The 72,089-nt window shown below is 40.4% G+C and overlaps 3 protein-coding genes across 5 annotated transcripts in view; 2 read left to right on the top strand and 1 right to left on the bottom strand.

The window, feature by feature from the left end:
- The window catches only part of LOC135476707 (TLC domain-containing protein 2-like), a 15,788-nt gene extending 246 nt beyond the window's left edge, over positions 1-15,542 (bottom strand). The window contains exons 1-5 of the mRNA XM_064756820.1: positions 15,341-15,542; positions 11,817-11,899; positions 8,087-8,169; positions 2,727-2,898; positions 1-1,498 (exon numbers count right to left, since the gene is read on the bottom strand). The exon at positions 1-1,498 is cut by the window's left edge and continues 246 nt beyond it. Of these exons, the coding sequence (XP_064612890.1) occupies positions 1,296-1,498; positions 2,727-2,898; positions 8,087-8,169; positions 11,817-11,899; positions 15,341-15,519 (720 nt within the window). The 5' untranslated portion in view covers positions 15,520-15,542 and the 3' untranslated portion in view covers positions 1-1,295. The remainder of the gene's footprint in view (positions 1,499-2,726; positions 2,899-8,086; positions 8,170-11,816; positions 11,900-15,340) is intronic.
- Positions 15,543-17,274: 1,732 nt separating this feature from the next.
- LOC135476287 (INO80 complex subunit B-like) lies at positions 17,275-34,131 on the top strand. Of its 2 annotated transcripts, XR_010445111.1 has the most exons (10): positions 17,275-17,418; positions 19,679-19,853; positions 21,643-21,719; positions 22,756-22,925; positions 24,999-25,050; positions 26,994-27,094; positions 27,755-27,811; positions 28,263-28,384; positions 31,381-32,290; positions 32,623-34,131. XR_010445111.1 is itself a non-coding variant. In XM_064756273.1 (9 exons), the coding sequence occupies exons 1-9, from the start codon at positions 17,367-17,369 to the stop codon at positions 31,550-31,552; spliced, it is 978 nt and encodes a 325-aa protein (XP_064612343.1). In that variant the 5' UTR covers positions 17,275-17,366; the 3' UTR covers positions 31,553-34,129. The 2 variants fall into 2 exon arrangements, 1 of the variants encoding a protein (XP_064612343.1); XM_064756273.1 differs by having other exon boundaries at positions 31,381-34,129.
- A 2,848-nt stretch (positions 34,132-36,979) lies between these two features.
- LOC135476249 (NACHT and WD repeat domain-containing protein 2-like) lies at positions 36,980-59,827 on the top strand. Of its 2 annotated transcripts, XM_064756202.1 has the most exons (10): positions 36,980-37,039; positions 42,516-42,607; positions 47,377-47,525; positions 47,740-47,872; positions 50,043-50,261; positions 51,243-51,331; positions 52,142-52,258; positions 52,904-53,093; positions 54,694-54,816; positions 55,076-59,827. In XM_064756202.1, the coding sequence occupies exons 4-10, from the start codon at positions 47,815-47,817 to the stop codon at positions 59,710-59,712; spliced, it is 5,433 nt and encodes a 1,810-aa protein (XP_064612272.1). In that variant the 5' UTR covers positions 36,980-37,039; positions 42,516-42,607; positions 47,377-47,525; positions 47,740-47,814; the 3' UTR covers positions 59,713-59,827. The 2 variants fall into 2 exon arrangements, with proteins under 2 accessions (XP_064612272.1, XP_064612273.1); XM_064756203.1 differs by lacking the exons at positions 36,980-37,039; positions 42,516-42,607; positions 47,740-47,872 and having other exon boundaries at positions 47,180-47,525.
- Positions 59,828-72,089: the final 12,262 nt, after the last annotated feature.

The raw sequence follows: 72,089 nt of genomic DNA, 5'->3' as shown, positions 1-72,089 counted from the left end.
CATTCTGAAGAGCTCAAAATATCAAACATTTTGACACCCAAGATTGTCATGTAAATAAAGGCATGTAAATATGGCTATACTCTTTCCTTCTAAACTCTGAAGACTCAGGAGTAGAATTACCTGTACTGTACTCTATTTACCAGAGAATGCATAACCCTGCTACAGTATAACAACTTCTTAATATAGTGTATTTACATAGAAATACAAACAAATATACACACCCAGTAATAATCACAACTGTGGGAAAAAGTAATCCCCGTACACTGAATACAGGATCAAAGCATCTCAGATGTCTTTTAATACTGTGGGAAAAAGTAATCCCCGTACACTGAATACAGGATCAAAGCATCTCAGATGTCTTTTAATTAGCCACATTTCATAGTTACATGTATATTAAAATCTCATATGACTGGCTGGCTATCACATATAGTTCAACTGTTTTGAATATTCTAGGATTGTGGAGAACGCTGAAAAATGTGGATTTATGCAGAAATGAACATGTTACATTCGTGAAAATTTACACTGAAAACCTTAGAAGAACTTGTCAATATAAGTACATCATGTCAACATAAGTACATGTCAACACACATGTAAGTACATGTCAACAGAAGTACATCATGTTGACAGAAGTACATCATGTTGACAAAAGTACATCATGTCAATATAAGAACATGTCAACACACATGTAATTACATGTCAACAGAAGTACATCATGCAGTTACAACAGGAATCTAAAAAAGTGATTGAAAAAATTCCCAAAGTATCAAAGTATACCGTTTTTTAGAAACAGACGGGAAGCCATGTTGATTGACAAAGGATCTGGGAGGACGCAAGACATGTACCTGAGAAAAACAGTTGGCAAGAACCCATAATGAGCGGAGTTATTGGCACAATTTTCCTGCGTTAATTCTTCACAAAGCACACATCAGGATAGAGGTATTTCCGTTTTTATTATTCATTTTTTGATCATTTGGATAAGAAACTTTATCAAAAAATTATAAAAGAAAACCTGATGTCAAAGCTCTTTGAAAGTTTTAACATAATATTACATTGCAGATTTCTTATGAATTTTCTGCTGCATGCTGCTCTGAAGTGTGAATACGAAGAAAAAATATATTAGACAAATATGAAAATAGTTGAAAATAAACTCTACACCATTCAGTCAGCCATAAATAATATGGACATAATTAAGATATTTTTTATTGTTCCCAATGGTCAAGAGGGGAGATAATCCAGGCATCATGGCTGCCATTCTCAACCAGTATGATTGTTTGTTACCATGGATGCCTTGATTATCATTCGACTTTTGTGGCAGAGTCACGCTTCCTTAAAAAATCACTGTGGATAAGGCGATAGAAGAGTACGATGTTCATCAGTATGACTATTGCCATGCCGACACTGCCGAAGGAGTAGAACAGTAGAGGAATGCCATCACGGTTGATGACGAGCCAGCGCGTCATCCAGCACAGGGTCACGATGCGGAAACAAATATATGTGGCTGAAAAGACCAAAAAAAAAAACCCAAAAATTTAACAATATTCTGCTTAGCAAGTAAATCAGGGTTCAGCTTTACAATATAACCAGCACAAATTCACAATACCTGAACCCGTAGATCAAGTCATACCAAATACTTCAAAACTGGTCCTGGTTACAGAGAGGTTAAATCAAGGAAACAGGACTGCCTGGCTTGTTGTCAGTATAATGTGACTGGGTAAGGTGTCATGTCTGACCTACAACTTTATTTGAATATATGTAATAAAGTGGTTCAAGTCACCTGATAAAAATCCCAGCATGAGGGTCGAATGCTTGTGAAACCTTTAAAATGTACGTGGTGATGCACTGACTTCATTGTTATTGTAATGAATTGTCGCATAATTGTTGGAAATCAAATGCACTTTTTGACAAAAATGTACATACCATTAATGAAGATCCTTCATGAAGATGCATTTATTTATTTATTTATTTGATTGGGGTTTCATGCCATACTCAAGAATATTTCACTTATATGACAGCAGCCAGCATTATTGTGGGAAGAAACCTGCCAAAGCCTGGTGGAAACACACAGCTATCTACAGGTTGATGCCAGACTTTCCTACATACGGCTGGAGAGGAAGCCAGCATGAGCTGGACTTGAACAGTGTTGAAGTCACAGCGACCCCATTGGTGGGGCTCGTGGGTCATTGCACCACACTGGCGTGCTAACCACTTCGGCCACAGAGGACTCAAGGCTCTTTGCAAGGCTCTTTATGTGTAGCTCGTATGACAAAGCCCAACCAATCAAAAGTAGTCTGAATTTCCGTAGATGCACAAGTAGATCGCAATTGATCGCACAAGGGTTTTGTGAGTGAGTGAGTGCTTGCGGTTTAACGTGGTACTTAACAATTTTTCAGTCATGACGACGAAAGAATCCTTAGAGTGCATGAAATGTGCCTCCTTGTTGCAGGAAGGATTTCCACCTCTCTTTTATCTGGTGCTGCTTCACTGGGACACCTTACCGAAGGCAAGTAAGCTGCCCTGCCCGAGCCATTATACTGAAACGGGTCAACCAGTATAGTTGCACTATCACCTTCATGCTGAACGCCAAACGAGGAAGTTACAACTTCCTCTTTTAAGGTCTTTGGTGTGACTTGACCCAGGATTACCCTGGATCTACCGCTCCCAAAGCCGACGCTTTACCAACTGTGCTATCGGGGTCGGTTTTTGTATACGCTCACCAATATGCCTACCTAAGTTAATAAGGCTGTTAAGCCTGTACAGAGCAGAGCCCCGTGATATCTCCAATATCTGGAACAACTGTCGTAGGTGAAGGAAGATGCTGTTCAGCTCCACAATGAGTGCGACGACAGCGTATCCCACGTACAGGTGTGTTACTATGGTAATCCCAAAACAGCACAAGATCTGGAAAAGCCAACGAATATATCGTCACTACAGCCCATGTCTCATCAGCATTCAGGCACGTAACATTTTATTTAGTGATGACAGATAGCAGCTATCCAACGTTTACAACATCCATAATGGCAAGCCTGAGAACAGATGCCGGACATTTTTGAACACCCCTTGGAAAGAAGTGAAATGTCCATGTCATACATAACTGCACAAATTTTACATATGCCACTTTCTCTAAAGGGGTGTTTTTAAAAATGTCACACACCTATTTGCCGTCCTGCTATCCAGGTATCAATTCATTTACATACATAAGGGGGACAAAGCATAAAATAAAGGTTAAACTTCAAAACTCAATCAATCTGAAACATCTGTTATAAACAGTATATACCCTAAATGACCATAAATTTCGTCCATAACCGTTTGCCCGTTTTTCCTCTTTATGAGAGCTCTATTGATTTCACAAAGGTGTTTTGCGGTTTGCCTGGAACATGCGATGATACTCTACTCGAAAATTGTAAGTTTGGGAGCACCAAAAATAACATTTTGTGGTGATTATTTTCCTCAATAAGCGCATTTCAGGTCATTTAAGGTACACCACCCCGGTCAAATGTTATAACATTCTGCTTGTATGTTATTGGCTATCAATTAAGTTGGGGGCCTCCGTGGCTCAGTTGGTTCGCGCGCTAGCACATTGTAATGACCGAGCAGTCTCTCACCAATGCGGTCGCTGTGAGTTCAAGTCCAGCTCATGCTGGCTTCCTCTCCGGCCGTACGTGGGAAGGTTTGTCAGCAACCTGCGGATGGTCGTGGGTTTCCCCCCGGGTTCTGCCCGGTACCCACCCACCATAATGCTGGCCGCCCTCATATAAGTGAAATATTCTTGGGTACGGCGTAAAACACCAATCAAATAAATAAATAAATCAATTAAGTACACTTTCACCCACCCAATTAAAAGCTGAACACATGTATGCTTTGTGATAATTTGCTTCATGCACATTTGTTTAATTATTTATTTGATTATTCATTCATTCATTCATTCTCAAGAATTTTTCACTTACATGATGGCAGTCAGGATTGTGAGGGAAGGAAACCTGTGTGCCGGACGTATAAAGCATTGACCATCGGCCATGATGGCGGTCAGGATTGTGAGGGAAGGAAACCTGTGTGCCTGACGTATAAAGCATTGACCATCGGCCATGATGGCGGTCAGGATTGTGAGGGAAGGAAACCTGTGTGCCTGACGTATAAAGCATTGACCATCGGCCATGATGGCGGTCAGGATTGTGAGGGAAAGAAACCTGTGTGCCTGACATATAAAGCATTGACCATCGGCCATGATGGCGGTCAGGATTGTGAGGGAAGGAAACCTATGTGCCTGACATATAAAGCATTGACCATCGGCCGTGACGGCAGTCAGGATTGTGAGGGAAGGAAACCTGTGTGCCTGATGTATAAAGCATTGACCATCGGCCTTGATCGCGGTCAGGATTGTGAGGGAAGGAAACCTGTGTGCCTGACATATAAAGCATTGACCATCGGCCATGACGGCAGTCAGGATTGTGAGGGAAGGAAACCTGTGTGCCTGATGTATAAAGCATTGACCATCGGCCATGATGGCGGTCAGGATTGTGAGGGAAGGAAACCTGTGTGCCTGACGTATAAAGCATTGACCATCGGCCATGATGGCAGTCAGGATTGTGAGGGAAGGAAACCTGTGTGCCTGACGTATAAAGCATTGACCATCGGCCATGATGGCAGTCAGGATTGTGAGGGAAGGAAACCTGTGTGCCTGACGTATAAAGCATTGACCATCGGCCATGATGGTGGTCAGGATTGTGAGGGAAGGAAACCTGTGTGCCTAACATATAAAGCATTGACCATTGGCCATGACGGCAGTCAGGATTGTGAGGGAAGGAAACCTGTGTGCCTGATGTATAAAGCATTGAACATCGGCCATGATGGCGGTCAGGATTGTGAGGGAAGGAAACCTGTGTGCCTGACTTATAAAGCATTGACCATCGGCCATGACGGCAGTCAGGATTGTGAGGGAAGGAAACCTGTGTGCCTGATGTATAAAGCATTGAACATCGGCCATGATGGCGGTCAGGATTGTGAGGGAAGGAAACCTGTGTGCCTGACATATAAAGCATTGACCATCGGCCATAATGGCAGTCAGGACTGTGAGGGAAGGAAACCTGTGTGCCTGATGTATAAAGCATTGAACATCGGCCATGATGGCGGTCAGGATTGTGAGGGAAGGAAACCTGTGTGCCTGACTTATAAAGCATTGAACATCGGCCATGATGGCGGTCAGGATTGTGAGGGAAGGAAACCTGTGTGCCTGACGTATAAAGCATTGACCATCGGCCATGACGGCAGTCAGGATTGTGAGGGAAGGAAACCTGTGTGCCTGGCATATAAAGCATTGAACATCGGCCATGATGGCGGTCAGGATTGTGAGGGAAGGAAACCTGTGTGCCTGACATATAAAGCATTGACCATCGGCCATGACGGCAGTCAGGATTGTGAGGGAAGGAAACCTGTGTGCCTGACATATAAAGCATTGACCATCGGCCTTGATGGCGGTCAGGATTGTGAGGGAAGGAAACCTGTGTGCCTGACATATAAAGCATTGAACATCGGCCATGATGGTGGTCAGGATTGTGAGGGAAGGAAACCTGTGTGCCTGACGTATAAAGCATTGACTGTCGGCCTTGATGGTGGTCAGGATTGTGAGGGAAGGAAACCTGTGTGCCTGACGTATAAAGCATTGACCATCGGCCATGACGGCGGTCAGGATTGTGAGGGAAGGAAACCTGTGTGCCTGACTTATAAAGCATTGAACATCGGCCATGATGGTGGTCAGGATTGTGAGGGAAGGAAACCTGTGTGCCTGACGTATAAAGCATTGACCATCGGCCTTGATGGCGGTCAGGGTTGTGAGGGAAGGAAATCTGCACTGACCATCAGCAAGTTACTGACAAACTTAATTCCCCACGTCATTTACATATGCATTTGATTGGGGTTTAACGCCATACTGAAGAATATTTCGTTGTGTTGTGTTACTGCTTACTGTCCGCTGTATGAAGTCAAGCGAGTGTACATGTATGTGTGATGGGTCTACCAATTTAAAGGTTACATGAAAACGCGCCATGAAATGAAGAGTACGGTTTTATAGAACATGAAGAAAGACATGTCATTTTCGAGGCATATTTTATGTTTTTTAATAGCCCGTCTATTTTAAGCATATTTTCTGTCATCATTGTTCGGAAATATTCAGAAATGACATTTTTGATGAACAAACTGGTGATGAAGCACCTGCAACCTGGACAAAACCAAGCCCCTCCCCAATTTTAACATTACTGTTTTGACAGCTATCAACGTTGATGTCACAACTGCAGGCTACTTAATTTTTGAACTTACTGCTGGGGCATAACGAAAACTAAAATTTAAAGCCATTTAAGGTAAACTGTCAGAAGAAAGCTGATAAGCTTTTTTGTTCTTTTACATGTATATGTTGGACCTAATGTTTAACGTACCAGTAGCCACAAAGCCATTTCTGACTTAAGTCAACATTTAAAACTTCTTTACAATGCTTTTTTTTTGTTCTGGAAGTAGAAATTTGAGCACTTTTGTCTTTAGCTTATACTGATGAAGTGAACAAAATTTTAATTTCTGAAGCCGAAAAAAAAATAAGTTATATGCTCGTATTTTAATACTTGACTGGCTCTGTGGAATCGGTCCCAGGTATTGAGAGACGATGAACATGTGTTTCACCGTCTCTGAAATTTGCCCACGCAGACTAATACAGCTGAAATAAGGATGAATTACCTCATGCCGCCATCATGGAGCCTATGTACGATTTACAAAGTTATCCACAAGCCGGTATGTAATACCACTGCCAGCTACATGTAGCCTGTAAACCCACAGCTTGTAGATTCTACATGTGTCAAATCTCACGCTTATCCTCAAAGCTTTTTTCTTCTGGTTCACCCCCCCGCCCCCCCACACACACACACACTACCCCCCCCCCCCCCCCAACTCCTCCAACCCACATTTTCTCAAGGCATTACTCCAGAGGGCACTGATCAACTGTGAATTCAAGGTTAATTTGACCAGTCTGTTTTAATAGGTTTACAATGTACAGTTATAGCTGTATTAAGTGTCAAAGCTTGCAGCACGAGGTGGAGAGAATGAGTAATTTTTTGCCCTCCTTATCAACGGTTCATGTACATGTAACTTGATGATGTAAGCCTTACCCTATACATATTATGGGAATGTGACACTCCACACTCGCACTAGCAGGAAGAGGCACATAGAGGCCCAATACATGTACAGTTCACAGTCACTGGTCATGTTGGTAAACACAGCAGCGGCTTCAAGCACCTGCCAGTTTTAAGTGCTTTGGACAATCAAATGCTTCTAATAGAACTACAAGAGATATGTCTGCGGCAACATGAAAGGTAATTAACTTGCCACGGTAACATGTACCTGTCCAGCGTAGGCCATACATGTATATGGTAATTTACCCAAAAAATTAAAAAATTGATAAATAAAAAAAAAAAATAATTGGAATGTAAAGGCACAAATCATGAACATTTCACTGTTTATCCATTTTGGTCATTCTCTTTGAGTCTTAATTGGTCTAGAGGGATACTGATGTCTCATTACTGTCTTATTTCCACACATATACATGTAGACGTAATTCTGAGATTTGGTCAATAGTTGTGAAGAAATGGACCATATGGAATAATAAATATCGAATGAGATTTCCAGTTACACCTTTTGTTACGGTATATGTGTGCATGTAGATTATTTGTATAAACATACAACAGGAATACCACACATGTGCACGCAATTATGTACCAGAACTAAACGACAAAATTTAACACTGTCAGATGGTTGTCAGTCACAAACAAATACTTTCGAGATGCACAAATGAAGTGCAACACAAACAAGCAAAACATGAACAACCAAAAAAACCACAGGTGACAAAGACTAAGAGAACGGATCTGCAGACACACAGACATACAAGCATACATGTACATCTACATAATTGTCAACCATTTTTCTCAGAAAAAAAGCAAAGGAGGAAATTTCTTATCACATCGTTTTCCACAGTCATAATAATCTACCGGAACTCCCCCTGATGCTTCCCACGAAGCCCCCTGCACTAGACTTAAGGTAGGTGTTTACTTACCACACAATGATGTCCTATCAGCTCATAGGTCTGTCTGCCTCGGTTGAACAGAAACATGTCCAAGGTGTCGTATAAAAAATAACCTGGAAAAAAAAAAATAAAACAAATAACATAAAACATAAACACAAAATAAAACATAATCACATATAAATGTAAAACGTCCAAGTAATTCATATATTTATTTGGTTAAGTTTTCAGCCAGTATATCATACACTCATGACTATTTCAATATATATATTAAATCCTGTTACATATACCGATACATACAGACGTAAGACAGATTTGTTTATTTATTTATTTAGTTGATTGGTGTTCTTCACTATGTTCGAGAATTTCACTTAGACTATAAAATACATGTGTATATACAACTATGGCCATCCTTATGGTGGGAGGAAATGGGGCAAAACCTGGAGGAACCTATGACCATCCGCAGGTTGCTGTCAGGCCTTGTCACGTATGACATGTATAACCGCACAGTAGGCCAGCATGAACTGGACTAAAAACTCACAGTGAGCCCATTGGCGAGGGGCCCTCGGATCCTTGTGCTGCGCTAGCAACAGGAGATAGTACTAGGGTTGTCAAGATTGGCATGACAACATCCCAATTCGGAGCAAAACTACCTTTTAATTAACATATACAATGACATTTTCACAGAGACACCATCATGGACGCTCGGCCGTGTCGAAGCTACCTAGCAGGCTGCGTATGACTCCATGCTGAGGCCCATATTTTACACGCAGTACTTCTCTATTTACAGGTTATAACTTTTCAAAATGCTATCAGCTCTACTGATGCGGTTCTGTCAAGCACCAAATCTAGGTCAATGTAGTCCTCTACATGTATCATGATAATAAGCAAAGGCACTTGCCTTATAATTAGAAAAGACTTGACATGTAACAGCCACAGTAAATTATAGTTGGTAAAAACGGATACCTAGTTATTAAGGGCAGTTCCCAGCACTATTATATCTGGGATTAAGATGGTCTATCATATACATTCTATGTACTTGTACTTACACGGGAATTTATAATACATAAAATATTCCTCTAGGTAAGATTCGGGTGTGAAAGTATATTCATAGGCTATTCTGTTAACCACATAAACATGGAGGTGGGGGGTGGGGGGGGGGGGGGGGTTGGGGGGTGGGGGAGTTGGTCGACGGAAGTTGCATACAAGTAGTGTAACTACCCAAAAACGAGACTTCACTTTGACCCAATATTTAGACATTTATTTTGCCACCTTCATCACTTTCCTAAATGGTAGCAAAACAAAATGGCGTAAGACTGAGTCACAATAAAGTTTTCGACTTTCGGACTTGCACAACGTAAAACTATAATGCTGCAGTGTTACTACAAAAAGGAAGTTAAAAAAAAAAAAATGAAAATGAAAGTTACTGCAATATTTTTTATAATTTTTAAATATCTTATGATCTGAGTCTGAGGATGAGAGTAGAATGAATAAAAAGGTGTGTACTTTTGTCAAATTTACACATTACATTTACGTATCGTACATGTGTATTTCACAGAGAAATGGTAAAACAGTTGAGTAAAACAGTTGAGTACAACAGTTTAAAAATTACTGACCCTGTGTTATTAACTGAGGGTTCTGAGCAGAAGTACACAAGAAACTCTGGCCTTCACTATGCATACACGTACAGTTATTTTGTGTTTTCTGAGCCAGCTAATATAGGCCTGACAATACAGGGTCATGCTTGAGTGAACATCAACATTGCTGGTCATGTTTGTAAAGGGTCACAAAAAGTTACATGTCAATAAACACTGCAGTTCAAAACCCAGACTATTATACTTGCGGGTAAACCTACATTTTCTACACAATAGCTTTAGTGAAATAAGAGATCATCCCTTTGCTTCACCGAATCCCCGCACTATTTTTCCCGTTGTGAAAAAGAGAAAATATTTTCCCCACATATAACGTGTATTTACTGTTTCCTGGTCCTAAAATGTTCTAATCACAACATGGCTGTATGGCTGCCATGAACACTGAAATGTTCTCATCACAACATGACTGTATGGCTGCAATGAACACTAACATGTTCTCATCACAACATGACTGTATAGCTGCCATGAACACTAAAATGGTAAAATGTTCTCATCACAACATGGCTGTATGGCTGCCATGATCACTAAAATGTTCTCATCACAACATTGATATATGACTGCCATGAACACTAAAATGTTAAAATATTCTCATCACAACATGGCTGTATGGCTGCCAGGAACACTAACATGTTCTCATCACAACAATGCTGTATGGCTGCCATGAACACTAACATGTTCTCATCACAACATGACTGTATGGCTGCCATGAACACTAAAATGGTAAAATATTCTCATCACAACATGGCTGTATGGCTGCCATGAACACTAAAATGGTAAAATATTCTCATCACAACATGGCTGTATGGCTGCCATGAACACTAAAATGTTCTAATCACAACATGGATGTATGGCTACAATGAACACTAACATGTTCTCATCACAACATGGCTGTATGGCTGCCATGAACACTAAAATGGTAAAATGTTCTCATCACAACATGGCTGTATGGCTGCCATGAACACTAAAATGTTCTCATCACAACATGGCTGTATGGCTGCCATGAACACTAACATGTTCTCATCACAACATATCCATGGCTGCAATGAACACTAAAATGTTCTCATTACAACAACTCTGTATGGCTGCCATGAACACTAAAATGTTCTCATCACAATATGGCTGTATGGCTGCCATGAACACTAAAATGTTCTCATCACAACATGACTGTATGGCTGCCATAAACACTAAAATGTTCTCATCTCAACATGGATGTATGGCTGCAATGAACACTAAAATGTTCTCATCACAACATGACTGTATGGCTGCCATGAACACTGAAATGTTCTCATCACAACATGACTGTATGGTTGCCATGGACACTATTAAATTTAGTGTCATATCCTAATCATTTACTCTAACAGTTCCACCGTAACACTGATTTACAAAAACATGTATTTAAGGTCTCCCCCCCCCCCCAAAAAAAATATGTAAAAAAAAGAAAGTAAAAAAATAAACCTCTGATCACTTTTAGGTACCTGTAGTTAACATTTTCAAAATAAGAATTGTTTATTTCTTCATTTTATATTTGTCTGATTTTGGTTTAATATACATGTTTGTGTGTAAGCTTTGGTTTTTTGTCATACAATTTTTCCGTCATATAAGCATGAGGAGTCATTAGGTGTGTGTACAAATACTATGTCTTCGTGTAGCAGGGTGAATCCATTTCATCAAAGTGCCGAAGACCCCAGGCATGATACCCCACTTTCTACGTAGTTTTCTACCTCTAACCTCCCGAGTGCTAAAGTGAGGAAGTAACAAGTACCATTATTCAACTCTCTGGAATCGCCTGACCTGGCCGAGATGAATTTATTTATTTATTTCACTGATGTTTTATTCCGTACTCTAGTATATTTCAATAATACGATGATGGTCAACATTATGGTGGAAGAAAACCATGCGGGCAAAGCCCAGTGGAAACAGACGACCATCCGCAGAATGCTGCCAGGCCTTCCCACGTATGGCTGGAGAGGAGTCAACATGACTTTGACTTGAACTCACAGCTAATAATAAAAAGTATATATATATATATATATATAAACAAATGAATATAAAGACGAAAAATAACAAGAATAGTATAAGTATGGGGGGAATTTCTTCCCACAGTTACTGACCAACTGAGAAACAGATAAGGCCTCTGGAGAAAGGTGTGTGAATAGATATCAAGTCTTCAGCCATCTCCGGTGTCTCCCAGAAACTGAGGAAAAACAGAATACAAAAAACACATTAACACAATCACAGACAGAAACAAGAGTTCAATCCCTGGTGAATTTTCATGGGTGTTGATGATAGGTACATGTATGTGGTTACCATGACAGGACAAATATATCCACCAAAAATTAAAACACTATGTGGAAAACTGTTGGAGTTCTAGCCCGGACATGAAATCATTTCAATATATGCAGTATACATAGGGAAATAGCAATCTGGTAACCATGACAGACACAGAAACGAACACCTGTGAGTTGATCGGGACACATTATTATCTGTGTATGTATGTATCCACCAAAAATAAAAACTATACGCAGAAATCAGTTGGAGTTATAGCCCAGACACGAAATCACATTTATTTATATAGTACATATAACTAAGGAAAATGGCCGTCTGGTTACCATGACAAATGTGAAAATGGACAAATGCAAGTCGTCAAATATTGTCATCTGTGCATCTATGTATCCACCAAAATTAAAACTGTACATGGAAAACTGTTGGAGCTATAGCCTGGACACAAATATGAATGAACAGACAGACTGACAAAACCACTATAACATAATGATACGTCTAATGGCGGGGGCGTATAAAAAGATAAGGCTTGAACATTATTGTGGTGCAATGTCGCTTATAGCATTAGCCAAAATGACAAACTTGATCATTTTTCCTGACAATGAGAGTTCTAATGATTTTGGAAAGGTGCTTTAAAGTTTGTTTAATAGACTTATTTTTTTGACTGCTGTCTCACTCAGCACTCAATAACATTCACTTATAAAACAGTGGTCAGAATTATGGTACAGAATAGGAAAGGTTTGTTTAGAAGCTAGAATGATATCCCACTAGAAAAATGTCGTATGTGGGAAGGTCTGTCAGCAACCTGCGGATGATTGTGGGTTTTCCCCGGGCTGTGCCCAGTTTCCTCCCACCACAATGCTGGCCACTATCGCAAAAGTGAAATATTCTTAAGTACGGCATAAAACACCAATCAAATAAATAAATAAAATACTAGAAAAATGTAAGTTTCAGCACCAAAAAATTATTTAATTTTATTTATTTGCCTCCATGCATGCTTAATTATGGGTACAATTTTAGGTCATTCTTGGTATTTGAGAGACACGTTCACAACAGTTTATCATGCATACCGTTTTGCCATTATGCATGTACTACATGTTGTGCTGCCTCACTGGAATACCATGCCACTGACACCAGAAATGACACATTCCACCTAGTTGCGAGAAGTGTTCATTTAAATCTATTTGGATTTACTCCACAATATTTTACTTAAACAATGATGGGAATAAACCAGGCAAAGCCCGGGTGGAACCCACGACCATTTGCAGGTTGCTTGTAGATTTTCCCAGATAAATATGACACCAGACAGCTGAACTTGTCATGAACTTACAGCTACCACATTGCAATGTTGCTTTATGATGAGGTTGCTGCCCACAAGAGAAAGTACAAGAATCACACAGTTTTATGGAGATCTCACACAGGGCCGTGACCACTACATGACCATCCCGACCCGGCCAGGTGCTACTTAGTCAGCCTGCACGGGGTTAAGTCCAAGAAAGGTCAGTAAGGTGGTCCTGGTGGGTCCTGGTGGGTCCTTGTGGGTCCTTGTGGGCACGGGGTGGACAGCATGTCACACGACCATCTTGGTCCTGCTCAAAACAGTTGGGGTGGCACGCCACCCAGGCTGGGTTGGGCTTCGACAGGTTATGGATGGGGCGAGCACAGCATGGTCGGGCCAAGTACGGGGTGAGCACAGCATGTTCAGGGCAAACACGTGCCTTGGTAAGGGCTAGGTTGTGTAGGACAGGGCTTTCCTCCTCTGTGTGTCTTGCTTGGGTATTCCTGGACTGACTGTGTATCGTGTATTTCTTGGAACATGGCACAATCCACCCTTGCAAAGCTCAAGAATCTCATGCAGTCCTCTTTCTTCAATTCTTTCATCAAGGTGTTGTACAACCCATATCTGCTGGTCTCCTGAACCAATTTCGCACCCAAATACTCCTTGGTTGTCTCGGCTTCTTCTGTCTTCTACTTGTCTTGTCTTGCTTGCTTGTCTATTTCTGTGATCAGAACAGCTGCACAGCAAATCAGTAAGTCCTCCTTCATGAGGAGTAATTCACAAAGAAGAATGTCCGTCATGAAGGATAATCATGGGATAATAATCCGTTAATCCATTATCCATAATCCATTATCCGTTCCACCCCTATTTATAAGATAGCCTCAATAATACTCATATTAATATTAATCTTTTGAAACAAAATGTGCACAAAAAGTCATTTTGGTCAGTCCTTGGACGTTTTTCGCACGTACATGTATGTAGCTCTGGATGGATGGGTCTTGGTCGGGATGAGGTCTTCTAGAACAGGTCATGGACGGTCGGGGCCCTGTGTGAGACCTCCATCACTATCTATCCAAGACTATGCTTGTGCTAATCTGGGCTGATCAGTTTTAAACAATGTTAGTCTTATTGTGGTATATTTTCATGCATTAGGCATCATGCAGAATCATGAGTACAGAATATCTATGTATGCCACAGCCTAATTTTAATTATTTACATGAACATATCTGGTACACAATACCATTTGCAGCAGCTAATTTGTATGCAAGAAATGATTTTGCTAAAATCCAAGTGGATGTACATGTAAGTAAATTTATGAATCAAAATATGGTGTATTTAATGCTACATTTGCCATACCATTAAGATTCATCTCTTCGTGATAAAATCATTTTCTTACAAATTTAAAACTTCATTAAAATTAAATAAAATCTGACCCTAAGTTATTACTGTTTTCCATTAAATTTACATGTACGTATGTTAAATTTGATAAGAACACTTTAACAACAATTAATCACTAATATTCACAGCATGCATTTAATTAACTGAGATACTCAATCAAAGCTATGTAGATTGAATCACGTACATGTGTCATGTTACACAATGGTGATATATTATAGATGGTATACATTAGTATAGTGTATAAATAATTTATACGCCGAGTTAGAGGCAAACCATTAATCAGGCAGTCATTATCTGAAGTTCCAGTGGTCAAAATTCCCTGCTGTCATGCACAATTTTTTGGAAAATATCATCACTGCTCAAAATATCCTTGCAAACGTCAACAACTGAAATTATTTGAGGTCAGAAAATTACGTCAGGCGGTAAAATAATTGCCTGACCCCCACAATGGAACCTCATGTAAAATTCTGGGTCAGCCAAAGATCGGTGTTTTGTAAGAGCTCGAATCTGTGTCAACTACTTGTAACTAGCAACAGCGTCTGTGGGTTATGTAAGGTGACAACACCACAACAAACAATTTCTAGTAGAAATAGACAACAAACAGATGTCAACAGAGGCTACTATGAACACATTTAACGGAGGGGAAAAAAGATGTAAAACGACACTGAAAGAACTAACCAGAGAACTGAACCAACGCCCGTCAGAATCGAGTGAACGAATGACGTGCATATGTTTTTCCACCGCCATGTCGATTTCTGCGCTGTTTTTGGAATCCCAATAAGCGTCAAACACTTGTTTAGAAGACAAAATAAACCCGTCGATATGAAAACCGCCAGTAATCCGTGGCTAACTCGCATAGTATCCAGTTGAGGTTCCCCCATGTTTCCACCTGGGAAGTTGGGTATGTCCCCAGCACCACAGCGTGTCCTACTGGATGACCTTCGACCTGGTTGTCCTTGGTAACCGATATGAACTTCAACCTACATTCATAACACGTGGACTACTTAAATGTTAGTATATTGATATAGCCCTTCAGCTTTTCATTTGCTGGCATCACACTACCTACATCACAGCGCCTAATAAACGATTGAAAAATCCGAAATCCACATTCCAGCAAGTCAAAATGTCATGGCTGGCTGGACGGATGTTTGGGCGGGTGTTTGGGCGTGGCGTGTGCGCATGCTTGTGACTTACACTAACGAGTGAATTCATACCGGTTGACCTACCATAATTTCTTTCCCGAGGTGATCAACTTGTTAATTCAAATGATCAAATGAATAGGTGAACTGTTAGTTCAATAAATACTCGTCAGATTTATCATCTGATATCATTACTTCACGAATAATTACGCACAAGATATTTGAGTACCGGTATATAATGAATACTCCCGTAGCCTGTGGATGTAAGCACACGTCTCCCTACCAACACACAAATAAACACAAGTTTCAGCATATATCAAGTATTTTTTTTAAAAAATACTTTGGCATACACTACATGTATATATCGTCACACCGCACACTAATCAGCTTAATCAGCATTTAAAGTTGATGATAGTGTAATATTGTGGAAAGTTGATGATTCATAAATATTGATGACCTCTGTTAATGTGGCACATGTAGACTTATGTTTTAATTGTTTCTAGAGTTTCAGAAGCGAGAACTTTCAAAAGGTTTCATTTATTTCCAAATTTTACAAAAGTACCGAATAAAAGTAGTCTACCAGTAGGTCTGCAGAAAGAGCAACAAACTATTAAGAGTATACTGGTACATCCGCCTATAGATGTACATGTACCTACAGTGTACAATGTAGCTTGGTAGGCCTACATACAGGCAAATATATGTAGACCAATTTATCTATAAAGCAGCCTGCGGATGGTCGTGGGTTTCTCACGGGCTCTGCCCAGTTTCCTCCCTCCATAACGCTGGCCGCCGTCGTATAAGTGAAATATTCTTTAGTACGGCGTAAAACACCAATCAAATAAATAAATAAATTTATCTATCTATAAAGTAAATTAATTCCAGATATTTTTTTTTATTTTCGCTTTGTGGACAAGTTGACCACTATGCATACCCGATTTGACACCAAATTTGGCCAAAAGGCCATCTACAATACCTAATGCATTGACATCTTAGTCTTAATACACATTAATATATTAATTATATTACGGTGACAGAATAGTACACACCGCGTCACTATTCATAATTTTCTGACCAGAAAATGAATGAATGAATACATGCATTTATCAGTGAACTGCACGACTGTGATCGACATGCATGTTAATTTTAGAAAAAGTATTTTTCATTAATAAACAATTCCTAGATTAAAGAACATACAAGCCTTATGTTATTTTCCCCAGTTTTTTTTTTTCGCCGCACAAGATCTTCTTTAGCTAAAGAAGGATGTGTTATCTAATTAATGTAGTATCTTAGCGTAAAGAGTAATGTGCATTAAAAAATATCAGCGTACTGATCAAGATGAGCATGGTCTCGACTCGCACCCGAGGAGCCCTGAACAGGCCTACTCAAGATGCCGCCAAATTCACGGGGTCTTCCGAACAGCCCTCGGGTATTTCCGGGCATCGAACGAAGTCTTTTGTACCTCCGTGCAGAAGAGCTCGTCATTACAGGAGTGGGGCACTACTGTTCGCATACTAGTGGTTTCAGATACAGTTTGTCTGAAAAGAAGTGTCATACAGGAAGAAAAAATGGGGAAAAGGAAAGAAGGTCCAGTGAGCTCTGACGAGGAAGCTGGGGACGGTAAGTCTAGGAGTTGAATTTCAGACGAACGCAAACGGGAAAGTCAGTGGTTTACCAAGTACCCGATTTTCGCCACCACTAATTTAGTATGTGACGTTTTTGATTAGAAATAGGATTAAAAGTTACTTATTCATTCTGGTGACACGTACAGTGACACTGTCGTCATCAAACATAACTGAGTCAGTCTGATTCGTGGAACTGCTTTAAAATTTAATCTGAAACCTACATGTAGCATATCCACAGGTCCTATGACAGACACGAGTTCACCAGAGATCCGAGTGGGGGTGTTCGCGCATATAACGGAAGATGGCGTTAGAACTCTATTGGTACACAGCCTTTGTGCGCAAGCATTTGGCGAATAGAGCGTTTTCTAACACCAACTTCAGGTACATGCGCGAGTGCCCTCGCGCGGAACTCCTGTGGACTCCTTTCCCTAATAGGCTCTTGATTCATTAGCCCCAAAAGACTCCAACCCCTTTTCTTACAATGGCCTAGCGTCATTTAAGTCTTGACACTTAGTGTTATTTTCGTACTCAACGAAGGGCCAGATAGATTGTCACTGTTATCAACCAAGTATCATGCAAATGAAAGAAGCGAACCTAAATACCTGCTTACCATGCATCCCTACTCAATTTAGAATAGATATTTTATAGCCATGAAGGCTGCTGTGGTATGCGCTTTATCAAACTTTTGCTCTGAATGTTCCTATATGTATTCTTAGTAAAACGCACTGGCCAACCTTGTTAAAAAGAAACCTGAAGATAAACATCAAAACTCCAGTTGGATGTTTTCCTCCGTCACCATGTTTGGCTTCGCTTTGATGTGGGTACATTTACAGCTGATTTCCTGGCTAAATGATCCATTGCTATTTATCAGACATAGGCCGGCAGTGTTACATTTGACAAGTTAACAACATGAAAAATGTGGCAGTTTCACAACGTGATTTAAGAGAAAATACTGGCTGGTATCCGCGTCAGTGAGAAGAACTTTGCCTGGTTCCAGTTTGAAACATGTTGCATTCATTTGACTGATAAATCATTTTATCACTAGCTATTAAGAGAAAAGTCTTCTGGTCAGTTTAAAACTAAAACCACAAAAACTGTAACCCTAACAGGACAAACCTGTGCAATTAAAAAAAAAAATCCCCTGGAAGGAAGGTAACTCTAACATGTGTGCTTTTATTGTAGAGTGACATAAACAGTAACACAGGCAGATATTGGTGGTACAGAGTATAATATAACTTTTTATTATGTGCTAGAAGCAATCCACAGCAACTGCAGTTTTAAATTATAAATACTCCATGTCATTGTTTAATAACCCTACTGATTGGTTAATAGTATTTCCATTGACTCGAAGTGAAGTATCTGAACTAAGCATTTAGCAATTCTGCCGCAGTGAATGGCGGCTCAAAGATGTGAGCACTCGAATTCTTCAACTTTCTCTGCAACCAATATTTTGAAACATTCTGAGAGAAGTATGAGTAGTAGAGAAATAATTTGCATAGTTTGATGAGGCTTGCATCTTAAGTGAATAATTCTTAATGTCATTTTTGTAATAATTGTATGCATGTATTCCACTGAAAAAACTGCTTCATTGGTTGGAAAGGTTGATTTAAATAATAATATTATGAAGTAATATATATGAAGCTTTATATAATATGTTTTGTTCAGCAGCAAAAGCAGATTTTTTGTTGGCTGCATGGATATATGAAAGAATACAAATAACAACATCATAGGATGGTCAGAATTTGAAAAGAGCAGGACAAACTGAAACTGTTTACTTACACATTACCAGCCAGTTCAGATGCTCAGACTGTACAGGTACTTTTGGTATCGAACATTTTGAAACTTTATCTTACAGCGGAGAAATTAAAAACCCATTTGCGACATTTTACTACTGCACTTTTGTACCCAGAGATGGTGAAATAAATAAGTGGTGTGCTATATCTCAGGTCTCTATAAATCAAGGTCACCCTGAGTCCCCACTATTAGGGAGTTTAGTATGTGAGTGGGTGGGAGAAGTACATGTAACTTCTATCACATACAAGATAGGTAATGAAATATTCATGAATGAAAAGGAAAGACATATTGCACTAATTTGTATTATATAATATATTATACATATTTCTAATTTGCACTAAGTATCCAGTGCATGTATCAGTGTTCATTGAAATGTGTTGTCCATGACAACATGTCAAATCTAAATCCAAAATTTGAAGATTATGTTTTTTTCTGAATATATTGGTGTTTCTTGTTTACAGACTCTAGCAGCCATTCCCCACACAAGAAGCACAAAAAGCACAAGAAGAAACACAAGAAGAGGAAGTCAGATGAACATAGTGGGCCTCTGACATACAGTGCCAGTCCCTGCAGTGAGGGAAAGTCTACCATAAAGCTGAAGATAAAGATTGGTGGCGAAACTCTGGGCACCAAGAGGTACAGTATATACCTGCATGCTTTGTTACGGCATTGGTGGGGGATGGTGCGGGGGAGTGGGGAGGGGGGTATAAAGACAGTGCTTACTGCTAGATTGGATATCAGGAATTGTCAGGTACTGAAAAATGAGCCGTAGGGGTTTGCACAGCAGCGCAGTGCGATGTGGTTGCCGTGAGTTCAAGTCCTGCTGATACTTGCTTGCTCTCCATCCGTATGTGGGAAGGTCTGTCAGCAACCCATGGATGGTTGTGGGTTTTGTTAGGGCTCTGTGCAGTTTCCTCCCGTTATAATACTGGTCGCTGTCATATTAAGTGAAATATTCTTGAAAATGGCGTAAAACACCATTGGTATAAATAAATAAATCCAGAGAAATGATGTTTGATGAGCATAAAGTAAGTCATTGGTGGGTTCTTAACACACAAGATCTCAGAGAAGTCATAAATGGAAAATAACTTCAGTGGAATAAATGCATGAGATTATTGGATATTAGTACGAGAAGATCATTGGCTATTGTCGACGTTGCTTTGCTTGAGTTTGTTGTAATTGTAATTGTACATTCATTTTGCAGTTTATCATCTGACCATGTAATGGTAAATAAAAAAGCAAGAATTACTCTGTGAGTTACAAACATTATACAATAGTGAGAGTGATGTAACTTTTGGGTTTATAGCTCTAGTAAAAGAAAATGCAAGCATTTTGTACCTTATCTCCTTGCAAACAAAGGTGAGGTTATGGCTATGTCTTTAATGTGCTGTAATGAGTTATATGTCATAATATGACATCTACCAGTGATATCCCCACCAACCTCCTCCCCTACTTCCTATCTTACTTTCAAAAGTAACGTAGATGAAGGACAGGGTGAGATCTTTTTCATTGCGATATCAAAAGTTATCCCCCTTGAGTCAGTCCAGCCTTTCGGTTACAGGAGGTTTATGTTGTAAATTTCTCAACTTTTATCTCAAAAATATATCTGCCCTAACTTTCGCATGGTACAATGCCATACCACCACATGCAGCTTACCCTTTCTTCAACCTAGCATGGCCACTGTTGTTTTTGAGCTGTGGTTGCTGGAAGAGAAGTCATTTTGTTACCTTGATAACCTCCAGGTTGGTAGGAAGTAACACTTGCAAAAAACTTTTCATTTCTGTCCAAAACAGACTAAATTCTGATATGTTTTAACCAGGTGCAAACTAGCAGTGCAGAAATATATAGTGTATCAACAACCTAAAATGTCAGTGTGGCAGTATTACCTAATCAGTGCTCCTTCACACTTCAGTTCGGAATCAAAACTTGGACTCAGTTTGCTGAATTGTGCAGGTGTAACCTTTAAATAAAAGACTGGTCCAGTTTCAATATATATGTTGTCTCATTCAAATTACTAATCTGTTTTCTTTGTTCAGATCCAAAGATATAGGAAATAAGCAACCAATGTCTTATCCCTCATGTTACACGTATCATGAAAAGATAGAGGGTTTGAAGTAATAAAACAAGTGTGATGCTATCCCCTAGGCATTCTCCTTTTCTCTCCACATTGAACCTAACATTAGTTGTAAAATGACATACCATTGTAGTATACATCAGTAAAACACATGTCTTGAGAGAGACACATGTGAATATATCAGAAAATAAGTGAATATAACTTCAAGTGGCATCCAGGAAATAAAGCCATCAGCAAAATTTAAAATTTTACTTTTACGAGAAAAAGTACATCCAGATGTTAAAACCAAGTTCAAACTTTTTTGTCAAACTATTGGTAAATTCACTGTATAATTTTTGTGTTATTTTTAAGTGTGGCAGAAGAAGTGTTTATAAAATCACCATCCAAACCAGCCCCTGCCATCAATGTGACAGACAACTCCTGGGAAGGTATGTGGGACACTATTGAGACCTCAGGATTACTGTTTGTGTGAGACATTGTCAATTTGTGATGAAGGGATGAATAAATAATTTATTAAAGTAAAAGAAAGCTAAAATGTGCTGTAAGGTTCATCATACAGACATCTGAAAACTATGTGTAAAAATACTTTCATTTATTTTTTTCACATTTTTTTAAGAGTATTGAAAGCCATTCAGATATTTGAATAGTAAGGTGAGCTTTATGAAGCATACTGACTGTATCTAGGAACTCTGAGGTCACATGACCTTTTTTCCTGATGTTCACTAGAGAGAAGGAATTTTTGCAAATCTGTTATCAATAATCTTTTACTCATGGGTAAAAAAGTTATTCCAACATTTGGCATCATGATTAGGGCTTGAAAAACTTCATGTGACGTCAGACTCTGATAGTATGGTCCATAAAGCCCACTTAAAATTCATATGTTTGAATCTCTTCAAAAATAAATCAAAGTGTGTTTATGCATGGTTTAAACTTGTCTCCTTAGTGATGCCTACTTTGATTTTCAGAGGTCTTTTCCTTCAACGGAATCAACAACTGTAGACTGAATGCATCGATAAAGTATCCCACATGAACTTTTACAAAATATACCCTTTTATTATTGAGATATTGTACAGCCCAGATACAGCCGTTCAAAACAGGAAAATCACAAAGAAAGACCATCAAAAGTGCCGCCACATTATCAGTTTAGCCAAACGAGGGTTGCTTTATTTCTTTAACCTGTAGGCACTGTCATTTCCGCTTGCTCTAATGGGTGCATCTCTGGACCTTGTAAGGATTCCTGATGTTAGTATTTCAGGAATTAATGTCCATGGCTATTGAGGTCTGTTTCCAGCCCTCTGGCTAAATAACTCTAAAATAATATAATATAATAATAATAATAATAAAATAATATTATTGATTGTCTTTTCTTATAAATCTTGGAGATTTTGCATCTCATATACATGAATGCAGAACTCATTGAAGTAAATGATAATCTTGCCTTATATGTACATCTTCTTATTGTAGATGATGACGATGATGGTGATGTTGATGTAGACACTGGAACAGATGACCACAAGAAAAACCTTGAAGAGTCGGACGAGGAGAAGTGGCTGGACGCTCTGGAGAAGGGGGAACTGGATGACTGTGGAGAGCTGAAGAAGATGAAAGACCCAGCTTTACTGACTGCGAGACAGGTGAGGTTGTGTACAAAGACGAGTAATCTTGTGGATTACAAACCTGATTTGAATTAGGTAACAATTGGCCGTGGGATCACGAAACGATCTTAGACTTAACTCAAAATTGGCTTTAAAATCGTTATTTCTTCCGTAACAAGGTCAAAATATTGCTTGACAATGTCAATTCTGAGTTAGTTATTGTAAAACAAATTTCAGTTAAATAGGGGATAGGGGGCATTCCAAGTTTAATGACTTAAATTTTGACTTAAATCTAAGATCGCTTCATGATCCCAGGGCTTGGGAATCAAAGGACACGTGAATTTAAAATATTGCGTTATGGGTAAAGCGTAGGTTTTTTTTTTTTCATTGTCTGAGCAGGGTACATGTGTATAAATAAAAGTTGAAAACCATCAAATTTGTTGACAGTGTGGACTATCCCAGTGCATATTTCTTGACGGAGACATATTTACATTACCGGAAAACCTTGGAAAAACAAGGAAATCACAAAAAGATCAAGATCAAACAAAATAAAGAGGCTTTATTTAAAGTTTTACTCTTTCCGTTTATTTTTTGTATTTTGTAGTACAGGCTGCCCGGTAAGAAACAAAGTAGAACTGGTGTCGCCTAAAGATAAAAAAAAAGTCCCACCGTATCATGTGACATGTCAAAAATGTCAGGCAGAATTAGCCGTCATGAACTTACAGGTTACTCATTTTTTGCTGTCTTCCAGAGGCACCCCTTTCCATTAGGATTTGTGTTAAGTTCGAATTCGACCCTCAGCTCCTTCAATTTACACGATCGATTTTCTCGAGATAACTTATTGTGAAATATTTTTCCATGTTGTTTTGTACTAAATATAGTCAAAAACATGCCTAGCATTTCTCACAGGTCAGATAGCACTGAAGAACTTTTTTGCCTTTAGCAGTAAATGTATTTGAGCTCAAAACTCTTCAACTCTAAGAATCTGAAAATTGCTGATGAAATGAATCCAACCTTTAAGTGTTTACCACATCTAATTTTTTTACTGGTTTGGCATATCTGGTATCAGATGAACTATAAATTAAAGTGCTTTCTGTTTGGTTTCTAAAACAAAGAGGATGCTTAATACACTGATAGTGACACCACTGCCTGAATTTTTGAATGGGAAGTCCTGAATAGTGAGGAAATATGAATATTGTAATTGTAATGTGTAATAGTAACTCCTACAGTCGTTCTGAGATTGGTTGGCCATGTTCCAATGTTGGCTTCCACATTAACCGCTCTGAATCGTTACGTTCACTAGCCTAAAACTCGGCCTAGTCGCCGGCTCTGTCCCCAAAGTCTCAATGTTGTACGGCACAAAAAGACGTGTCCCGTGATTTTGAAGTAATTCTGAATTCATATCACCTCATTATGATGGAATACTAAAGACCATAACATTGCAAGTAACACAAATGTAACCGGTGAACCCACTTTGACAGCATCAGGACTTTGCCAACCGCCATTTTTATAACATTTTCGTTTGGCTGTGATGGACTTGGCTGCTCTTCCCAAAATTAAGATCATCTCCTTTTTTCACAATCGTTGATTATAGTTCCTTTCTGTACATTATTAACCCACAAATTAAAGTGAAAACTCCCAAACAGTGTGTCATTTGCCCTTTAGATCGTGTACATCTCATTGGTTTCAATGAGATCATTCCATGAGTTTATCTTTGTCCAGACGATGCCGAGTGCGGACGACCCATATTGAAAATGGCGATTAGTGAAGTTTGGCTTGATGCTGATGCCACTGGTACATTTTTGATAACTGTGATGTTATGGCCTTTATGATCTGATGGCGATATGAAGTAAGAATTACTGAAGGATTACACAAAACACCTTTTGGAGCGCACAGCTTCAACATGTTGAGGGCAGCATATGCGAAAGGGCCGAGTTCCAGGTCTACTCTTCTAAATGGAAGAGTATAGATCTGTATTTCTGAAAGCTAAGCTTGGAAGAATGAAACACATCTACTGTTACTGCTACAGCTACAATATTAAGTTGTTACCAGGTATTTTTACTTTTGTCAGGTTTTGCATAAGGCACTTATTTTTTTCAAATAAATTTTCAGAAAGCACTGCTTCATGGTAAACAAGACAAGGATTTGCTGCAGTTACCATCAGGTATGAATTTTTTTTTTATTTTGGACTAATTGAATACACTTGAATAGAAACCGTAACTGTAATGAACGAATGATTATGGCTTAATGCTACCGTGTATCAGCAATATTTCAGCCATATCATGGTGAGACATTTGCTGAAAACTTTGAAATTGAATGTTTTAAATAAATTCTATGCAGGTGCACGATACAAGAGTAAAGTCTAAATATTGGTCAGTCCAGTTTTCTTAGTATGTGATAGGTAGGGGTGACTGCTGTTTTCAGCCTTTCATTTCGGTGAGGCAGCACTTCATGTAAATGTTGACACTGTGACTGTCCTCCCATACACAGATATATGTAGTGTCATTTCTGTTTTAATATAGTGAAATATTGTTGAAATCACAAGAAACTTTAAGCAGACAAAGAAAGAAGCTTGAGTGGATGTTGTGCTGTTGTACTCTAATTTGTGTTTTAATCATTGTTGATTAACTCCCAACATTGAATTGATTTAATGTTTGATGTGTACTTAGATTCATTGCCTCATTAGATGTGTAAAATAAGACATGATAAGCAGTTTTGAATGACATCATTACAACAGCAGTGAAAAATTAAGGTCACATTTTTACGTCTCTATGGCTATGTGCCCATCTTATAAAATGTCAGTGTTCATGTCATCTTTAGATAAAACTGCCAGTTGAATGTCCTTTTTGTTTTTTTTTTAGTATGTATCAGATGAATTCCAGTTTTAAAATCTATCAGTTCTATGCTCTTCTGAAAAGGCACCAGGTTTTTATAACACAAGCAAACACAGACGTAAGCCATATTAGACAATGAACTCTTTGAACGAGTGAATTGCATGCACCTTGGCGAAACCAGATCTCGTATTTTCAGTGAAAACAAAACTATTTCAGAAATACCTGGGGTAACGATCTCTCACAAATGAGAAATAGTGGCCATACTTGAATCCAAAATGAATTTGATAAAATTTGACCTGTGCTCACCACCTGGCTTCATTCAGTCAGTCATATTACAACATAAGGACTTGAGACTGCTAAATATTATGTGAAAAAAAAAGTTATAATGGTAATGAATAGACTGGATTTGAACCGCAGGCTGCTAGGACAGGTAGTCTGTGCCAAACAGCAAAAAAATGTCAAAAACTGCTTCATATGTTCGTTATTAAAAATGCCAAGTTTGTTTTTTTTTTACCTCTACCCATTTGAGATATTACTATTTTACGGGCTGACTATGAATAAAAATAACATAAAATGCATTTTCATGGCAAAATCATCACATGTACCCCCTGTCCTACCAGTCAGAAATGAAGATCTGTAGTTGAGCTATCCACTGACTAATTTTCAGCTTCATAGCTGTTACGGTGTCCGGTGACGTGACGTTTGAAAAATGGCCTAAAATTGCAATTTAAATTAAAACTATACATTCTAGAAAAAACCTAGAACCAGGTAGCAGGTCAGACTACATCTAATTGCTATCTTGTTTTTTCATCACGTGGCTTAAATGAGCAATAGCGAGCTGATACGGGTCAACCAGTTGTTGCACTATCCACTTCATGCTGAACGCAGCTTCCTCCTTTAAAGCCTTGGGTGTGACTCGACCCAGGATTGATCCTGGCTCTACCGCTCCCAAAGCAGACGCTCTACCAACTGTACTATCCAGGCCAGTCAGAGGAAGAAAAATAATCTGTAGCAATAACAGTAGTTTTCCAACCAAAGTTTGGAAGCCTAACAAATCCACCTATTTTCCATGACAGTTTTTAATGGTCTTTCATCTGACAATACTTCATTTTAGAGTGGTCCTTGCCTTTAATTAATTTTCCTTATTCTCTATACCACCCCATGTTAAAATTGGTTTGACCCAATCATGCCTTACAGCCAGGACATCACCTTGCAAGGGGACATCACTCTCTTGTTGTGACCTCATGCATATTCACACCTATTCTGTGTTCAGGTTATAAAGTCACAGAGTTGACAGAAGAGCAGATCCAGAGACGACAACAACGAGCAAAGAAGAGGCGACAGCAGGCCCAGGAGAAACGCGAAAAGGACAAGGTTAGTAAACTTGGCCACATGGTGAGAGGCCCTGTAACTAGTGTTTTTTCAGTTTTGATCATTTCACAATATAGTCGTATCTGATTTTGACATTCCGAGTTATATTGTCACAAGCTTTAGTTCATTTTTTTATTTTGATTGGTGTTTCTCTCTGTATTCAAGAACCTTTCATTCATATGACAGCAGCCATCAATATGCCCAGAGGAAACCCCATGCTGTCAGGCCTTCCCACATACGACCAAAGGGGAGACCAGCATGAACTCGACTTGGGCACATTGGTGAGAGGCTAAAGTGTTAATACATTAACCACCCTCAGCCACAAAGACCCCAGCTTTTAGTTGGGAGGAAATTTGAGTTATTTTTTGATGTCCTTCATCTGTCACCAACTTTTCTGCAAGATGTGTGTTTATTCTTTTTTTTTCATTTCTTATTTATTTATTTTTTTTTTTGACTTGGGTGGGGGCATGTGTGTTAAGTTGACAACTTTTCTACTTCATGAATAGTAAGGAAAATTAATGCTCTCACATAACCTGAATGCTGATGGTCTAGTGATAGTTTGTAGAGTGAACAAAGGGAGACAACTTGAAGGGTTGACTGCTGCTATGGTTAGGGGTGAAATGTCTTTGTCTGTGCCTGCATCCATAACCTTACTTGTTACAGAAACAAACTATTGACAGGCTTTTGAAGAAACAGGCCACTAAAGGGAAAGGACCCAAGGTGAGACATAGATGCTATTCTTGATCACTTTCCTTGAGAGTTGAATTGCGTGAAACAGAACTTTATGCAATCAGTAGATGTAAATGATTTCTTCTAAACATTATCGATATACATTCTCTTCAGAAACAGTGTGCACTTCTAAAAACATGTATTGTAATTATTTTTTTATTGTTTTGTTGTAGCTTGCTACTTGAAGATACAGAAACTGTGGCAGACATAATAGGCTTTGTTTTATTAGACAAATTTTGAGTGAAGTTCAGCCTTTATAATATGTGTAAATAGGGAAGTGTGGAATTATGTGAAACATTTATCTTGAATAAGACAAACCATGAAAAATTGGGTCTTTTTTTACTCATTGTTATTAAAACGTACTTCACAAGAGCTATAGACAAGTAATGATATGTAAATTAAAATTCTGACTTTTATTTTTAAACTCAATTTGTTCATGCAGAATAAGTCCAGGAGAGCCAATATTCCACGTTTCTGCTACCGGAACATGCGGGATTCAATCACTATCTCCATACCACAAGGATATAATGTACCCATCCTGACCCAGCCTCTGGAACCTCACAAGTATGTACGCACTGATATGATGTACCCATACTGACCCAGCCTCTGGAACCTCATAAGTATATATGTACTGGTATAATGTACCCATCCTGACCCAGCCTCTGGAACCTCACAAGTATGTACGCACTGATATAATGTACCCATCCTGACCCAGCCTCTGGAACCTCGTAAGTATATATGTACTGGTATAATGTACCCATACTGACCCAGCCTCTGGAACCTCACAAGTATGTACGCACTGATATAATGTACCCCTACTGACCCAGTCTCTGGAACCTCATAAGTATATATGTACTGGTATAATGTACCCATCCTGACCCAGCCTCTGGAACCTCACAAGTATGTACTCACTGATATGATGTACCCCTACTGACCCAGTCTCTGGAACCTCATAAGTATATATGCACTGATATAATGTACCCATCCTGACCCAGCCTCTGGAACCTCACGAGTATGTACGCACTGATATGATGTACCCTTGCTGACCCAGTCTCTGAAACCTCATAAGTATATATGCACTGATATAATGTACCCATCCTGACCCAGTCTCTGGAACCTCACTAGTATGTACGCACTGATATAATGTACCCATGTTGACCCAGCCTCTGGAACCTCACAAGTATGTAGGTGTACGCACTAGTATAATGTACCCATACTGATCCAGCCTCTGGAACCTCATAAGTACGTAGGTGTATGCACTGATAGAATCTACCCCTACTGACCCAGCCTCTGGAACCTCACAGGTATGTACGCACTGAAATGATGTACTCATACTGACCCAGTCTCTGGAACCTCATAACTATATATGTGCTAATAGAATGTATCCATACTTACCCAGTCTCTGGAACCTCACAAGTATGTCTGCACTGATATGATGTACCCATGCTGACCCAGCCTCTGGAACCTCATAAGTATGTATACACTGATAGAATCTACCCATATTGACCCAGCCTCTTGAACCTCACAAGTATGTAGGTGTATGCACTGATATAATGTACCCATACTGACCCAGCCTCTGGAACCTCACAAGTATGTAGGTGTATGCACTGGTAGAATGTACCCATTACTGACCCAGCCTCTGGAACCTCACAAGTATGTAGGTGTATGCACTGGTAGAATGTACTCATGCTGACCCAGCCTCTGGAACCTCACAAGTATGTAGGTGTATGCACTGATATAATGTACCCCTACTGACCCAGTCTCTGGAACCTCACAAGTATGTAGATGTACGTACTGATATAATGTACCCCTACTGACCCAGCCTCTAAGACATCTGCAGATGAGAGCCAAATGCTCAGCTGTTGACCAGACAAGGGTGTTGTCTTAGTCAAAAAGTTAGACACAGACAAGGAGTATTTGACTTACAGATTGCCATTCAGCGGTGACGTGACTGATCACATGACCTGCATCACAGCAATCAAATGCCTTATCTGAGGTCAAATGGCTGACTTGGAGAATGCGATAGTAATGAGTTTACTCCAGATTTTTATTGTTGAGACAGTGGCGACGTTATTTATGAGCTTGTTATCGATGAAAATAGGTGAATCTGCTAATAGATCAATCATCATTTTGGACACCATTTTGAACAAACTGCTGGGGAAATGTCACATGATTTATTAATGCATTTGTACTGGTCTGTTAATGTATCTGGTGGTTTATGTTCACCGCCGAAGGTGGGGTTATTCTCTCGCCTGCCTGAAAATATCAAACAGGCTAGATACTTGACTCACGATCTCGTAAGCCGAAAACCTCACTAAAAACTGCTCGCATGCGATGAGATTTTAAATACTCGTGGTCCTTAGCTAAGCATATGGCTCCCATTTGTGGCAGACTTAACCTCACAAGTATCTATTCGCAAATATAATGTACACTCATACTGATCCAGCCTCTGGAACCTCACAAGTATGTACTCACTGAAAGGTTTGTTTAACATGACCCCTTGTAATTAAGTCCCGTGCATGTTCAGGTAATGTTCATGTAATCAGGTGCATGATAAAAATCAATGGATGGTAAAGGAAATTGATGAACTTTGAGTTAATCCACTTATAAATCCACAGGATCCTTGCAGTAGGATCAGTCTTCTGTATTCAGTCCATCAAACACATATGGGTGTACTTAAGCTGTCTTTGTTCCTGTTGATGCATGTATTTTATGTATATTTCTCAACACTTCAGTCCAAAGTAAGACAGATCTGCTAATGCATGCATTTAAGCGTGCACTCCAGTTTTGGGATAGTTAATGTTCATGACATTAGTGATATAAACAGACCAACCTGCGGATGGAAATGAGTTTCTCCCAGGTTTCCTCCTACCATAATGCTAATATTCTTGACTATGGCGCAAAACACCAATCAAATAAATAAAAATAAATAAATAAACAGTCCAAAACTACATGCAGAAATACTGGGTGATATTTAGTCAGTTAGTTTTCGGACAGGAGACAAATTTGTCACCTTTATGCTCATGTATTGTTTTGGCAACAGATTAATGGATACCTTTATAGTCCTTTCCTGCAACAAAAACATGGTCCTAAGGAAATATAGGACCGGTATTGACATTACGAGCATTTAGTAGTGTAGAACTTTGTGGGTTTCACAGCTTATTTTAACACTATTATGCTCAGAGAACCGATTTATTTTTATGTATGACTAATTATCCGAACATTGTCCGTACTTTTGAGAGAACCTGCAGATGGTCGTGGGTTTCCCCCGGGCTTTGCCTGATTTCCTCCCACCATAATGCTGGCCGAGTTCAAGTCCAGCTCATGCTGGCTTCCTCTCCGGTCATGGGTTTCCCCCGGGCTCTGCCCGGTTTTCACCCATTATATTTCTGGCTGCCATCGTATAAGTGAAATATTTTTGAGTATGGCGTAAAACACCAATCCAATAAAGAAATACTTTCGAGAGTATTCAGAATGGAATTCATGCATCGAAAGGGAAATGAGCTTTTGGTATCCAAAATCTCAGACTTCAGTTCAACAAGTTGATTTGTGTTTTTCAGGGTGCCACCATCGAAGGTGACCTGTGGGGTGGCTGGGTGCAAGAACCTTAAGAAGTATTCCTGCTCTAAGACTGGTGTGCCACTCTGTGGTTTAGAATGCTACAAGAAAAACCTAAGCAGCCAAGGTAACATGACTAGACGCTCCTCACAGACTGTTGCGGCTGTGAGGTGAAATCCTCAGCCTTGCCATCCGTAGGATATCATCAGAGACAGTTGCCACTTCAGTAGCCATGGTATTATGAGTAGGTGATTATCAGAAACTGTTTGCTACAGTGAGACAAAACACCAGCAGCCACGGTAGAACGAACAGGGAATCGTCACAGACTGTTGCCACTGAGGTAAAAATCTCAAAAGCTTGGTAGCATGAGCAGAAGATCATCAAAGACTTGCCACAGTGAGGTAAAACTCCAGCAGCCATGGTAGCATGAACAGGAAATCATCACAAACTGTTGCCACTGTGAGGTAAAAACCTCAGAACCTTGGTAACATGAGCAGAAGATCATCAAAGATTTGCCACAGGGAGGTAAAACTCCAGCAGCCATGGTAGTATAAGCAGAAGATCTTTGCAGATTATTGCCACCTTCAGGTAAAAACTCCAGGAGCCATAGTAGTGTGACCTGGCTTTCCCTTCAAACTGTTGCCACCTTGAGGTAAAGACCTTAGAAGCCATGGTGGCATGGCCTGGTGTTCCATCAAACTGTTGCCACCTTGAGGTAAAGACCTTAGAAGCCATGGTGGCATGGCCTGGCGTTCCATCAAACTGTTGCCACCTTGAGGTAAAGACCTTAGAAGCCATGGTGGCATGGCCTGGCGTTCCATCAAACTGTTGCCACCTTGAGGTAAAGACCTTAGAAGCCATGGTAGCATGAGAAGGGGATCATAAAAGACTGTTGCATCTGAGTTATAGAAGGCAAGAACCATCATCGTGTCAGCCCCGCCATCATTGCTCTGATAAACAAATATAATGTTCACAACATGGGGCTTTAGACCTACAAAACCTGTATCATGTATTGTAGATTTCTCTCTGTAACTCTCACAGCTGTTACCATAGTTACCATAGTCTGTAACTACGATAAATGTACATGGAAGTTTGCCTATTACTAAGCTACACAGTTTGCCTGACTCTGATAGTTCTGTTGAGTTAAGAAAGTTCCTTTTGTTCTTTGATGTAATAGCCGTAAAAACGGACAGCCATTCTGTCCAGTACACACAGAAATTCATCGGGATATTTTTTTGATACAGGTTTAGGCACTTTGGCGGCGGTTTCAACTCCGGTCATTTTTCTAGTGATTCACTGGCGTCACTCTGGAGTACGAGATTAAAGGCTAACAAAATAATCCTCCCACAATAATGCTGGCCGCTGACTATAAGTGAAATATTCTTGAGTACAGCATAAAACACCAATCAAAATAAATAAAATCAACAAAATAAAATAATTAAATGAATTTGTTGGCCAAGTCATGCTTTCGAAGAGACAAATTGTGACCTGTCACAAGCAAAAAAACAGAGAAAGAAAATAATTTTAAAACAAAGATTTTAATGAAGGCAAGAATAATGTGCTTACTGTATTTACAGGTATGGTTTATGTTTGGGTGTAATATTTATATGATCACACAGTAACACAGTATTGTGAATTCTCTTGAAAAATAACATTAACATCCTTAACATTCTTTTGATGTTAAATATAGTTTGAGTAAACGTGTTAAAATGTGTTTTTGTTAATTTGGGTATTTCATCACCCACTAAGGTATAGACTATGTACATGTACGTGTACACGTAAAGGAAGCTCACATACAGGCAAACAAGGATATACAGGCATCGCAACACTTCTGAATGTGGACTATGGCGCACGAATTCTGTATGAAAAAGCGTCAAACTACTCGTTTCTTTTTAAACTGTATAGTGTAATTCTTCTACTCGTTTCTTTTTAAACTATATAGTGTAATTCTTCAACATATTCGACCGGCTCGGATAGCACAGTTGGTAGAGCGTCGGCTTTGGGAGCGGTAGATCCAGGATGAATCCTGGGTCGAGTCCCACCTAAGAGGAAGTTGTAACTTCCTCGCTTGGCGTTCAGCATAAAGGGGATAGTGCAACCACTGGTTGACCCGTATCAGTATAATGGCTTGGGCGAAGCGGCTTACTTGCCTTCGGTAAGTCATCTCAGTGAAGCAACAAGAGCGGTGGAAATCTGTCCTGCAACAAGGAGGCACATCACCTACACCCTAAGTATTTCTTCGTCGCCATATGACTGAGAAATTGTTTAATACGTTAAACCCCAAGCACTCACTCACTCACTCAACATATTCGCCTGTGTGCAAGGTGTTTATTTAAGAATGTCCTGAAGACATTATTCTATGTAGATTGATAGAATTGATTGATTGACACTTATTGTGACGCCCTGCAGTTGGCCAATCCAACCAATGTAGTTTTGTCTCCAAAATTAACTTTAAAATGTGCATAAACTGCACTGAAAGTTGCTCTTTTAATATGCGAAAAGGGTTGAGGAATTAAGCTACATGAAGAAACAAGAAATTATTTTCGGGAAAATAAGACATAGGCCAACTAAAAGACATTGAATGTAAACAGGTGCATGTAGTTTGGTCATTTGTACAAGTTATCCAGTGAAATATTTAAAAAGACTAGACAGATAAAACATTCAATGAGTATAAGACACATGTACATGTAGCTTACCTAAAGCAAGATCATTACAAGAAGGGATAGAGTAGAAAACGTTACATATATAAACAAATGAGCCTTCTCAACTTTCTACGCCTTTGTCAACCCGGTCTGAATGGAAGTCATCCGACATAGCTCTCGGCCATTTCACCACACTTGTGTATTAATTAACCATACATTGTTATACATTATATAAGAATGCTATATTTAATGTACATAATGAACTGTATTATATTGTTTAATTTTAGACTAACTAATAAAGATTAGTATTGGGGCCTCCGTGGCTCAGTCGGTTAGCGCGCTAGCGCAGCGTAATGACCCAGGAGCCTCTCACCAATGCGGTCTCTGTGAGTTCAAGCCCAGCTCATGCTGGCTTCCTCTCCGGCCGTATGTGGGAAGGTCTGGCAACAACCTGCGGATGGTCGTGGGTTTCCCCCGGGCTGTGCCCGGTTTCCACCCACCATAATGCTGGCCGCCGTCGTATAAGTGAAATATTCTTGAGTACGGCGTAAAACACCAATCAAAAAAAAATAAATAAATAAATCTAAGATCGCTTCATGATCCCAGGGCTTGGGGATCAAAGGACACGTGAATTTAAAATATTGTGTTATGGGTAAAGCGTAGGGTTTTTTTTCATTGTCAGAGCAGGGTACATGTGTATAAATAAAACTTGAAAACCATCTAATTTGTTGACAGTGTGGACTATCCCAGTGCATATTTCTTGACGGAGACATATTTACATTACCGGAAAACCTTGGAAAAACAAGGAAATCACAAAAAGATCAAGATCAAACAACGGCGTAAAACACCAAACAAATAAATAAATAAATAAAGATTAGTATTACTATCCTGTTTGCTCTCTTTCTCTCTCTCTGTATAGCTGTTCACAAGGCATTGGCATGTCCGTACTTGAAAATTTGTTGTCCCAGTGACCATTTACTCCATGGAAATTTTCCCGGAGATTAAGCCTATCGAACTGTTATAGATCATTCCTTGATATGAATAAGAGGGAAATAGATGTATCAGTACGCAAAAAGAAAATGTGTACGTGGCCAGGGGAAGCCATGCAGGGCCCAGTTGTTCCAAAATGTGTTCTCATCTAATCCCGATATTAACTTTTTAGTCCAGCTCATGCTGGCTTCCTCTCCGGCGGTGAGTGGGAAGGTATATAAGCAACCTGCGGATGGTCGTGGGTTTCCCCCGGCGCTGCCCGGTTTCCTCCCTCCATAATGTTGGAAGTGAAATATTTTTGAGTACGGCGTAAAACACCGATCAAATAAATTAATAAATAAATAATTAACTTTACTCTGGACTAAAGTGCCATTAGTTTTGTATCCGGCCAAGATTGGTATTAAGATTTAAGCCTGGCTTGACTTTAAATGCATTTCTGAACAACTTACACCAATATCGAATAATTAAGGCAATGTTAACTCGTGCATCTTAAGATTGTTTTGAACAGTGTTGTCTACAATTTGAAAAGATGTTGAAAAGATGATGAGTACAGATAGCACAACGAGACAAAATATGAATATATGAAATATATGAATATGAAAGTATAACACGCTCGGTGGGCTGTTGCATGCATAACTAAACAAAGATCAAACAAAGAAACAAGACCACGCTCGCATAAGTTCAATACATATATTCTATCAAAATATACAAATAATAAGACTGACAATCATATATAAAACAACACATATAATTGCAAAAATATATGGATTCTAACTGATGATAGCGTCTAAATCCGAATGGAATATTCCGGCTTTCAACGTCAATCCAAAGCAAATATAGAATACGCAGTTAAGATGAATTCCTCAATCTACTTATGACAGCCCGATAAGTGGTTTATTCCCCAACTGCGTGTGAATTTGTAAAAATAAGTTTCAAAATAACGTCCCCCCCAAAAAATAGCAAGTGGCCAAACACAAGCTCACAAAGTCCTGTGTAAAGAAAATGGAGTATAAAGAACGAATTTCGAATGGCGTGAAAGCCGATTTCTCCAAACCCAGCAAAATCCTACACAGTGAATGCCAGTAAACATGACTGCTCTCATATGGACTTGAATAAATGACTGCTATCAAGTAGACTTGACTTGGAATAAATGACTGCGAGCTTCACACCTCCGTCGCTCATATTTACAGATTAACGTAAAAGAAATTTTTGGATGGTTTGATCGTCAAAATATTTACAACACCAATACATATTTCCAGCATGTACACTCTATTTACAATGACACGAAACTCATTAACACCGAAGCCTCGAGAACGCTCGGCTGAATCACAGTGCAGGCTAAATGTAGGTCAGACACTGACAAATAAATAAATATAATACAATGTTTACAGACGGAGTTCGTAACAATCCTGGTACTTTTAAAAGAGGATAGCTCATCTTACCGCTTGACTCAACCTACCCCGGTCTCCCCTACCATTTTGAAAGCCTTTGGTATCACCCGACACGGGCTTGGTCCCAGTTCACCAGATTTTGAGGTGGACGGTCTATAACCACTAGGCCACCGAAGCAGTTAGAATTAGGTTTTTAAAAATGCTGGGATGTTTAATACAACTTATCAGACGGAATACAATGGTCTAGAAGTACTCAAAATGCGGAGGTGTCATCACATTTAAAATACAGTATTATAATACAAAAAACACTACAAAGGGATTAATGTCTCGGGCATGCTTTCCTCCTCACCTCATATGTCAAGGCATGTCTGGAGGATTGTAATAATAATAAAGGTGCTAGTGGCAGTTTGCTTCTAGTCCAGAGTGGGAAATATATTTACTTTTGTACTTAGTGAAGAAATTACAGTTTCTGTACGGCGATTTATCAAAAAACTATAAGTTGATGTTAGTCCGTGTTCCGTGGCGTGGATAAAGGCGAGTTTTGTATTGACAGCATGACGTCATCGCTTTCTCTGCTGTAGTTTTTGCTGCCGGATGCGAGTCTCGGGTCAGTAAAATGACAGTTTGTCTACTTCAAGGTACGTAAATACTTGAAAATCTTGTGGAAGCTGTTATACCAAAGTCAGACGAGTTATTCTACGATAATAAGGTATAGTGTAACACAGAGAAATAGCGTAAGTTTCAGTGAAATGTTTATAACCAGTCGTCTGCTTGCGTGCGCCATTATATTTTACGCGCAGTTTAACCGTTTACATCATGTAAATTGCATTGTAATGTAAATAAACATCACTGATAAGTAAATCTTGTCAGAAAACATATGTAACCGTTCAGTGAGACAACAAGCGGTTAAAGATTGACAGAAAACATATGTGATAAGTGAGATTTCTTTATTAACTGTGGTTACACGACTTCCCTGTATTATATGCATACAGAAATCTACGGTGGTCAGCATGCACCATATTTGAGGGACAGGTCCAAGAACAACTCTTTACTTATAACACAAAGTTGACGTGACGTTTCGTTTTGGTAGTTTACTTCAGATTTTGATCGTGGACACGTAACCACATGTTATTTGCATTTTGGACAATAGCCTGAGGTTGTTTAGACCACATTGACCAAATTTGCAAAATGTCTGAGTCTCGATAACAAGCCATTGACGATCCGATTTGTTAAAATAGTTCACTCTAAATTCCCATGATGAACACATAGTCCTATGTCATACATTTCCCTTTATAAAACCCCCTCAAGGAAGTTAGGAAGGGGGAGGGGGTACACTGGAATCACCCTGCCTGTCTGTCCATCTGTCTGTAGACACTACTGCGCGATTTCGATGCCTATCACCTGGACATTTGCATGCTTGTTTTCCAATTTTGCCCATGCATCTCCTCTCAAACTACGGCGCTGATTTTGATGAAACTTGCCATACACATTGTCCATCATCTAAACTTGTGCATGCTTAAGTTTAATGGCAATCGGGTTATTATTTTCCCAATTACTCCCATTTAGGTCTTTGTGTAACAGTGCTTTGCCCTATATTTAGCTTTTAGCATACTGCATTTTTGGCGTGGAACTTAACATACATCTTCTCTATTACCTAAACAGGTGCCTGCTTAAGTTTAATTAATTACCATCGACTAATTACTGTTGTTCAGGCACATAGTGCAACAGTGGATGTTCATGTACACTGTATTCTCTTCTGGTTACTACATTTCTCCATTCAAACTAAATGTACCAGTTTAAATGTTATCAAAGTACACCACGCATGACTAACTATTTCTGCTTAGGCCATGGTGCCAGGCGGACCGTAAGTTAAAGTGGAAGACAGCACCTGGCTAATGTGCATGTCCACTGAAAGACTACCATTCAAAGTATCTTAAACCGCCATTTAATATTTTTTTAGATTTTTTTTCAATCCTGTAAAAGTTCAGTGAAACTTCGTCTTGACACAGCTTCAACCCGTCTCCATTATCGACAGCAAGTTGACGTCACGTTTACTCTAGCCCTCTAACGTTTTTTTTTCCGTATTATAGTCAAAGCAGTATAGCCTAGGGCAGATGAAAGGCTTCGGCACTGAAGGTCCAAGTGATAAACAGCTTTATTGGAAATCTGACATACTGGAAGGATATTTCTTCCTCTGCTTGAACTGCTGATACAGTAACCCGGCTATATCTTTTACAGTTTAAAGCCTGGCGCACACGAGAGAAACTTGCTGAGCTATCGACCACGAGAGGCAAGCAGCTGAGCTCTTTCCCCCGTGTGCGGCGAAGTATTAGTGAGATTTTCGGCACGAGAGGCAGTGAGGAAAGTATCTATCGTGTTTGATATATTGTGCCACGAGAGGTCAAATTCCTACCGTGTGCGACCTCTCTGCGCCGACAGCTGAGCTGGAAAACTCAGCCGGCCAATAAAAATAGCTTATCGTAGCACGTATCATAGCAGCATGGCCAGCATTGAACACCTCGTGAATGAAGCCCTTTTGGATGATAACTTCGTTGAGCTGTGGCAGGACTACCATAGTTTGGTTGCCGTGAACACGGTAGAATTTAAAAACAGAGATCTAGTCCAGTTTTTTTCGAAAAAATGCATTCCAACGGCGTCGACGGCGACGTAATAACAGCAGAAGTAAACGCAACTCTTCTTCCAGCGTTTCGTGGTCCGCCATTTTGAGCACTCACGTGGGATAGTTGAGGGTCACCCGGTATATTAGAGCAAAAATATGCAGAAACGAATGCACCCCGTGTGCAGTGAAGTAAGTGTTGAGTTAAAGTTGCTGCGCTGACCACCTCTCGTGATCGATAGCTCAGCAAGTTCTCGTGTGCGCCAGGCTTAAGTGGCCTAAAGATGCACGCCCGTGTTCTTCCTGGTTCGTAGCCTTCGGAGGGGTTGTGTTGGCGATTTTGACCCCTATTAAATATTAATAAAATTACAATAAGATTGTTGTGCAACTAGGCTCATGCTCATTTCTGAAACAAATGGGAATAAATCTTAGCACGACAGAGGCTGATCTAGGCATTCAACTGTCGCTAAATTTTATGCTTCAGTTTTGTGGTGGTGGCTTCTAAGATGAGATCAGTGCTGACCTATCTATCGCAGACTTCAAGGAAAGCAACTCGGCTTGAACACGGCGTGTCAAGAATTTTACTGTATTTTATAAAAGAAAACAGAAAAAAAAACATCCCTGGTATGCAAGACAAAGGTAGAGGAGAAGAAAACTTAAAAACATGACACTATAGGCTGAAAAGAGCGCATTTTTTTTTTTTTTATATCTGGTGGTGCCTGTTGCATTATTTTTTTTGCGATTTTTCCGCGATATTGGAATATCGCGATACACGTAAAGTCTGAAAACGGCAAAGCTTGCATAAGTCGCTGCTTCCATCGCGCCCTCCATCTTTAACACCCTGTAATTTATGCTGGGAATGTGTTGCCTCTCAGCCAATGAGAATCGTTAAAACTGCCGGCTTGTTCGTGTAAACTCGGAACGTACGTCCAACATTCCGGTTTCCCGATCGTCAAACGGAAAACGAACTGTACTGTTCGCCACGTTCTGGGAACCAGAAATGTACGAACTGCACTTCGGAGATTTCCGACGGCAATTCTCCTCCTAACACAGAAGACTTCAGGACTAGTTCTTAAGCAAAATGGAGTCGCTCACAGCGGATTTTGGCGCTGACTTTATTTATAATTTATCAACTTGAGGTATATATTAGAAGATTTAATTAATTTTAAGTATTGTCCGGTGAGATGCCGTCTTCTCCTTCCCACAAACTTTTGGCATCCCCGATTAATTTTTCACTGACTCTGAAATGTGTTATTTAGAAACTGCTAACTAAACGGTGAAATCAACACGGCAGATATTACACGGCCAATAAAAATAGCTTATCGTAGCAGCATCAACTAATTTTAAGTCTGTGGTGATCCGTAAATGATACAGATCTGTGAACAGTTTGAAAATGGCCCCTCGGCTATACGTAACTAAATCGTTGTAAACGATCTCAAAACGATGCCTTATGCAGTAATTTTGTGCTGTCATATGTCTCTTGATGGAGTGAATGGGTAAAGGCTACGTCACAGCTTAGGCCGCTCAATCTGATAGCAACGTGTTTGATTGGGTAAAATTCTCAAGATGTCTGCCTCGATTCACGCCGGCCATTTGTGCAGTACTGACATTTTGTTCTACATGTTATTCGTTGAAATCTCATTAAAATAATAAAATACGATATTTTTTTAGAAAGCTTAAGAATCCTGCTTTCGATTGAAATATGTTTTAACCAGGTGCTGTCTTAAAATAAAACCCTATAACTGACGTAACCTGGTAGGGAGCCGGATTTCACATGTTGCGTGTGATCATTTGCGGACCCAGTTTATCGGTATCACACAGCCGTCACTGCTCAGGTGTTACACCCCATACTGTCACAGCTCTGTCTTGTTCCATAAGCTTACCTAGAACGCCTCTTTACTTCACATATCCTCAATACACTAATGCCGTATCCGCCAAATAATGTGTCTGTGTGTACTCACAGTCGTCTCAGCTATCAATCCCAGATAGGTGCCCCAATGTATCATCACTAGCAAACCCACACAAGCATAAAACTGGAGGAAATTGGATATATTCCAACTCCAACCGCCATGTGTAATGATATCTGGACTAGTGGCCTCTTATCAAAGTACAGTTATATAATTTAAAATATTAAAAGTGTTCCAAAACCATTTTATCTTCTGACGAGTAGAATTTCACATGGTACGCTTTGTATTTATTTATTTACATATGTATTTTTATGATTGGTGTTTTACGCCGTATCCAGGAATATTTTACTGAAAGAACGGCAGTAACATTACGGTAGTAGGAAACTGGGGAGTCAGCGGAAAACGCACGTCCGTGCATGTTGCTAGCAGGCCTTTCCACGTGCATGCGACTCCTGAACTGAGGGGAAGACAGCTTGGCCGGACGCGAACTCACAGATATCGCATTGTTGAGAAGCCGATTGGTCCTGCTCTAGCATGCCCCGCGGCTACCGTTCGTATAGCAACTTTAGAATCACATCCTTGGGAAGCCCTCTCGTCATTCCGCGCAGCATCTGTCACGATGAACAGGCTTATCGCAAAACTGCGCTACAGGGAGACGACTTACCATCTATGTAGTTGCATGCATGCAAGGGGGTTCTTTTAGACAGGAACGTGTTCCTGAACGGCACCCTATAAGCCTATATCTGACTATTGACAGGCTGTGGTTGTGCGGACCCTTGTATATAACGTATATCCGGCGCGTTGTTATGACTGAGCAAACACGTGTTTGTTTTGGTTGAGTGTCATTCTTATCAGGATTTTTTATTTATTTATTTATTTGATTGGTGTTTTACGCCGTACTCAAGAATATTTCACTGTTACCACGGCGGCCACCATTATGTTGACAGGAAACCAGGCAGAGCCCCACGACCATCCGTGTTTTGCACTAAACTAGCACACTGTACAGTACCAGTGAGTAAATGGAATATATCTTCCATGGACTGGGGCTCTCAAATTTGCGACCGCATTGGTGAGAGGCATTCGCGCCGTGCTGGGGTTCTAACCCCTCTCGGCCAGGGAGGACAGGCTCCCTATCCGGATGTGATGCTATATGTACATGCGGCTGTGCAGTGGCCTGTATACCTGAGCCGATGTATATAATGTTGGTTTACATAACAAATCCACTCTAAGCTGAAACACATAGTATGATTCGCACGGCTCACTTGGATCATCATTATCGTGCATGGTCAGCATTGATCATCGTGTCGAGTTCATTATGCCTGGGGCAAGTACTCCGTCTAGTGCTGTCATATTGATCGCGTTAGCATTTTAAACTGGATATTTTGGCCCTATTACAAGGAAATTTTGATACCTTTTACAGGTGCCCGAGTTACAGCATATGTTAAAGAAGCCCATAGCCTGATAATTTGAACTCAAATGTTTCAAAAAAAAAAAATCCTGTATTCAAGGTTGCCGACTCTAAAATGATTTTTAAGTAATCAGGAATACCTATATGTTGGTATATAGTTCATTATATTTCTAATCCCATAGGGTTGCACAGTTTGAAGCAAGATTTCGAGCAACCTCATGCCAGTAAGTCAACCGTGCAGCCAGGCGTTTCCTGTGTCTTCATTACGTCAGATGTAAGTTACACACAATATGCGGAGTGTCTGTGGTCTAGCCTAAAATTAGACTTGTTTTAATTCCATATTACAAAATAGCGACAGAAAAAAACCTTACCATTTGTTTGTAAACAATATGATTCTTGGATTGTCTCAGTATTAGCATACATTGTAGTTGCAGATAGAAAGATATCACATAGACATGGATGGATAGATACCCAACTACCAACTGCAGGTTGCTGGATTATTTGCCGACGTATATACAACTTGAGAGAAACTTTGTCCATTTTATGAGTGTGGAGCAAGGTTTAAGAATGTCCCTAACAAACACGTCAATTTCTTTCAGGGGGCTGCGCTCCAGATTACTGCTCTTCATCAGTAGTGACCGTCCTTGTCCTATCGCCTCGTTGCACGGTGACGGTAGCGTTCGCGCGACATTTGCTCCGCCTTCGTGCCGGGGGCCTCGATGACCTCATTCGGCTTCCATGGTTTTCTTTGCCTTTAAGAACAAATTAGTTCGGCTTGATTGATAAATGCATGCATGTTGACTACAAACTAGGTGGGTGGGTGGTTGGATACGTCGGTTTCAACATTTTGTCGGTCATATCAAGACTGCGTATACAAGTTGAACCCCAATCTCAATTTGCTGTATTTTGCTTAATCACCAGAACTCCGTACCAAAGGCTTGAGACATAAAGTTCTGCACAGACAACTGAGAACCATTGCTTGACCAGAATTACCCTCCAAGCCAGGATGTGAGGGAATTACAACTGTTAACGTTTTAGGACTTACTGAAATATATAGGGATGGAAGGCGGATTTCCTGCTGCACCAGGAGGACGTTTTAACCACTCACACAGAGTTGGAAATAAATCTATTTAGACTTTGGTAATGAATGACGCTGACTAACAATCCTCCTCTACAGGATGTATCCTATCATCCGAAACATTTCTTTCTCTATAAAGAACCTAAAGACTTGTTCCACTTGTTCCAGGAAACAACTCCATTTTCTCTTGAGGTCTTTTACACTTTATTCTTTTGGTCAATGACTGGTCAAATCCAACGATCAACTATAAGGCCTCGGTGCTATTTGAAAGACTTTCAGTTCGCGATCGTGTGTTGTGATAACACAGCATTTCGAGTAATTCTAGACCTGTGCAATTAACATCACTGCATTTTTTTACCTAATTCTGCTTAAGCCAGGGTGCTAAGGGGCGTGTAATTTGCAACTATTTATGCATTTACATGAACAGTTAGAATAAACCCCAAACTGAAGTAAGCTGACAAGGGACCGTATTTCACCGGTTACGTGTGATCATTTGCCAGCTATCACACTGACGTCGCTGCTCTGGTTTTGCTGTCTATGCCGTACACTGTAGGTCTTAATTATGTATTAACGTTATCCCTTGACCTGCAGGTCTTCAATTACGTGTATACCTTGGTATTTTATGGCAATACTGAAACTATGTTGACACGACTGATGAGAGCAAAATGATTTTCTTTCTTTATAGAAATTTACCTGCCTTTATCTTTGCGCTCAAATGGAGATGTTGTCTACTTAATACATTTGCTTTTGAGATACCGAATAGACATTATCTTCTATGAGATACGCTATGCAGTTTCGTAACCACAGCTTTGCTTTTAGAATGGCAAATTCATGAGGATGCAAGAACAGATAGATGTCTGTGCATATCTCAGTTGATGTCTTTATTTAGGCCATTCATACTGTTAAAACAATTTGTGACTGAACATCGCTCGTATTTCCTTGTTTTAAAATGACAACCCCGTTGGGATGCGTGCAGGAGCAGTCTGATGTCTTTGATGTAGGCCAATCATTTCGTTCTAATATGAAGGTCTGACATCATCCTGCGGAAGGTCGTGGGTGTCTCCCAGCTTATGCCCAGTTTCCTCCCACCATAATACTGGCCGCCATGGTATAAGTGATATAATCTTGTGTACGGCTTGAAACACCGATCGAATGAATAAATCCCAATGGCTACTCGGGCTTCAATGACGTATACCGTTATCTCGCTGGTGATACCAGCTTATTTTAGTGTTATGTTTACTTATTTTATTGTGGTTTAGCGCCTTGTACACGGAAATTCATTGGAGGCTGGAGGGTGACCAAATGTGGCTCAGCCTGGTCACCTAAAGCACATTTTAGTCGAATGAGCTGTTTTGAATTGTAAACAAACCTCTTTTTTTCATGTGTGAACATTTTCTAGACATGCATAGTTCTACTAGACAAAAAGTCACATCATAAATAAAAATGTCGGTTACGTGTGACAAACGACCATTTCTGACTCTGTCAAATTAAATTTGTTTCGATTTTATGTGCATCTTCTCTGTATCTTTGTTAGCAGTGTGACAATTTCTCGTAAACACTGTAGACGACTATGTCAAAATGAAACTGAATATGATTTTAAAAGTACCAAAGACTAACGCAAAATTTTTTTGCACCAAATCTATTACAGCGTATACTCTTCACTCAACATCAGATTTGATTCTTAGGACACATTATATAGGCCTAGAGGTCGTCTTGGACATTTAACTGTCACATTATAATCCAGTGCTTAGACCACCGGTGAGAGTATCTGGGACATACTATATATAGGAACCATCGATTCCTCTGACTTCATGGACTTTGTTGACGATTCCGGATAGGCCTGGATTCCTTAACAATAATAAACCACATCGCTACCCATCTGGTACGTACGCCGACTATAATGGCAGGAGAGCGTGAGCTAAGTGATTTTAACTTTGTATGCATCTCATACCGGCCGTTCTATAATTACTGATGTGTACTTCCTGTTTGGCCGGATATAACGACGTTGACCTATATGGCTCACTCCAATCAATCACACGCTGTGCTCTTGCGGCAATAGGGTTGAACTTTTAGACAATGACTGCGTATATGACAGTAGTGCCAAAGAATAAGTCATACCACTTTCTCTTTCTGGGGGATAGTCAGTATTAAGTACACGTGTGCATGGTAGTAAGGTTTATGGAATCGAAACATGAACACACCTCGTATAACCTGCAAACTTGGAGACAGCAGTGATCTTATGTAGGATAGGGTAAGTCTAGGAAAGGATCTAGACTTAACCTCTGTTGACTACCCATTAGACACAAATATAAGTTTTGTTGAATGAGATATTTGTTGACTCGAACATAATCGCAAGCAAATATAGTGCATATACTTCAGCTGTTCTTGAAGAGAGGGTGTATACGGGGAGTGTGGGGATGGATATCTTGGGCTTACATAACGTTATGTGTCAATAGCAATCGTCGTTTTTAAAGTTTACTTATTTGTATATGCAGGTAATAATGGTGAAATCTACATACTTATACTGACACACGGGAGACAACTGCATATAGGGTATACGCAGGGCCGATAATATTGATAGCCATAATATATGCAGTCCTGAGCTCGTGTTTATCCTCAAGTAACTTAAGACGTAAGTCATAAAGTGCAAGTGTTTAAAAAGCTGAACAGGAAAAACGGCATATTGTGGTTGGCCTATTCTTCGGCAGTAAAGAGCCAGTGTACAAATTTTAAACTTCTTATCGCAAAACATTTTAAGTGCAGCTGTGCATTCTTGACTTAAGTTTGATAATCTTAAGACTGGTTATGCTTTACCGGTCCAGTATAGTATTTCTCCATTCAGATTGATATGACTGACATGTGCAGAAGTTCTGCGTATATCGTTTTATGGCGATATGAACAAGACAGCCTCGTTTTCGAACAAAACGTTAAGATGAAATAAATATACAAAGTTTGATTAAATTAGCCTTTGTTTGGAGAAGATATTGTATTATGATTGTGCTAAAATTACAGTCCATTTGGCACTGAATTTCTGAAGATTTTACATGCTTTTTGACCAAGAACATGTAAGTTTCGTTTCGTTTGGTGCAAGTAATACAAATAACAATAATAGTGGGAACAGTAAATTGCTATTACTGGTCTAGATTCCGTCTTATATGTGAAATCCCGACTAAAGACTCTGAAGCCATAAAAGTGGGTATATGTACATATATAGTTCATGGATTAGAACTCACATTTTGTCTTAAACGCGAGGCTACAGTGGACGCAGATGAAAATTCAGCACAACAGTACTAACATTCACGTTCATAAAAAAGGACGCGATACAAAGTAGCATACATGGACCAGTGGTAGGCATATCAGTTCCAAATAATACATGAACCGCGGCAGACCATACGATCTGCAAACTATGTTTTCAATATAACTTGTGAAGGACACTGAATAGCCTTTTCTTTTCTCGACGGAGCACAGTGTGTGAGCTTGCCAATTAGGAACTCTCGTGGGTCATTTGTGGTTACGATACAGAGCATGTTTGGGCACGACATGCCGCGCGACTATGTTAGCCAAAAAGCGAAACAATAGCTTAATCTTTCCGATATGTGAGTAACAATGGTGGTAAACTGGAAAATACACTAGCGGACGTAAACAAGGACATTGGGGCACCATAAAACGCCCCTTGTTGACCTAAAGAAGTCAGTATTAAATACCTGCTTGTAATGCCGGAATGACTGGTTATGGCTCGTCTCAGGGTCTTGTGGGGTGGGGAGGAGGTGGGGTGGGGTGTATATTAAACCCCCTCATGGCAACGGTGAAATGGTGACTATAAGCTGTGGACCGGCGACAATTTATACCGTTGTGATTTGTTTGGGAACACTGTTTACCCTATACAACTACCATGTAAAGTGAATACACCACGGAACCAAGACTGACTCTACACATGTATAACAGCATTGCATTTTCTGTCACAGGAGACAACTTTCAAGCCTCCTAGTTTGGACGGTCGTCTTTTGTAACATGTTCACGAAAATTTCTGCCGCTTGATTAAAGCTTGTGTGGAGGATTTTCCTTGAAGGACATTACCATCCCTTCAAAATGGATGCAGTAGTACGTCAGAAAGGTAGGTTGAGGATGTGTATTTCCTACACTTTCTATACAAATAATATTTGTTTGGAATTATTATTTAGTCTGCAAGTTTTAATTGGTGGATTCAGATTCAGGTAGTTTTCACCTCAGTTCCGTTATCGAACATAACATGTAAGAGGTCATAGATTAATGACAGCATTCAAGTATTTTACAAATACGGATATATTACATATGCATTTTATCTATAGGATTTTTTGCCCTCAAGCATGACTGTCCCATAGATGCCTATAAACCGAGTGTTACAATAATTACAATATATTCTGATGAGTGGTAAGCTTTGGATGAGTGACCTTGGGATGATTAAACTGTTCAATCGGGGTGGTATGTACTTAGTTTGATATCTAGCTCCCATAAATATTAACTGGAAAACTGTTACTGGAAATCACTTCAAATGCGTGTGCAACGTAAACTTCGTCTGTTCACTTTAACTAGGCTATTTATTATTTGTTTATATTTATTTTTTTTTTTTTTGATAGTTCTCTAACACCATAATCGCTTCTTTTCGCTTGCACGGCGACAATCAGTTTTAGAACTATTAAGCAGAAGTGCGCCCGGGAGTTAATGCAAGACAATTAAGGTGTGTTCAACGGATGTAAGTCTGCGCACATGCGCGCCTTAATTTGGACGCTTACTTTTCTCCGATTCCGAGGGCGAAAAATCTATAACAGTGTGAAAATTGATCTGTAGAATGCCTCCATAAAGCTATATGCGTGCACTGAATGTTACGTCACCAGATCGCTCTGAAAATAGTTCGATAAATAATACCGCTATGAACATGCACCGAGGGACATGTACACGGAGAATATAGGCATGTAGAATGTGTATCTGTAAAGCATCGTCATTAAGTCCTGTACCACGGTTCACTTTACTGTGATGAAATTGAAAGGGGGGAAAAAGAGAGCATGCATCTGATGGATATGTGTTTATTTGATTGGTGTTTTACATCGTAGTCAAGAATATTTCACTTATACGACGGTGACCAGCAGAAGCTGGACTCCAAATTCTGACTGACATTTTAGCGACCTCGCATTCTGCGTACCTAATTAAGCCAGAAACTGAATACAGCTAAGGTGGTGCATGTCTAATTAGCTCGTGCATGTCTAATTATCTAGTACCCGTCTAGTTAGCGGGTGCATTTCTAATTAGCTGGTTCATGTCTCATTAGCTGGTACACATGCATGTCGTACGGGTACTTTAGACTTTTACTCATGAAAATGGCCATCAGGTTTACTGGCGGAGGAAACTATCAGCCCAATTTATGTTTTTCTAGGCCAGTCATAGTTATCGACTCGTTACCGCATTCTAAAAGCATGCTTTTAAGAGACTTTCTACTTTATGATATAAATAGGTACACGCATGTCTGATATACGACAAAGAAGCTCAGTTGATCAAAGGTATATCATTATTTTTCGGTGGCCTCCGTGGCTCAGGCGGTTAGCGCGCTAGCACAGCGTAATGACCCAGGAGTCTCTCACCAATGCGGTCGCTGTGAGTTCAAGTCCAGCTCATGCTGGCTTCCTCTCCGGCCGTAAGTGGGAAGGTCTGCCAGCAACCTGCGGATGGTCGTGGGTTTCCCCCGGGCTGTGCCCGGTTTCCACCCACCATAATGCTGGCCGCCGTCGTATAAGTGAAATATTCTTGAGTACGGCGTAAAACACCGATCAAAAAAAAACAAAAAAAAAAAAACATTATTTTTCGATTAACCTAATTTTACTAATCATATATTACGATGAGTCTAATCAGTCCGCAGAACGATTAGAGGAATTAAAAGCATGTAATCTACCGAGACAGCTAGATTCGTTATCGTGTGAACCATCTGAGCAAGATTCGTTATCTGTCGATACTATGTGAACCATCTCGGTCAGATTCGTTATCTGCCAACACCGTATGAACCATCTCAGCCAGGTTCGTTATCTGTCGACACTGTGTGAATCATCTCAGAGCCAGATTCGTTGTCCACCAAAACTGTGTGAATCATCTTAGCTTGATTCGTTGTCCTTCTTTACCTGTCAACAATCTGCGAAGCATCTGTGCTACAGTCGTTACCTAGCAGCGCTGCATGTATGAATCATATTTTACCTAGATTCGTTATCGCTTGAACGCTGTGTAAGTCTGCTAGATTCGTTATCTGTCAAGACTAGATCTAATTTCGCGACAGTTTAGCAGCAGGACACACCGGTTTGTCTCGTACCTTCCACCCTACCTGTATATTATCAGCGAATGAATAATTTCACTATTATGAATCACCTTGTATGAATCACCTTGCGCATCAGTTTATTGATTTATTTCAATAGGCTTTATTTCCTTATGGAGGAATACTTCTGTAATACACCCGCGCAGAACTTGAATGTTTATGGCGTATCAATTTAGGACCTGTACAACATGTGGATATAAATGAAATATATGCAGGGAAATGTGAAGCATTATATCTAAAAATCTTTCAACTTTGAACTTAACATCATTAGTCTTATTTTTTACTTTTTTGTTTCAGGGTCGAATCTTCCTCTCAGATTTTTGCATCACGATGTCAGTTTGGATGACCTGGAGCCTTCAAACAGTCGTCGATATCTTGCTGACAATTTCCGTTCCCAAGAGATCCCTGCAGAATGGAGGCAATACGTCAAGAACTTGTACTGGGGTAAATTGTCGCCTGGCGAAGTTACCATTCCAGAGCCTCCTTCAGTTCGCTTGTACCTGTGTTCCGGAATTGGTGAGATATTTTCTTTTAAGAATCAAAGAAAAGAAATAAACAAGGAAACCTCACAAGCATTCAATAGAACTGATATTGAACTTTTATGTCTTGTTCTACACAGTGAAGCAAGAAAATGCCCAGGTCATCTCTATTATTCACAGATCACAGAGGGATTTTGGATCAACAATATGCCATTGTATTTCGCTCTTAGGATCGTCTTACTACGTAATCGGATACCGAGAGTCCAACAAAGTGACTTAACAGGGGGTGGGGGTGGATGGCTTTCATCATTTGTGGCTTGAAGACAACCTTCAATTTAGTTCAACTCATGTAAAGTAAATTCTTGGTTCTTTAACGACCAGAAGTTAAGAATCGATCTTTCGTTTCCATTGCGTGGTTTTTCATATAGTGTGTGGGTTATCAACTTCGTGAAATATCACGAATGCCATTTTCAGTAATTAACGTAGCCTTTTTTTCGATGACTCACTCCCAGACAGTTGCGTGATCATCATTTAATAAAAAATATATTTGTATTATAAATACATCTAATAAGAGCTTAATTCTGTAGAAACGAAAAACGTGGTAAGCTGATTCATTTTTAAATCCTGCTGGATGGAAATTAAGTGTATTACCTACAACCTTAATATATCTGTGTGTCATACAACAATAACATTTATAATACAAGCACAATAGCATAAAGGGGGCCTCCGTGGCTCAGTTGGTTAGCGCGCTAGCGCAGCGTAATGACTCAGGACTCTCTCACCAATGCGGTCGCTGTGAGTTCAAGTCCAGCTCATGCTGGCTGCCTCTCCGGCCGTACGTGGGAAGGTCTGCCAGCAACTTGCGGATGGTCGTGGGTTTCCCCCGGGCTGTGCCCGGTTTCCACCCACCATAATGCTGGCCGCCGTTGTATAAGTGAAATATTCTTGAGTACGGCGTAAAACACCAATCAAATAAATAATAACATAAATAACCTTTGAATTGTTTTGATTGCTTTAGATATGGACACAGAAAGAGGGATTGTTCACAATGAGATAGCCCCCTTGCTGCAGGATTATTGTTGGAGCACGCATGGAGTAGAGTTTCAGGTCAGTCCACTTAGAAATATTTTGTTTAGCATAACGCTTAGGTTCAGGCTCCAGAGCGCAAGACCTGACTCCCACATGTCCACCGGAAGACCAGTCTGTGTAACCTGATTGCAAGGGCATAGCGTGGATTGGGGGTGGGGTGGGGGTGGGGCTGGTGGGTTCGTTCGCACCCCCCTCGAGGCAAAAATGTTCCGCTCAAGTCGACGAAAAATATATTTTAGCCTATATTTCTTACCGGTACCTAGCTATTAACATTCATTCCACAGATATTTGCTGTAGCCTATACAGACCAATATTTCAATTTCGTACCAATTTACTAAATAGTATATAGGCGTATTTAAACCTATTATGTGAACCATTCCACATTGTTTCCGGTGGAAGACGGCGTGTTTTACAGAATTACCTCTCCGGAATCGTACCGCGCAGGCAGCAGTCTGGCGAACAAGACGAATACCGCAGTTTTTTTGGGCTCCATATCTAAGAACAATATTTTGGAAAATTTCCTAAAATTATACAGCTAAATATGCAAATAGGAATACAGATGTTTTTGTCTCTTGGAGTAAATCAGTTTTACTTGTACTGCTTTTAACTCTGGAACCCATGACAATAAATATCATTTATTCAGGGACAGTCTGTTTTCATCAGCGCATGCTTAAACCGAGTCGCAAAATTTTGTTTACTCTGTCCTACTTATTGATTATGTTAAATATTTCTGCTACTTTACACCAATATACGAAAATGTTAAACACATTTAACTTATTTCAATTGGATGAATCAATTAATTCTGTAGTGTTTTTATTAAACCCACAGGTGGTAGATATTCGGCAGGGAACCCCAGAGCACCTATTGGATGAGCCCTGGACACGTGACCTGTGCTTAGCGGAGCTAGAGAGTTGTATGCGGACAAGCAGCGGTCCTAGCTTTGGGGTATGTGCCACCCAGATTATCGTCCTTGTTACTTATTCTTTGTGAAGCAGAAATACTTTTGAGTGGAAGAAAATAGACAGATGAATTCTAGTTTGAGTCAGTGGCTTGCAATTTAGACACGGCTTCAGGAAACATATTTATAATCTGGGATGCCAGTGATATCCAAGTTGCGTTTCTGAACTCTTATCTTAGGTCACTGATAAGCCCAGGACGAAAAGCTGTAAGAAATTGAGCTGAAATGTTTGCTACTCAGAGGTATGGCAAGTTTGTGACCGTCACGCACGTTTATCAGCCGAACGGTATAGGATGGTCGTGGAACATGCGGTACCATACTACATGGTCACATGGCACATGGCACATTATGGTGACCGCACACTTTAGCTGCAAGGTTATCCGGCAATATCGCGCTGGTTGTCTGATATACCACACGGTTTTAAGCCGTTGAGACTAAAACGCCAATTAATAGTTATCTATGATATTCTTTGTTCGAATACTTTGAGACATATATTTTGTAGATAGTGCTCTATTCTCAGTGTTGAAAGCTGTTTGAAAAATGTGCAAAAATGGTTATAGTATTCTATTATTGCATAATTCCCATTGTCTCAGTATATGTGGAGAGTATTTAATGTGTGCTTTCTCTGGTAGGTCGTGATCGGAATGAAATATGGCAGACAAATGTTACCCAGCAGGATTCCAGACGCTACTTTCATCGCCATAAGGTCAGGTCTGAAACATGCTGGAAGTGACGTCAGCTTATTAGACACCTGGTATTGGCGGAACACTAATGTTACACCACCAGTATATCTGCTTCAAAGGAATGTTGACAATGGCGAGGGTAAGTTTTCTCGCATTGCACAAAATAGGTCTCTCCATATATTGGTCAGGAATGACTTTCAGAAAACATCAATTTTCAAGCCGGATATCACGTATAAGTTGTTTCCGCTAAAGACCAGCCGTCCTTGACTAACTGGGTCACTTACTCGAATCAAACAGCTATACGCTGAAAGGTTCCTCAGATTGCTGGGTTTCGTCAGTCGCAGAACTTGTGAACTCTTAAACCAGTTGTAACCATTACTTTTATTGTATTTAATACTTGTGATGAAAACAAGTCATTTTAAATTCATTTTAAGACAAGTGATTTAACATCACTTTAATTTTTGATTATCGGTAACCAAATCTGCCTTAACTATGCTGCTAGGGACTATGCAATTGTCACAATTGAAGTGCTACTTCAGTCCTAAGAGAAGCTACGGGGAAATAATAAAATGATATGAAGGATACCTTGAGGAACAGAGCTAACACTAGGGTTTAAAAAAATTACGACGAATAACACACTTTAACTCGTATAAGTGAAGAGTCCTCAAAAACAAAATCTTCGGGAGTTTCTGGACAATTTTCCGTATGTGACGATGAGTCAAGTAGATGTGACGTCGAGTAAGGCGGTTATGCTGGAATGACGTCATGTGTTGTGAAAGTGCGTCAAATGTCATTTGTCATTTGTTGGTATACGTCAGGGGTGGGTGACGCCATGTGTTTTTGCATGACGTCACACAAGGCAAAATTAGAAACGACAGAAAACTTTTGTTTTCATACTATCCCTCGAAACTAGTGACAGGGGTTTTAATACATTGCTTCCTCTTCGGCCGTACGTAGGAAGGTCCCACAACAACTGCAGATGGTCGTGGATTTCCACTGGGCTGTGCCCGGTTTCCTTCCACCATAATGCTGTCCGCCGTCGTACAAGCGAAATATTCTTGAGTACGTAAAACACCAATCAAATAAATAAATAAATAATACATTGTTATTTTTTTTTTAACAATTTAGGAAAGCAATACAGACTATCTCAATCCTTATCGTTTAACGATCTTTGTAAGACATTCATTTCTTCACCTGTAGTAAGCTCTTCAAAGCATTTGCATAAGCAAAGCCAACACTGATTGACAAGAGGAAGTATTTCACGGTTACGTGTGACCATTTGCCAACGCTGTTCTTGTTTTACTCTTTTTATGGTAGTCGGTTATATTGTAATTTAGTATATAACGCAACCCCTCTAACAGTTCAAGAAACGCACAGTTCAAATCATGACTGGTGACTGGTGGCGAGACCTGGCAACTATAACCATGGTACCTGTGGTCGCAAAGACACTTGCTTATAAAAAATGTTCCTCGTTTCATTCTTGTAATCATTACTAATATAGACAAGTAAAGGGCGAATATGATACATCCATCCCTCATCTAAACAACGCTCTATGAATTAAGGAATTTTTGAATTTATTGATCCTATTCGCTTTTCAGGAATATTTCGAACAAAGGCCGCTTTAACCTGATTACGCGTGGTCGGATACAAATTACCCGTAATGTATTGTAATCTTAGCCTTGTTGTATCTGTTTTTTCATCATACGATTAACTGTTTGTATTTCATTTCACATGCGCAGGCCTGCGTGAGACGTGGCAAAATTATTCAGACGAGTTAATCCAGTTGTTGGACGAAGGGATAAACTCTGCAGTTTCTTTGAGAATCATTGAAGAGGACCAATGTGCACAACTAACGTCTTCTCGTAAGTAAAATCTGTCCTTCGAAGGAGGATATATTATTATGTTTCATTATGTTAATGTATTATGTTATCCATAGACCTTACTAATTCTTAAATGGATGGATGCAAAAAAGAGAAAGAAAAAACCCAAAAGACCTAAATCTAAATTTTTGTACTGATTTTACGAAGCAAACTTAAGGTTAAGTAAGGGATGAAAAGAAGCATATGTGAAGTGAAATTCATGAAGGCGAAGATTGTTTCTTACGTTGTGTTTTCCTTGCAGTTGTAGGTGCTGAAGTTTTGAAAGGAGTACAGTGTGAGCACCCAGATGTTAAATGTTTTGGCTACATCCGGTTTTTGACAGACAAAAATAAAGACATGACGTCACCGGAGGCAATGCAATATATTGACGGAGATCCAATGAGCTGTCAGATAGACGCAGCTGCATTCCAATCCATTAGCCATCTCTGTGCCGATGTGATACCAGAGGTGTTGGGCGACACAAAGAATCTTCAGACGTTTTCCGTGTCTTGGAAAACTTTAGCTGGGCTAGGCGACAACAGTGCTCGGAAGGAGTATGCAGTAACGTTCAGCCGTTTCCTGTATCAAACATGCCGTCGACTTATCGACGAGACCTGTGCAAGGAAGCGGGCAGCTTTTCGCCATGAACTTGTAAAAGAAGTCGGCGACCACTGGCGTATTGCAGGAGAGATATCTGAGGCGACTCTGATTCGGGAGGACATTGCTCGGTGCGTACAGGCATACCTGGTCGGAGCGGATACGGATCAATGCCTGGTACTGCACGGACCACCTGTGGTCGGCAAATCCGTGATCGTTGCTCAGATTGCTCGGTTTGTACAATCCTCATCCGCCGAGTTGTTTCCTGGGCTCCAGTCTGCTGTCATCGTCCGCTTTTGCGGCTCAATGTCAGGAACTTCGACACTCAGGCACCTCCTCTTCACGCTGTGCCTGCAGATCTACGATGTGATGGGCAAGCAACCTAGTGAGATTCCCGAGGACTGTGAGCAGCTGAAGACGCTGTTCACCACACTGATTACGGAGGCGGAATTCAGCGGCGTATTGGTCATCCTGTTGGACGGAATTGATAAGATTCACCCGTGCGAAGATGCGCACTTACTGGAGTGGATCCCGATGAAGATAGCAAATAACCTAAAACTGATCCTCACAGTCTCTGAAGAGGCCTCTGGGCTGTTATCCAGCCTCTCGCGAAAGATACAAGCGGAATATTTCATGAGGATACCGGGACTGAACTCCGAAGCCTGTAGCGACATACTCAAGGCCTGGATCATTCGATCTGGAAGGGCATTAACACCGTCTCAATGGAAATCCCTCCGTCAGGCCACCCAGACGTGCGACACACCAGTGTTCCTTCGACTGTTGCTCAACCAAGCGGTGTCCTGGGCTTCCTATGACATCATTAAATCTGAAGACCTTCCCAATTCTTCAAGCGAGGCCGTTGGTCATTTCTTTTCTCGTTTGGAGAGAAGGCACGGTTATTTACTGTGCTCTAAAACGTTCGGGTATCTAGTGTCGGCAGACGGTGGTTTGAGCCAGAAGGAGTTGACAGACGTTCTGCGGCTGGACGAGGAACTTTTGGACAGTCTTCGAATTCCTTCAAAGCACAGGAATAAAGTAAGAGAATTCCCCGTGTGGTACCTATATCGACTTTTACACGACGTTAGCAAATTCCTAAAGTCTACAGTCATCGACGGCACACCGCTGCTCTCATGGACGGAAGCCTTTATTCACAACGCGGCAGTGGAGCGTTACACACGGAAGACCTCAACCAAACACAAACTCTACTCTGTGCTATCGGATTATTTTCTTCGACAGTGGAGAGGTGTAACTAGACAACAAAGCGTTTGCGAATCTTTCTCTGAGGTGCCTAGCGATGATGATGTCATACCACAGCGTCTAGGAGAGCGCATTCCCATTCTGCCAGACGCGTCCAGAATGTTTAATCAAAGAGTTTCGCGGACATTGCCCAAATGCCTGGCAGCGGCTGAGAGGCATGACATGTTGAAATCAGAGATACTGTGCAACCTTGAGTGGATTCGAGCCAAACTTGCTACAGCTCCTATAGCAGAGTTATTCATGGACTATGGACATGGTGTGGATAAGGAATCACAGCTAGTACTTGTGGCATTACAGATGGCGAGTCGATCATTGGCTCTGGACTTAAATCTTCTTGGTATCGAGCTCACAGGTCGCTTGCTTCCGTATTCATCCAAATACAAGCACATTCGGATGCTTATTCGGCAATGTGACTTGGCGGCTCAGAGATACAACCCGTGCATTCCCAACTGTCAGCTGTACGAAAGTCCGGGTGGACCTTTGCTATCTGAGTGCCTGCTATCCACCGACAGTAGGCAGATTTGCTGGTTCCAAACTTCTGATGGGCTCATGGTCGCGGTGCCAAACCCTGCAAACAAATCGACTGATCTCTGGAATCTTTCCCTTCAGCGTCAGGTGCGTGGCGTCTCCCTGCCCACGGGAAACTTCTACCCTACATCCTGTGGGGACAGCGTCTGTGTAGTGGGACAAGACAATACCATATCCGCCCACTACACGGACACTGGGCAAGAACAGTGGACTACAAAGTGTGATAAGGATATCGCAGAGCTTGTCGTCGGCGAGCATTACTTAGCGTTCACGACAAAAAAGGGACCAGGTCCGACTGTACTTGATGTAGATAACGGAGAACTCATCCACAGATTGTTTCATCACTGTCGCTGTGTAGCCATTAGCGCGGAGGATAAATTCCTCCTGTGCGGCTCAGACACTTCCCTCTTTCTCTACACTCTGCCCCTCGTGGAAAGACAACTTGTCATCGAAACAGGTGAAATCGTACTAAAACTCAAGTTCTTTACGGCCGCTTGTAAATTCTTGATCTTGTCAAACGCTGGGCGACTAAGTTTGTATAATTCTGATCTAGCTTTCAAAAGTTTTTCGACTGTGAGACTTGTGCGTGACTTTGAAATCCTGGACTTTGTGCTTAACAATAAGGAAAACATGGTGCTAGTGAGATCTGCCCACTGTTTACGGATCTGTGACGTCATGCAGGGAACACTGGTGCACACTCTGAATGCGTTACCCGGAAATGTTTGCATGGATCGTTCTTCTGTTTTTTCTGGAGCCGCCTTCACTCCTGACAGCTGCCTGGTCGTGGCGTCTCGATACACATATTTGTGTGTGTGGGACTCTCAGACTGGACAACCTTTAAGAATTCTGCTCTCAACCAAAAGTCCCATAGAACGTCTCTTCACCAGTAGTGACTCTTCACTCGCTGCTTGCCTTCTGGCGAACGGGCTGATGAAAGTTTGGAATCTGGACAAGTTGGAAGAACATGCCAAACTGACGAATACTGCCACAGATGACGAAGTCCGTTACCTGGCTATGTCCTGCCAGACAAACACCATACTCTGCTGTGCGGCGGGACAATGTGAAGCTAAGATTCTGGATGCCGGTAACGGTGAGATTATCGGCTCCTTTGAGCACAGAGAGGGTTCTGAGGTTAACGATATCACCCTCTCTCCAGATGGTCGTTTCGCTATCACGTCAAGCTCTTGTGTTGACCTCGGAGAAGACACAGAAGTGGATGTCGGATCAGTTTCTAATACCGATGATAGCTGCCTAAGAGAGGCCATCCTGTGGGAGACAATATCCGGCCGCAAAATTCACCACGCCCTTAATGTGAAATTCTCGGTGTTTAGTCAGGATTCCTGTGTGGTTTCGTTCGTTACGGATGTGCCTGACGAGCGCCACATTTACTCTTACGCGGCTGTCACAATCGATATAGAACAAAAAATAGAGCACTACACTGAATTGTTCAGCGCAGCGGAATTTGTCTCTCCACCATTTCTGCTGCAGTTTAGATCGAAAGTCAACAGTGATACAAATAACAATAACAACCAAAACAGTGACCTCTTGTTGGTTGACAACAACCAGAAAAACAGTGACCTCTTGGTGGTTGGTGTTGTAAAGTCTGATTCACCGAGCAAAACCGAAAGTGCTTCTCAAGGAGCCTTCAAGTCTTATGTATTTGTCTCTTCTGTCAGTGAAAACGACAGAAATGAAGCAAACTTTCTGAGCATTCAGAATCTCATGGTTAAGGCGAATACTAATGACCAGATTCTGCATGCTACAGCCATGAAAGATGGACGAGTGCTATTCATTTATTCTGATGCCAGGGAAATTGACCGTTCTGGGAATTCAACGATTCTTTCAACAGAAACAGCTGCAAGTGCTTTCATTTATGACTTTCAAACACACTGTGCTTTGAGACATTTCCCTCAGTTCTTATCACCGGCTTCCGTTGTAGAGGATACAGTTTTCTCGCCAACATTTACTTTTGCACTGGACAGTAATCTCGAGCTATTAAACTTGAAAACAGGAGATAAAGTGGAAAAATTGTCTGGGTTTGATCCAAAACTATGTGCCTTCGCTCTTGATGGTAGGTACATTTGTGCTCTAACGACAAGCAGGAAGGAGGTACTGGTGATCCGTTCATGTGACGGGCTTGTGAAGGGGAGGCTACTGGTGTACGGCCAAGGGACAGCACTCTGTGTTGCCGAAAATGGGCGCACGGTGTCGGTTGGCTGTGACAACGGGCGTGTGCTAATCTTCAGCTTGATACTGGAGCTCAGCGATCCTTTACGAGAGTTCGCAGGGCAGCTGCCTTCTCGTGAGACTTTAGACACAGGCTGCGCTTTGCTTGAGAGAGACATAGCACGGATTACGAGCGCAAGTTCTGATCTTCGTCGCTTGTCTGCCAAACTAGATCACACACGCCTGAGCGAAAGGCGGAGACCGTCGAGCTACAGACTGTTGACCAATTCTGTCCACATGACTCAAAACTTGAACCGACTACGCGGTTCGCAAACGTGCTGTATGCAGTGATATGAGTAATTTTCTACTTAGCAGTCCTAAGTATAGTGTTGGAACACGGCAGTCTGACACAAGACTAGCATTATCTGCCATGCTGTAAACTGTAAGGTGATGAAATAAATGGAAACCAACTGATTAATAGTTCTGCTTAACTGTATGTTTGCTTAGGTTGGTATCTGATATTCAGTGTTTTATCAGCCACGTAACCATGGAAGCTCTTTGTAGCAGGACTCTCACTCGCTAGGACATCACACACAAGGTGTGGGCTCAAACCCGTCCTTTATTTCTAAATTACTCGTCTTTCAAAGCTTGTGGGCCATAGGCCAAAATAAAGCGGTCGACGAGGCTGTTTGCGCAACACATGTGGAAGAGTTCATCAGTAACTTATCAAAGGTCGGTGGTTTACCTACTCGGCAATCTATTTCTAAGCCCATAAAATTCACATATAAGTGGGAAAAGCAACAATCAAATAACTAAATTAATTAATAAATAAATCTTTGTGGCAGGGAGGCCTCAATGTGTCCACTTTTGGCAGTATGTTGATAGAGTGGGCAAAAACGTTACATTTCTCGTATGAAGTTTACCACTTATTGTAGTCCACACATGTCGAGACTCGTGTTGTAACCAGGGCCTGTCATTTATGAGGTTGACGCTCTGAACAGTATCTTGTAAGGCGAAGAAATAAAAATATGGTTGAGTTTTAAAAAGCCGGAACAATTAACGTAAATAGTAACCGGTCGCCCTTGCATGTTATAAGGAGAAGGAAATTACCTCCAGCTGTCTTATAGATTTAACTAAGCTCTATAGACATGGTACATGGATGTATTAAAGGTCATTATTTAAAAGAGTGTATGCAGAATAGCACAAATGATTTCATGCAGAGTGACCTGTCAGAGACTTTGTGTAGAAATTACATAACCGGCTGTTATTTATTTAACCCCCATGTAGGCAGCAAAGGAAGACTCCATCATGAAATTAAATACAATTGCTAACAGTATTATCAAGATTCACCGGTAACATGGCAGAGTGACCGAAGACGAAAAGAGTAAAACGACATACACAAACTATAAATTAAAAAGCTAAATAGATATCAGTCATTTACATTTTATGTTTTTTTCAGGACTTTTCTTCAGAAAGGAAGCGCTTATAATCAATGGTTAACTCACCGGAGCCGTTTGCTTTTAAAGCTGTGAATTTTAAATACTTAATGGCATGGGTTCCCCTTGACCAGTGATTTAACTTTGCCTGGATTTTTCTTGGTGATATTATTTCTCCTGAGCTGTAGACTTATTTGTTTATTTATTTGAATCTTGCTGAGGGCCATCCTTAAAAGAATTCCATGTACACATAGGGACATAATGTATATGAGGGAAGTATACCTGGGTTTCAGGAGTTTTACCCCGTGCTCAAGAATATTTCATTTTCTTTTTGTTTTAAGACATTGAAATCTACGCAGAATGTTGTCATATGCTTAATGTGTACATACAATGCGCATGTACATTCTGCATAAATTAAACATTCTGTATAAAAAAAAACCAGAAGACCGCGGGGACCCAATCCATTCTGCAAGTCCCTTTACCCCCCCCCCCCCCCCCCACCCGCCAAAACTTAACACAAATGAATTAATGAATGGCTTTACGAATTTGTCGCAGTATTTCAGCCTGTCATGGCACGCCACGTGGTGAGACTCTATACCCATAGGTAAACCAATTAGCGATAAATGTTGGAGGAAATAAGTGTGTTTTTTTCGGTGAAACTATAAGGAAAACAAGATGAGAAATAGCCATATTTGCCATAAGGTTTTACTATATTTACAAGACATGCAGATATAAAAATGAAATTACGGTCATACTACAGGTAAAAATAACCCACGCCCATGGTACAAGGTAAAATAATCACTTTTGAGAATGGATATGTCTCAATGGACATCTCGAGGTTGATAACATAACACAACAAGCCCTCTTAAGATAGCCTGCGACAGTGTAAATCTATAACTTCTGGACTGATCTTAGTTCAGCTGCAAATGGCGCTGTGTTCCGTTGTTGTCAAGCATTGACCTTGACAGACTGATATGCGACATGTACGCAAAATTTCAGAAGCTCATATGAAAGTTGTATCTATGGAAATTTGAAGCTTTGTAGCCCAGTTCATCAGAAATTTTGTTCACTTTCCTCTTCAATAAGAGCTAGCGTAATTAATTTCAACGTACAGATATAAAAACACACTTTGCCCTTACGTTAGACCAAAGTAGCTCGGTGTTTTTTATTTGATATTTCCCTTCCAGCGATAATTTTTATAATTTAACAAATATGATAAAAATTATAAGTTTTGAAGTCAAGGGAAAATCTATATTTATCTGTGATGGTAATGTCTACATTCATTGATTTATTTGGTTGATGTTTTACGCCGTACTCAAGAACATAGACTTCTACACTCAAAACTTGCATTAGATATAAAGCCCTTTGTCGAAAAGTAGTTCAAGACTACGCTGAAAGGCTGTGTAAGACTACACCGAAAGGTAGTGTAGATATACAGATGTAGATATAGTCTAGGTCTACAACCGAAAATGAGACTAAAAAACAAAAAACAAAAAAAAAGCTCCTGTAAGGCACAAGCAGGATTCAACTGTACTCTCAACGAATATTCTGTAAAATTTAACAGAAAGTTTGTTGTCTGAGTGATGATAGAATACATTCTGTATTTGCCGCAGATTATTTTACTAAATTTATCACACATAGTCTACTAATTCAACACAAAGTTTGTGTTAGACTGACAGGATGTTATGTTGAATATTATGGTGATTATCGTCAGTGGCCCACGGATTTCTCACGCCTCCGTTAAGTGGGATACGGGTCGAGTGGGGCTGTCTGGGTCTGGTTTCACCTCACAAAAGTCTTTTAGGTCGATCATAACTCCTGTCCACACACCTTAACAGAGATCAACAGACGATCTCCGATACCTGTCTCCGCTGGAAAAATGTCAAAAAAACCCCAAAAGGTCAGGCTTATACATACAAGGTTATACATTCAGATTTCTCTATATGGTTGATGTTTTATGCCACAGGCGTACACAAGAATGTTTCACATCTCTGACAGAGATTGGGTATACCGACGGAGGAATTGTGTACATGAGGTAAAACCTCAGTCAGCCAGTACGAACTAGGTTGAAAACTCTCAAATTACTTAGTCCACAGTTTCAAACTACACCCTGGGCACACTCGACATTCGCAGGCGACACTAACGAGCACTCTCAAACAACTCGGACGACGTTCTCAACACACTCAGTGGACATTCTCAAGTCACTTAATGGACACTCTCAAACAACTCAGACGACGTTCTCAACATACTCAATGGACATTCTCAGATTATTTAATGGACACCCTAAAACAACTCAGACGACGTTTTCGAGGTACTCATCTTACATTCTCAAACAACTCAGTGGACATTCCCAAACCTCTCAGTGCATATTCTCAAACGACTCTGGTGGTTTTTCCAATCTACTCAGGGGCTATTCTAAACATTGCCAAACTTACACGAGTCTGAGAATACTCCACACTGACAGAGCCTGGTATCGTAGAGGAAGAACGGCTGGTCAGCTCTTCTCTCGAAGTCGCACTCGTGCGAGCTGGCAGGGTTAACGACCAGAAGATAGCCACACTGTGTGGCGCAGCTCTCCGTTGACCGGCTGATCGAGAAACGCCTCTCCTCATTTTCTCTGAAAACAACGCCAATCCATGTAGTTAAAATTTTCATTCACTTATTTCGCTCTGCTCAAATAATTTTGTTTAAAGGCGAAAAAAAAAATCACTGATAAAATGAAGTATTTATCAGATGAAAGACAATTAAACAGTGGTCCAGGAAAATAGTTTGATTTTTTTTTTTTTTAGATTTTTTTCTAACCAGTTAAATTAAATTTGAAACACAGGATTCTAATGGTGGGTCTGTTGGGACCGAAAGGGTAGCAGTGACGTCACATTATTACTTTTGGCGTGAAATTGTTCGTTTTCAAAGTCTATACGTTGAGTGTATTCATAACTCTAAATGAAGATGCGTTTTGAATGATGGAATATAGCAATCTCTGTGTCTCAAGTGGCAAAAAGCTGAAGTAACATCACTGGCCCCAATATGGTCAGAAAAGGCCACAGTAGAATACAAAGTTTTAAATGTTTTACTGGGTCGAAAAATATTTTAAAAATAAATGAAACTATTTTCCCGGATAATATCTAATGATCTGTCATCTGGCATGTACTTCATGCTAGTGTGTTCTTTGCCTTTATATACCATTATTTTGTATTGTATAACATCTTTGATTGATTTATTATCGTTTAGCGAATTACTGAAGATTTTTTTTCCTTATATGACGGCTGCAAGGTTCAAGTGTGGAGTGCCCGAAGGTAACCACCTGCCTTCTCATAATAGGCCTATAAGACGAACCTCCCGACTTGCACACAAACCAACGAATACGTTGGAGTTTCCTAGCAATCATGGGTTCCCACCAACCTCTTCCCGGTTTCCTCCACGATAGTGTTGACCGCCCTCGTATAAGTGAAGTATTCCTGAATGCTGTGTAAAACACCAGTCGAATAAGTCAATCTGCCGACAGCTAACCTAAGAGTCTGGCAATTGCAGTAAGCTTTAACCGCCTGATCCGGCGAGGGTCTTTCACCAGCATTGGATCAGCACCTTATATGGTTAAATACAAATGTATGCAGACAGTCAGGCGACGGCAGAAATTTTGCTCAAACGCCAGTGATTCCGGGTATGAGTGGAGAGAAGCCTGTTGATCTCCCCGGTGTCGTTCATCAAACGTCAGAACATTTATAGAAGATTAAGTGCCAGAAACTGGTTTTGAAACTCTGACGATGCTTTGTCTCCAAATGTATCCCCCTATATCCCAGAGAATACGGCTGCATCCCTAGACATAAGAGTCTTTTCCAGGTTTGTTTGTTTGGGATTTCATCATTCAACATATCGGTCAAATCACAGGTCGGACCCGTTGTCGGCATAATGATAGTGCTGCCTCACTGAAACTCCATGATAAATACACCAGACACCGAGTGACATTTTACGGGCATCGGTCCGTGCTATAAGCAGTGCTTGGTGCATTTGTCTTGTGTTGATCGCCAAGCTGACGTTAAGACTGCGTCGTACCAAGATAACTGATGCCAAAGTCTTAGGTACGTCACTATTCCGGGCCGAACCTCGGATTTATCGTTTACGAGGAACACTCTACCCACACCTGCTCAGGCGATACTCAGACGTATTTACCCTGTGATAGAGAACACGCTTAGCGGCCCGGTCTTGAGGTCTGTGTAGGGAGAGGCTATTAGACGTCTACCAGACATCCAGGTGTCTAAAGCTGAGGCCGAGCCGTCAAAGTAATACCAGGCCTGCATGATGTTATCTTCAAATATTTCAATTTTAACCTGTAACAAAGGCAAAATTCGATTATCACTTCTGCATTGTAATCATTGTCATCATTATCTCTGTAACAGTTGTAATCGTCATAATCATTATCAACATTGAAAAGAAATCATCTCATCGTTGTTATAATTTTTCTTGATTTTTGTCACCCTCTTCCTCAAAAATATTGCTGAAATCATTGCATCATCATCATTATTACTATTAGTACATAACCAACATTGTCTTTATCGCCATTTTCATTATCAGCATGGTTAGGGTCGTCATCATAATCATCCCCATCTAGCACAGACATGCATGTGTGAGGTTTTAGTCATATGCACACAGTACTGACAACCAAATCTGAGTACCTTGAATATGATCTTCGAGAAATTTATTGCAGCAGATACAAAAACGAAAATGGCTATCCTATTCAGCAAGAACTATTCTTCTCAAATTTCGGCCGGCAATGCTGTGATTGTTATTGAACTGAACAGATTCATCCGCTTGTTTTGGAATATAATGAAGTGGCCTTTGACCTATGTATCCTATCTTTAGCAAACACCAAAATTATATGTGTACAAAATGTGAATAATGATATGTGATAAGAATCATTTTAATCTATGATGGATAGGACCGACGTTTTATCCGTCTAGAAATAGTAAATTCTTTTCCCAATCACCCGTTTAATGAAGAGATGGCTCCATCTATCCAAGATGGCGGCGTCCCGGTAGATGAGTTCGTTGTCCACGTCCATGGCTTCCGGTTTGTCCATGTTCAAACTTCCGCTGTTGACCCAGTCATCGTAAACATTGCGACCATTTCCTTGAACTGCTTTAAACACCGTTATCCATTCACAGCCCCTTTCTGAAACGTGCCATTGATAACACAACGGTGGATGTCAGTGATTGTAGTAACTAAACAATAATTTCACACATTGTGTGGTTACAGATGCTTGTCTTTGAGCCACTACAGGGGCCTCCGTGGCTCAGTCGGTTAGCACGCTAGCGCAGCATAATGACCCAGAAGCCTCTCACCAATGCGGTCGCTGTGAGTTCAAGTCCAGCTCATGCTGACTTCCTCTCCGGCCGTAAGTGGGAAGGTCTGCCAGCAATGTGCGGATGGTCGTGGGTTTCCCCCTTGCTCTGCCCGGTTTCCTCCCACCATAATGCTGGCCGCCGTCGTATAAGTGAAATATTCTTGAGTACGGCGTAAAACACCAATCAAATAAATAAATAAATAAATAAACTTTCAGCCACTACATGAGACCAAGATGAAGGGGATGTTTAGATTCCCCGGCCCAAAAAAACATCTCAGTTATTAAACTTGGTATCATCCTTTCCGTTATTTTAGCTGAAATTTGTTTTACAGTAACTTCCCCCGAATTTATGTCGTCCAGCAATATTTTGACCCTGTTACGTAAGAATTAACAATTTTAAAGTGATTTGAAATTACGACTTTGAGGGATACAGAATCGACGCAGATTGATTTACAGTGGATATACGGTTTCCGGGGTTTAAGACTGGAGCTGTGGTCACGCTTGAATAAATGTGACATAAATAATATTTAGCCTATCTCTCACACCAGCCAATCAGAAACGATTGTGTATCCCTTTAAGTCTAAGACAGCTTCGGCTTTCACTGCCTGTGAAGGTTTTCGATGACACTTCTGTGCCCGCATATATGCAGAATATAGCGTTCGTCGAAAACAGCTTGTCTTCCACTAATATAGTGCCTATATATGTTTGCTACACGCGTGAAAAGTCGACAGTAGGTTGGCAAAAGTCGATGGTTCTACCTCAAAGCGCTCCGGTTTTCTGAATCCATTAAAACGACTGCAATCGTATATAGGTGAAAAATTCTAGGGTAAGGCAATAATAAATAAGTAAATAAATAGTAAATTGTATATTGTGAATGAGTGTCTATCGGATGGCACCACAGAGGCTTCTGTCAAACTAAATTGATTACGAACTGAATCAAGTATCTAAGCGTGAAATCCGGCATCTGTGCACCACTCGAAGTCCACGAAGGAACGTTTCACGTCAATAAACGCAAGAACAAGATCCAAAACAACCTAAAACAACAGTTTCCAATGGAGTATGTAAGAAATGATATATAAACAGTAAATATCGCTTGTAACATGTATAAGAGAGAACAAGCTTTTAGTTTTCAGTGAACGTTATTCATATTAGTTTTATAACCATAGAATCCAATCCAGATTTCAAATTTGTACTCCTTAGCTAGCCCAATCTCGATTCGGAATTTTATCGCATCGTGTTTGTTACTAGCATAGATCGATCATATGACCGACGGACATAAAATAGTCAGATCAATCTCGGTGAATTTCCCCAACATTAGTTACGTGTAATTAATGATAATGATCCGTAATGGCTGGGTATTGATCGACCTGAGGCTTTTAGAAGGTCAACCACAAATACGTACAATTCATACGGGATTTTGTATTGGATGACCACGACCTGCTTCCAGCTGTTTTGATAATTATTCTCTAACTGCAAACCTAAAGAATATTTCACTAAAACGACGGCGACCAACATTATGGTGTGTGGAAACCAGGCAGTGCCCGGGGAAGCCCACGACCATCCGCAAGTTGCTGAAAGCCTTCTGACGTACGCCCGGAGAGGAAGCCAGCATGAGCTGGACTTGAACTCACAGCGACCGCATTGGTGGGAGGCTCCTGGGTAATTACTGCACATATCATGTATAAAGACTTTTACATATGTACGATAAAAACGTTTGATTTCAACATGTCAAAAATAATTGAACTTATGTACATATGTATTAAAGAGTAAATACTGACACGGTCTGTAATAACTCCAGGCTAAATCGATTTTTTTTTCCATATGTATCAAATGTTGGTCACTGGCTTGCCTTCAGTTATTTTCAAATCCTCGCTTGGACTTCATGTGGTTAAGAAGGCGGTGGTGGTGATGTTGACCATGGCGTCACAGATTCCACGCTCGTACTCAGTTCCATGCATGCCATAACATTTGAATGAATGACATGGATCAATGCCACATCAGCAATATTTTAACCACATCGTGGCGAGCATAACACATGAACCCTGGCAGCAACAGTTGACCTCTGGCAATAGGAGGCCGCTAACTAGATACAGTTTTCTGGCTGTGCAGGGGATAACCTAACCGTATCGTCCCCAAAACATGCAAAATCAAATTATTCTTTTTCAAATGAACATAAAAACACTATAGACGCTCACAGGCTTTCCCATAGTTCGAATAACAAAGCAATTTCAGGATTAACAATATCTGATTCAAGTTTAGCACATCAACGCTGCGATTTATTTCAAAAGTTTTGTAAGGCTTTCATTTATTTGGGACTATGGATGTGTCTGTAATCATTTTACTTTCCTTAAATTTTAAATACCAACTATTGTTTTAAAACTCTGCACAAATCAACGCCAATGTTCAGGTAGCTTGTAAATGTAAAAACAACAGATGGTTTTGTCGAAAATTTATTTGTCAGTGTTATTGTCTTGTCAGTACCGCACTTCCTCAGATTTATGACACATTTCTTTGCGAAAGGTTGAAGTCGCTCCGCCGAGAGCTGGACACACGGCCTCAATAGTGAATGAGTGAGCGAGTGAGTGCTTGGGGTTTAATATCGTACGAAGGAGTCCTTAGAGTGCATGTAATGTGCCTGTGTGTTGCAGGGCGGATTTCCATCGCTCTTTTATTTAGTGCTGTTTCTCTGAGATGACTTACCGAAGGCAAGTAAGCCGACCCGCCCGAACCACTGTACTGATACGGGTCAACCAGTGGTTGCACTATCCTCTTCATGCTGAACGCCAAGCGAGGAATTTACAGTTTCCACTTTTAAGGTCCTAGGTGTGACCCGACCCAGGATTAACCCTGGATCTACCGCTCCCGAAGCGAACGCTCTACACTAGATAATGGTCTAATGATCTAAACTGGCAGCTCTTGACCAAATGGCCAAGGAGGTACTGTCTTACGCATTCCATTATACAAACAGTAAATAAAACAATATTTAATTACATGTAATTGTCTTCTTACCGTATGGTTCTTTTCGACATCCGTGGCACAAATTGTCGTATTGTTCTGTAAGACTGTCGTTTTCTCCACAATCGCACACACACTCTGTCTTAGGCACGGGATCATGCGGAGAAGCTTTCCTGTACGTGGGCCAATACTGGAAGTGGTTGCCTTGATTGCTGGACTGGTAATCGGGGTTCAGAGAGTTAGCGTAGCCTTCATAGAGAGACGGGTACAGGCTATGTTCCACGGGGTGACGTGCCCCTATCCTGGGGGACTCATCCCCTGGGGTTAGACCAGCTAGGCAGGAGAGGGTGACCCAGGCCAGGATCACGGACATCTCTGTATACCCAATCTTATTCTAACTCCACGGACAGTCCACTAATAAAACTGACTGCAAGTACCACAAACGTACAACAAGATACTGACCCGAACAGTTAAACAGTCCCACCCTGAATTGATATAACTATATGATAAATGCCTCGCCCAGGAATTCGTGCTTTAGGCTTTAAACGAAGTTGGGAAGGGCAATGGTCCCTATATCTGCATAGCATATTTACTGATCGGGACATGTTTTTGAATAGCTCTCCAATGTTATGCATACTTTTTCGCACAAACAAGATTTGGGCCAATCAGTACCAACGAGTCGAGTTCACAACAATGTATTTTTGTTTCGGTAGAGAAATAATCCTTGACAGGTGAGGTGGCGTGTTCGAATCCAATAATCACCGATTTTTCGATACCTGCCGAAATCCCAGGGGCTCTCCAGACTCCTCTCATATAGGGAAAATGTTCTTGAGAATGGAGTATAGAGCCCGAATCAACTATATTTATTTATTTGACTTGTTGTTAAACGTTTTTCTCTGGAAGTTATCATTTCTTATATGGCGGGGCTTTCGCTGTTTAGGCTGTGCAGCTTGAAGTCAGGAGGTTTGTCAGATATCTGATGGAAGTCGGTGGTTTATTCCTGTTGTTCCGGATTCCGTCACACATAAACCTCACAGACGTCATATTAGTGAAAATTCTTGAGTATGTCCTTCTGTGCCGGGTGACTTGTCAATAATGTCAGGCAACTTTTGTTGATATTTAATTTTCCGATTATCTCTCCCATCGTGTTCCGGAGGTACATGTACATGGCACCTGTTTCGTCCAGGGACTACTGAAGTTCACAAACGCTCAGATTCATTATTTTTTCAATCGTTCTCTTACACTAAATAGTTTATTTTCAGACGCCCATGATATGATAAATGTAATCAAAACTAGTTGCCTAAAATTTCTGACAGGTCACATGGTGCAGTAGGACTTTTTTGACCTTTAGCCATAAAAAGAGTCCGAACTCGAAACTCCCCTATTCAATAGGCACAAACAGCATTCAGATCTCAAGGATAATAAGAGTGGAAATGTTGTTTCGCATGATTTACATTGTTTGTGTAGTGTTACTTCTCTATGTTGCGTTGTTACATATTTGTAGCCTGAGCTAATATGTATATATGTTGCCTGTGTTATTTGTTTGTTTATCATGCCTATGTTGCGTTGTCCGAGATATGTTGTCTATGATACGTGGCCTGTCTTATGTTGCATGAGGTATCATGCCTCTGTTGCGTTGTCCGAGATATGTTGTCTATGATACGTGGCCTGTGTTATATTGCATAAGGTACCATGCCTTTGTTGCGTTGTCCGAACTAGGTTGTGTATGGTACGTTGCCCGTGATGTGTTGCATGAGGTATCATGCCTCTGTTGCGTTGTACGACCTAGGTTGTGTATGACACGTTGCCTGTGTTATGTTGCATGAGGTATCATGCCTCTGTTGCCTTGTCCGAACTAGGTTGTGTATTATATGGTGCCTTTTTATAGTTCTCATGTTAATATTCTTGTAATGACCTGGCAGAAATTTGGAACCATGTTTTACCCATAGTTGTATTAATCCAGGTTGTATAATTATGATTCGGTAATTCCATGCATGTACAATACGATTACGATTTAAGTTGCACCATCCCCTTCATGCTAAACGCCAAGCAAGGAAGTTACAACTTCCTCTTTTAAAGTCTTAGGTGTGACTCGATCAAGGATTGATCCTAGATCTAAATAAGAATTGAATTATCTAATATATCTATCTGCTGTGTGGATCACAACTTCTTGCCTGTCACTGGCAGAAATTCTACATGTTAGTAGTACTCAGATTTGACATTAGTTGAACAAATCTACATCGTCATTTTCTTTGTTCATGGTCATTTAGGTGTATAACTGACTTAACTGAACATATACAGTGTTTCTAACTGTTATACATTGATTTGATGCTCAGGAAGGCCAACGTCAAGTTCATTTCTAATGGAAAACCGGACAGGAGCCGGTGAAAACCACCGCCCTTCAGCATGTTTCTGATAAGCCTTATGACGCAAAGCTGCAGTTAAACACGCAATATCCTGAGTTAGGGGCAAACTGTCGATTTCAGAGTCGGGACCTCAGAATATCACAATGCCGCTGTAAATTAACATCCAATTGTACAACAGCAATAAGTGAAAATACCTCTGACACTTACCCCAAAAGAGCATCACAATATATTCCACAAATACAGTTTTGAATGAAATTAACTTCTGAAATGTCATTAAAACGATTATTTTTGGACGGTAGGAGATAGAGCTGGGAGCACCTCAAGGGTTTTACTGACAAACTTGTCCACATGTCAACATCGGGAACCACATATTACACGTTATATCGAAACTCACAACTGTATTGATGTACAAAGATGAACAGAGATGGTTGGTTAGAAGGCTTCGTTTATGACGTAGGTAAAGCACGTGCCTTTTTCCCCAGTTTGTGACTTTGTGTGTTCAAGCTCGTCTGTTCAGAAGAATGTAACACGGTCGATGCTGTACCGATGGTATAGTGCATACCAATTAGCCATGAACTGCTCATTCATCGCTCACGCCACTATATGCTAAACCTTGTGAGGCTCTGCACC

This window comes from Liolophura sinensis, chromosome 10 (assembly GCF_032854445.1).
Source record: "Liolophura sinensis isolate JHLJ2023 chromosome 10, CUHK_Ljap_v2, whole genome shotgun sequence".
Taxonomy (NCBI): Eukaryota; Metazoa; Mollusca; class Polyplacophora; order Chitonida; family Chitonidae; genus Liolophura; species Liolophura sinensis.
The sequence above is the reverse complement of the archived record's forward strand: the minus strand, read 5'-3'. Positions and strand labels throughout refer to the sequence as shown.

Excerpts from the sequence above, each read along its gene's own strand:
- LOC135476287 (XM_064756273.1), top strand. The coding sequence starts at position 17,367 with ATGGGGAAAAGGAAAGAAGGTCCAGTGAGCTCTGACGAGGAAGCTGGG. Across the intron at positions 19,854-21,642 it reads GAAACTCTGGGCACCAAGAG|TGTGGCAGAAGAAGTGTTTA; the intron begins GTACAGTATATA and ends GTTATTTTTAAG. Across the intron at positions 27,095-27,754 it reads AGAAACGCGAAAAGGACAAG|AAACAAACTATTGACAGGCT; the intron begins GTTAGTAAACTT and ends TACTTGTTACAG.
- LOC135476249 (XM_064756202.1), top strand. The coding sequence starts at position 47,815 with ATGAGTGGTAAGCTTTGGATGAGTGACCTTGGGATGATTAAACTGTTC. Across the intron at positions 52,259-52,903 it reads GCAGCGGTCCTAGCTTTGGG|GTCGTGATCGGAATGAAATA; the intron begins GTATGTGCCACC and ends TTTCTCTGGTAG. Across the intron at positions 53,094-54,693 it reads GAATGTTGACAATGGCGAGG|GCCTGCGTGAGACGTGGCAA; the intron begins GTAAGTTTTCTC and ends TCACATGCGCAG.